We start from the raw sequence: 72,089 nt of genomic DNA on the forward strand, positions 1-72,089 counted from the left end.
CTATCCTATCTCGGATAGTTGTTGGATTTCACCGGTCCAAGTAGTTCCTAAGGAGTCCGGAGTCACAGTGGTGAAAAATGAGGAAGATGAACTTGTGCCTACACGCATTCAAACCGGTTGGAGAGTGTGCATTGACTATAGGAAGTTAAATGCCGCAACAAGGAAAGATCACTTCCCTTTGCCATTCATCGATCAAATGCTTGAAAGTTTAGCCGGTCATTCTTTTTATTTCTTTCTTGATGGTTATTCGGGTTATAATCAAATTGTCATAGCTCCGGATGATCAAGAAAAGACCACCTTTACTTGTCCATTTGGTACTTTTGCTTATCGTCGTATGCCATTTGGTTTACACAATGCACTAGCCACTTTCCAACGATGCATGGTAAGTATATTCTCGGATTATGTTGAGAAGATAATTGAAGTGTTTATGAACGATTTTAGTGTTTTTGGGGACTCATTTGATGATTGTTTGCATAATCTTACTTTAATCTTGAAAAGATGCATGGAAACTAACCTTGTTTTGAATTGGGAAAAATGTCATTTTATGGTTAAACAAGGCATAGTTTTGGGTCATATTATCTCTGAAAAAGGAATTGAAGTTGATAAGTCTAAAATAGATCTTGTACGTTACTTACCCTCTCCTACTTCGGTTAGAGAGGTTCGTTCTTTTCTTGGCCATGCAGGATTCTATAGGCTATTTATCAAGGATTTCTCCAAGATTGCACAACCCCTATGCCGTCTCCTACAAAAAGAAGTGGCTTTTGAGTTCAACGAGGAGTGTGAGAAGGCATTCAAGCATCTCAAAGACATGCTTACCACGGCACCCATCATCATGCCACCAGATTGGACGTTGCCTTTTGAGCTAATGTGTGATGCATCCGATTATGCAATAGGGGCTGTTTTGGGCCAAAGGAAGAACAAGCAACCACACGTCATATATTATGCTTCCCGGACCTTGAATGATGATCAATTAAACTACTCTACCACTGAAAAAGAACTTCTTGCCATTGTGTTTGCTTTAGATAAGTTTCGTTCATATTTACTTGGTACTAAAGTGATTGTATATTCTGACCATGCAGCTCTTAGGTACTTATTCACCAAAAAGGAGGCCAAACCAAGGCTCATTCATTGGATGCTTCTTCTCCAAGAGTTTGACATTGAAATTCGAGACAAGAAAGGGAGTGAGAACGTGGTTGCTGATCATCTAAGTCGTTTGGTGTGCAATGAGGACTCTTTACCCATCCAAGAGACATTCTCTGATGAGCAATTGCTGTCCATTAAGGTATGTGAACCTTGGTATGCCGATTTGGTCAATTTTTTGGTGTCAAAACGTGTTCCAAGTACCCTAGCTAGGCACCAACGTGATAAATTAAGGAAAGAGGCACGGTTTTATGTATGGGATGACCCATATTTGTGGAAGTTTTGTGCATATCAGATTGTGCGTCGTTGTGTGCATGATTGTGAGTTTAATTTGATTCTAACCTTTTGTCACACTTATGCATGTGGGGGACATTTTGGCACACAACGCACTGCCCTTAAAGTGTTAGAATGTGGTTTTTATTGGCCTACAATCTTTAAAGATGCTAGAACTTTTTGTTTAACTTGTGATCGTTGTCAACGAATGGGAAATATAGGTGCAAGGGACTAAATGCCGCAAACACCTATCTTTAATGTTGAAATTTTTTATGTTTGAGGCATTGATTTCATGGGCCCTTTCCCATCTTCGTTTGGTTTTACTTATATTTTGCTTGCGGTGGATTATGTCTCAAAATGGGTGGAAGCCAAGGCCACCTGTACTAATGATTCTAGAGTTGTTGCAGATTTTATAAAGACTAACATTTTTGCTAGATTTGGGATGCCTCGAGTGCTTATTAGTGATGGAGGGTCTCATTTTTGCAATCGTACCATAGAGGCCTTGCTCAAGAAGTATCAAGTCACACATAAGGTTTCAACACCTTACCATCCCCAAACCAATGGCCAAGCCGAGGTGTCCAATAAAGAAATCAAGCAAATCTTGGAAAAGATCGTTGGACCAACAAGAAAAGATTGGAGTGTGCGTTTGGAGGATGCATTATGGGCTTATAGAACGGCTTACAAGACACCAATAGGCATGTCCCCTTTTTGGCTAGTCTATGGCAAGCCTTGTCATCTCCCCGTGGAGTTAGAACACAAGGCTCATTGGTCAATCAAGACATTCAACATGGACATAGATGCGGCTGGAATGCATAGAAAGTTGCAATTGAATGAACTTGAGGAGCTTAGGCGTGAAGCATATGAGAATGCTTGCATTTACAAGGAAAAGACCAAAGCTTTCCATGACAAGATGATCCGAAGCAAAACATTCTCCATAGGGCAAAAAGTTTTACTTTTTAATTCTCGCCTTCGTTTATTTCCTGGTAAGTTACGTTCTAAGTGGATTGGACCTTTTGTTGTTACTAATGTTTTTCCACATGGCGCAGTTCAAATCCAAAGCTTGAGGAATGGCCAAGAATTCAAGGTGAATGGGCATCGTTTGAAGCCCTATTATGCAAATGTTGAAGGGCAAGTTGTGGAGGACATCACCCTCCATGCCGTGGGCTCCAAGTGAGGATAAGAAGAATGTTCATCTGGCTGCACGACGTTAAAGCAAGCGCTTCTTGGGAGGCAACCCATGCATTCAACTAGAGAGGATTTGGGCGATTCACCAATTCATGCTACAAAATCAGATTTGCGTTCCTCAATCTCTATCGCTTTATTATTATTATTTTGCCATGTTTGTCGTGTTTGTTAGTTGTGTTATTTGTTTGTTTGTTTGTGAGTCTATGCTTAAAACATTGAGGACAATGTTTGGTTTAAGTGTGGGGGGGGGGGTTAAACAAAGTGTTTTTCATGCAAATTCGTGGGATTTTATCACCCATCATTTCTAAAGTTGTTTTTCACTGTTTTTAAGTGTTTTTAGAGTGTTTTGAAGTGTTTTGATGTCTTTTGATCAGAAAATCCGAAAATTTACAAAACAATTACAAAACAGTTTTGAAAAACCCAAAAAGAGTTGGTTTTAAGTTGTTTTTGTGTGTTTGTTTGTGTCTTAGGATACCTTCCAACACAATGATGAGGATTTGGTTTTTAATTGCATGACTATTAAAGAATGTTGTAAACATGGCTGGAAGTTGATTTATGCTTTGGTTTATGCTTAGTTATGGTTATAGCTTATGAATTCACATGTAATTACAAAGAGAAAATCAGTTTTTGTAACATGCTTGAAGGAAGGAACTCAAACTAACGCTACATCCTTAAGAGACTTGAGCCTAAAACGTTCTTTGGAGAGTATAATCTGTGATTTCTTGTTTTCTTAAGTCGTTGCATGATCTCATCATTCTTTGCTTGGTTGCTACTTGGAATGCATTTCATTATAGTTCCAAATACTAGAACTCATGCCCATTTCATTCAAAGCATGTTATTGATTTGCATAACACATACAATAAGATGAAGTTGTTAGTCAAGCCAAAGCCAAAAAGCCTATCCCTTTTCATATGTATTGTAGGATTAACCTTTTGAGCCTTGTCAAAGCCTATTTTCTTTGTTAGCCACATTATCCTTACCTAGCCTAGATTAGGACTTTCCATACCTTTGTTCTTAAAGGATAGTGAAGCACGACTTAAAGAAAAAAAAAAGAAAAGAAAAAAAAAAGAGAAAATTCGTGGAAAAATCAAAAGAAAATAGAAAAGTGTTGAAAAGAAAGAAAGTGAGTTGAAAAATAAGTGAGAATGAACTCACAAGTGTTGGTTATTGAAGGAAGGGTCCAAAAGAGTAAATTTGACCCTAAATGTTGCATGAATCTTCCCTTGTGTTTAAAAGTTGATTTCTGCCATTAAAAGTGAGTTTAAGTGTCAATTTCATTACTTGGCTTCCTATTGCTTTAAGAACCTTTGTTTTTCTCTACCTTTCCTTGCTAGCCATTACCCTTAGCCTCGTTACAACCCTTAACTTGTATCTTGATGTTATGTGTTCAATATGTGGAGTTTGAATTTGGTATGAGCATATGGAATCACTGGTTCTCGTTCTAAGTAGTAGCATTCCATTCATGAGATCATATTCATGTCATTGTCGTAAATCCAGAAAATGCTTTCTTTGATATAACATATGTGAGTGTTAGTCTTCATATCTACATCAATCTTCTCACATATACCTAGTGTAGGGTGTGAAGTTAGAAAATCTGTGTGAAAATAGAGTGCATTCTAGTAAGGAATTGAGGGAATTCTCTAAGGCATGTTACTACATTCAAAACATTGTTTTAATTGATTAAATGTGAACATTAAAGTAGTAACTATGATTAAGTGTTGGTTGAAGTGTAAAGAAAGCTAAAAACCGTGGGAATGATGTGCTTTAATGTGTCATGTTCGTTGGAAATCCCTGAGGTACATGTTGGAAGGTCTAGAATGTGTTTTGTTTGTTTTGTTTATTTCGTTTTGCTCGAGGACTAGCAAAAGCTAAGTGTGGGGGAATTTGATAGGAGCATATTTATGCTACTTAGTTATGTTGTTTCCTTGCATTTAGTGAGTTAATTACTATATATTTTGATAGGAGCATATTTATGCGACTTAGTTTGCTTGTTTTCGTGCATTTATGTTATTAGTTCTTAGTTATTTTAGTTCTTTAAGCTTCTTTTGTGTGTTTTCAGGTTCATAAGACGTATTTGGCGAAAGGATGCATTTTGGAGCCTTTTGGAGCACTTTTGGGCACAAATTGGATAGCTTATGCTTGGAGCAAAAGGAATGGACGAAATTGAAGAGTTGATGTCGCAAGGATTGCTAATATGACAAGGATTCCTACTACGACAAGGATTCCTACTACGACGAGGATTCTAATTACGAGAAGGTTTCCAAATTGAAGGAGGTTTCCCACTCACATGAGGATTCCTAGTTGGACGAGGATTCCTAATCACACAAGGATTCCTACTTGAAGTAGGAAAGTTAAGCCAAAGTTTCCTATTTTGGTTGACCTTTCCTAAATCAAGAACGCTCTAAGTTTTAGCACTTAAGATGGCTCCCGAGCACCCTTGGACAACAAACAAAGGTTCTTTGCAACTTTCCCTTCCTTGCCGTGCAAGGAAGGTTGTTTCCCTTTCTTTGTGCAAACTTCCCTATTTTTCATATGTGTTAGGACCTTTCCCTTATTCTAATACCTCTTGCTTTGTGCCTTACCTTTCCCTAAGCTTTGTGCCGCACCTTCCCTTGTGTTTCCTGATTTCAATTTCTTATTTCCTAGTTTAATTCACTTTCCTAGTTCTAAAACTTTCCCTAAAGTCCTAATTTCTGATTTCTTGCAAGGAATTGACTTTTCCTTCCTTCTTTTGCACCAATTTTGTTTCTTACCTTAAATTCCCTTTCCTTGCTGTGCAAAGGGTTTAATTTCTGATTCCTTGCAAGGCAAGGACATTCCTTATTTGTTTAAATTCGTGCATCCCCTTTTTCTGATTTTAATTGGACTTTATTCACTTACCTTTTCTATTTAGACTATGAAATCTAAATTATAACTCAATTAGGTATGTTTTTAACTTCCCAAAAGACATTTAATCAGCCCTTGGCCGAACCCTAGAGTATCATTCATGACAGAAATTCGTCCATTCACTCCCACACGCAGCAAAACACCCCAAAACATCATCAAACAGCCCAGAAACACAACCAGCCGCACCACCTTCTTCCACCACCTTTGCCGAGTCTTCCACCACCTTCCAACCATCAAACACTCATCCACACTCAACCTACACCCCTTGCCGTGCCTCTACACCCCCCAAAATCCATTCTACATCATCAAAACAGCCCAGAAATCATCCCATCCAATCTGCCGCAAGCAAGAGAAAGGAGACAGTTTCACGCAATTGTTTGGCTCTTCATTCTGAGTTGTTGAACAATTTTAGGTATATTCTATCTTATATTTCAATGTCTAATTCATGTAATCTTTGTTTTGCTTTGAGAACGATTGGCTAAATTCATTTTGGCTAAGGGTGTATTCGAAACCATGATTATATATGTGAAATAAGTTGATTACTTCCAGTTATCGTTGCATAAGTCGTGAATACAATTTGCTTAACCGTTTAATTTAGAACTTATTCTTGTATGTTGATTGAGAGTGCACGCTTAATTTGCATGCTTGAATTTGGTGCTAGGGTATAAGTTTGTTTCACCTAATCGTTACGAATTTATATTCACAAGTAGTGAAGGTCACTAGTCACGATCGTGTTAAGTAGATTCCTGGGAGGAGTATCATGCTTTTCATAGTTACAAATGCCTTGTCGATGCTTATGATTTCCAAAGAACGTAATGATTCTAACTTGTATCTTTATCATGTTGTTCATATAGAGAACTTGTTAGGAATAATTTGGTTGCGATGCATATTCATCCAATTCAATGATTCTAGGGAAATCTGAAGGTTAATTTAAGCGGACCTAATTAACTTGGAGTGTCGAGGTTCTTAACTTATTGAATTGATAACTGGAAATTGATTTACGTTGCATATATTTCATGTGTGGAGAATAACCCCTTAGCTATTCCATCATCCATTGATTCATCACAATTTGTTTTACAATCTGTTTTCTTTACAATCTGTCCATTTAATTTAATTTCGTTCAAACACAATCCCCCCATATTTTGTTAAGTCTTAATCATTATAATCTGTCTTATTGTGTTTTTAAGTATTTGGAATCACAAACACCTTCAAATTCGTCCAAATCTGCCTAGTTTACATTATTGTTTTGTTTGTTTGATTTTCGTCCAAAACCAAATCCCCAATTGTCTTAGAGTGTCTAATTGGTTCAGTTATGTTTTAGATTGTGTTTTTAAGAGTTTTGAGTCAAGTTAGAACCAATTTTCGTCCAAGTTTGTGTTTAGGCTCAAAACTGCCCAGTTTGTGTTTTTAGGCAGTTTTGAGTGTTTTTAGCTTATTTTTAGTCTTGTGAACTTGTTTTGAGTTTTTTTTAAGTGAGTTAAGTGTTTTAAAGGTTAGTTTTATTTATTTGAGTCAGTTTAAAGTGCTTAGCACCCCTAGTTAATCCCCGGTTAGAACAATCCCTACTTACATCATTACTACAATTGTCACAAATAGGGTTTAATTTGTGTGTCACATTCGTAACGCATCATATTTCAGTCTTTTAAGTTATTTTCGTATGTTTTTAGGTCCTAATGGCAAAAGGAGCAAGAAAGTGCATTTTGAGGCTAGTTGGAGCATTTTTGGGCATGGATTGGATAGCTTAACCATGGAGTAAAGAGGATGGACGAAATTGAAGTCCAGAAGGGCTAGGAAAGGCTACAAATCTGGTGGAAGAAGTCCTAATGCAATGAAGATAAGGAAGAAGCAAGAAACAAGGAACCTTATCCAACCTTATCCTATCCTAACCAACCTTATCCTTTCCTAATTCTAACATTATCTTACCCTATCCTATCCAAATCAGGTTAGGACTTAAACCTAGCTAATTAGAGGGGATTAATTACATAATTGAACACCTATTTCAGTTTCTAGACGCCTTATCCAAGTGTATGCCGCATGAACACCATTCCTTGTAGGTTTAGGAATTGCAATCCTTCTCCTACACTTATATCACATGTTCTTGTCCCTTTAGGTTTAGGAATCTGCCCTAAACACTCCTTCTAGAACACCTTATCCTCTCCCTACATGTGTGCCGCACCTAACCTTCTAGAATCCCTAAATCCATGCCGTGCACTACCTATCCCAATTCCCTTTGGTTTCTGCCTTGAATTAACCCTTTTTCAATGGGATTGTGCAATCCTTCTCCTTCACTAAGTGTGCCAAATTAGCCTATATAAACAACCCTTGCCGCACCATTTAATCACCACCCTTCCACACAACATTCATTCACTCATTCAGAAATCCATCCTTTGCCGCAACCTTGCAACCAATCTTCCATCATTCCCCTACTTCCAAACCTCCATCCCAACCTCCATACACCACCATCAACCCTTGCCGCACCACCATACCTTCCTAAATCCATCCAAAACCCAGAAAATCATCCATAAAACCACCCTAGACCTTGTGTCGTGACTTAGCAAGGAAGAGGACAACGAAGACGCAGCCTTGGGCGTTTGTGCATTCAAGTTGGAGTGTTGGAACATTTTTAGGTGTAATATATCTTTTATTTTCATTGTTTAATTCTATTTTCCTTAGTTTTGTTATGAACATGAGAGGCTAAACTCATTTTAGCCTAGGGATGCTTTGAAACCATGATTGCATTTATAATATGAGTTGATAGATTCCAGTTGTGATTTCATAAATTGTGAATGCAATTTACTTAACCGTTTGATGGATAACTTATTCTTGTATGTTGATTAGGGAGGCCTACTTAATTTGCATGCTTGAATTTGGTGCTAGAATATAAGGGTGTTTCACATAATCGTCACAAATTTATATTCACAAGTAGTTAAGATTGTTTTCACAATCATGTTAAGTAAATTCCTAGCATGAGTATCATGATGTCATAGTTACAAGTGTTTTGTCAATACTTATGATTTCTATTGAACGTAATGATCTTTGACCGTATCTCTATTATGATGTCATGTAGGGAACTTTTGAAGAATGCTTTGGGTTGTCGTATGATGTCATCCAATCCACTAACTTAAGGGAAATCTGAGGGTTAATTAGTGATGACACGGTTAATCTGGGGTGTTGAGGTTCATGGTTTATCGGAAAAGCAACTGGAAATCAATTTATGTTAGAATGTATCATGTGTGGAGAAGTATCCCTTGGCTATCCCATCATCCATTGGTTTTTCTTAAATTCGTCCAAAAATCTGTTTTAAAGTTTGAAGTTACTTGGTTTCTTTTAAATTTGTCCAAAATCAAAACCCCTTTTCTTACTTGTTCCAAATCTGTCCAAAAGAGTCTTTTTGAGTCTTTTGAGTCAAAACTAATTGTATTTTCGTCCAAATTGAGTCCTAGAGTATAAATTGAGTCTTTATGGTTGTTTTGAGTTGTTTTGAGTCTTTTGAGTCTATTTAAAGTGTTTTAAAGCCTAATTTCACATCTTTGAGTCAATTTTCATTAGATTAGCAATCCCTCCTAATCCCCGGCCTAGAACGATCCCTACTTATATCTATACTACAATTGTCAAAAAGAGGGTTTAATTTGAGTGCTATCTTTTATCACATCAAACACTTAATTTGCATGCATAAACTTGATGCTAGAGTATAGGGGGGTTTCAGTAATTGTTATTCACTTATATTCACAAGTAGTGGAGGTTGCTAGTCACAATTGTGTTAAGCAAATCCTTGGTACGAGTCTCGTGCGTTTCATAGTGATGAATGCCTTGTCAATGCTTATAGTTTTCACAAAACTTAATGACTTTTGATATGTATCTTTGTTATGCATCTCATATAAAGAACTTGAAAAAGATAATTTGGTTGTAATGCGTTTTCATTCAATTCAATGAAATAAGGAAAACTTGAGGGTTAGTTGTGCGATGCAACTAATTTGGGGCGTTGTCATTCATAGTCTAAAGGAGTGACATTGGTTCGTATGCATATATCATGTGTGGAGAAGGACCCTCTAACTAGCCTTCTACCCATTTATTTTACTTAAATTCGTTTTTCAAAAGTATTTCCTACAAAGTTTTTGTTTTGAGTCTAAAATTCGTCAAAAACAGTCCCCATTTTATTTAGTCTTCATATTTGAGTCAAAACTTGTTTTCCTTGAGCCTTTTGAGTCAAGTCAAGTCCTATTTTCGTCCAAAACCCTTATTGAGTCTAAAATTGAGTCTTTTTGAGTATTGGTCCCTGTTTTAAGTGTCTAAAGTTAGTTTTGAGTCCATAGAGTCTAGTTTAGTGTTTTTGAGTCATATTTACATAGATTAGCATCCCTAGTTAATCCCCGGTCTAGAACGATCCCTACTTACATATCTACTGCAATTGTCACAAATAGGGTTTAATTTGTGTGTCAAGTTAATTTTCACATCAAGGGTTTAATTTGAGTGCTATCTTTTGTCACATCAAGGTGTTGGACAAAGACACCCCACGGCAGCAAGTCTATGAGGTAAGTTCAATAGCCGAAATTCAATCTCAATTAGCTAACCTCACTATGCTTGCATCTCAGGTTGCCGAAGGATGCAAAGCGCAAGGAATTACACCAAGTGTGTGTGGCATGTGCTCAATGCAAGGGCACCTCAATGATCAATGTCCTCAATTGATAGAGAATGGAGGATGGGAAAACACCAATGCCATAGGTTATCAAGGCCAAAATCAACAAAGGAATGATTCGTACTCAAATACATACAATCCGAGATGGAGAGATCAGCCAAATTTCAAGTGGAGGGAGCCCTAACAACCTCAACAACAAGGAGGATTACGTCCACTGATAGGAGCATATTCATGCGACTTAAATGGCTTGTTCTCGTGCATTTACGTTATGTTTCTCTCGTTATTTTAGTCCTTTATGCTTCTTTTGTGTGTTTTCAGGTTCTAAGGGCCTAGGGAGCAAGAAAGTGCATTTTGAGGCCATTTGGAGCATTTTTGGGCATGGATTGGATAGCTTATCCATGGAGCCAAGAGGATGGACGAATTTGAAGGCCTTGTATGCACTTGAAGACACAAAACAATGGCTCTAGCCCAATCAAACACATTATGCCATACAAACCAACCTATTTTAGGCCCATTCTATCTAGTTAAACCCTAGCCCTTTAAACTAATTCATTTATCACTTATCAAACCATTCACTTATCACTCACCACATATCATTCACTTATCACTTAACATATCATTCATTTATTTCACTTCCATACTCCTCTTAATTCCACATGCATTCTCACACATGCACATCATTCACTCACATTTCCACCATTCATTCTTTATTCCTTTCCAAACATCTCACATGCATTTCCACCTTCCTACTTCATCATTTCACCACATTCTCCCTCTTTAACTCACATGCATTCATCATAATTCACAACACAAAACAACTTCATTGCCGTGGGTTCCCATTTCCTTTCCAAACATCTCACATGCATTTCTTCATTATTTCCTAACCCTACATGCATTATTTATTGCATCTTCACATGCATTCACACACACTTTACACATTCAAACCGTGAGCTCCCATTCCTATATGCCATTTTCAGATTTCCACCCACTAACCTAGTCATCAACACATGCACTTCCACCTTTCATCCACAATGATTCATGATTCATTCACTTTGCATCCTTTAATTCAATCACATACTTTTCCATCATTAATTAGCCACTTGCATCTTAAACAAATAGCCATATGTTCCCTCCACTACTCCTATAAATACCCTTGCATTCATTCATTCAAGAACATCTCATTTTTCATACACAACACACCACAAACACTTCCATCTTCTCCCTAGCCGTGAGTCTCTCCATTTTCTGCACCATTCCCTTCCCTTTCTCCTCCATTTCTTCCATTTCCATAATCCCCCAATCCATTCAACACACCAACAACATCCCTTAGTCCTTGTGCTCAAACGAAGACGAAGAGAAGAGGGCCTAAACGTTCATACAATTCACGTTTGAGTTGTTGGAAAGTTTACGCGTTTCTTTGATTTCAATGTTTAAATTCAATTCTCTTTGTTTTGTAATATGAGGAATGGAAGAGAAGAGTGCCTAAACGTTCATACAATTCAAGTTTGAGTTGTTGGAATGTTTAGGTGTTTCTTTGATTTCAAAGTTATGAGGAACTAAACCCTTTTTGGCTAGGGGTGATTTCAATACCATGTTTATTTATGTGATATGAATTGATGAATTCCGGTTATGAACTCTTGATTCGTGAATGCAATTGGCTTAACTATTTGATGATTAACTTATTTGTGTTTGTTGATTGAGGGTCGACACTTAATTAGCATGCATGAATATGTGGCTAAAGTTTAAGAAGGTTTCACATAATCGTTACTAACTTATACTTGAAAGTAGTGAAGGTCGCTTGTCACGATCGCGTTAAGTTTAATTCTTAGCATGAGTAACATGATGTCATAGTTGCAAATGCTTTGTCAATGCTTATGGTTTTCATTATTCTTAATGATCTTCGATTGTTTCTCTATTATGATGACATGTAGGGAACTTTTGAGAATGTTTTGGGTTGTCGAATGATGCCATCCAATCCAATAATATAAGGAAAATCTGAGGGTTAACTAGTGATGTCACGGTTAATTTGGGGCATTGTCGTTCATAATTCAATGAAGGAATAACTGGAAATTGATTCATATGCATAATGTAGAGAAAGAACCCTTAGCTAGCTTCCCATCCATTCATTTCCGTCAAATCCATATTTACAATTTGTTTTGTTTCCAAGTATTCATTTTAGTTTAAATTCGTCCAAATCCAATTCCCCCCTATTTCGTTGAAGTCTTAGTCTTAATCTTTCTTATTTTTAGTTTTGCTTTCTTCGAGCATTAAATAGTGTTTTATATTGTGTTTTTATGTTTTTAAGTCAATTTAGAAGGTTTTCGCAAGCCCTCCTAATCCCCGGTCTAGAACGATCCCTCACTTATCCATTCTACTACAATTGTCAAACGAGGGTTTAATTTGAGTGTCAAGTAAATCTCGCATCAAATTTTGGCGCCGTTGCCGGGGATTAGCAACTTTGCTAATCCTTTGTCTTTATTTTTATATTTTTTTTGTTTTTCGTGCATTCTTATTTCAGATTCTTAGTTTGTTTGTTTCCTTGTTTTTTAGGTACTGTGTATGACTCGTCGCTCTCGGCCTATTATAGAGAACATCTCCGACTTTGACGGTGATTTTGAACGCACTTTGAGGAGAACGAGGAGTCAACAAGAGCCACCACAACCTCCACCACAACCTGGGCTTGAAGAAGACGAAGTAGGTGTAGAAGAAAAGCCCACGGATCAGATTTTTGAAGAAGAACAAGCCATGGCAGCAGATAATAGAACCATCAAGGAGCTTTCGGCCTCGGGTTTGGATAATGCATTGCCTCTTTGTATCCAATACCCCACGGCTGCAGAGGGGAAGACTGAGGAATTTGAACTCAAATCCAGTTTGTTACACCATATTCCGAAGTTCCATGGCTTGTCTATGGAAGACCCCAACAAACACTTGAAAGAGTTCGAGGTGGTTTGTTCGAGCATGACCCCCGTCAATGTGGATGAGAGTATATTGAAGATGAAGGCCTTTCCATTTTCACTTATGGACAAGGCCAAAGATTGGCTCTACGAACTAGCCCCGGGAACTGTGACTTCGTGGGAGAGTATGAAGCGTGCTTTCTTGGAGAAATTCTTCCCTACTTGGAGAGTGATTCTCCTACGGAAGAAAATTAGTGGTATTCAACAGAATCATGGTGAAACATTCCCGGCTTATTATGAGCGCTTCAAGGGCCTTGTAGCTTCATGTCCTCAACATCAAATGAAGGAGGAACTTCTCCTTCAATATTTCTATGAGGGCCTCCTTCCTATCGAACGTCAAATGCTTGATGCATCAGCGGGAGGAGCATTGGTGGACAAAACACCAAGGGATGCCAAGATTCTCATAGCCAACCGAGCGCTCAACGCTCAACAATATGAAGGAGTGGGCCAAAGGGAAGCCCCACGGCAACAAAGTGTAAATGAGGTGAGTGCTATTTCTGAAATTCAATCACAACTTGCTAATCTTAATTCTCTTGTTTCTCAGGTTGTGATTGGTCCAAAAGCACAAGAACACCAAGTTTGTGGCGTGTGCTCAATTCAAGGGCATCCATCCGACAAGTGCCCTCAACTAATCGAGAATGGTGGGTGGGAATCTGCCAATGCAATTGGTTTCCAAGGACAATATCAAAACAACCCATACTCGAACACTTACAATGCCGGATGGAGGGACCATCCAAACTTCAAATGGAGGGAGCCACAACAAGCTGCCCAACAAGGAGGATTTAGGCCAAACCCCCCTGGTTTTTATTCCAAGCCGTATGCACCCCAACAACCCCAACAACCCCAACAACCTCAACAACCTTCGGCATCATCTCATTCAGGTACGTCCTTGGAAAGTGATCAAGCTATGCAATTACTAACCTCTATTTCGCAGGGGTTGCAAAATCAAAACAACCGGATAGCAAATAACGAGAAGGAGATGACGGATATGAAGAAACAAATAGGGCAGATTTCTGAGTTCCTTGGACAGATTAGAGAGCAAGGAAAGCTTCCTAGCTCAACCACAGTCAATCCAAAGGGAGGATTCGAATCCGCCAAGGCCATCACCCTAAGGGGTGGAAAAGAAGTTGGGACCGAGCCAAACAATCCCAAATCTGCCCAGAAAGTAGATGAAGAGACGACACAACCTGAGGCAGATCACCCTAACTCGGCCAAATCAGGTAATTTAAGTTCAAATTCATGTACTTCACGTCCTAATCTGCCCAATGTACCTTTTCCTCGCAGGTTCATGCAAGAAAAAAAAGAAGAAAGCGAGATGGACATTCTTGAAACATTCCGGAAGGTGCAAGTGAACATACCGCTTCTCGATGCAATCAAACAGGTTCCAAAGTATGCTAAATTCCTCAAGGACCTATGCAATACAAAGAGAAGAAGGGCAAACAAAGAGGTAGTGAAGGTAAGCGAGAATGTGTTCGCTGTTTTGCAACGTAAACTGCCTACCAAGTGCAAAGACCCCGGTAGTTTCACGATTCCTTGTGTGATTGGACATAATCGTTTTGAACATGCCATGCTTGATTTAGGTGCATCCATAAATGTCATGCCTTATTCTATTTATGCATCTATGAATTTGGGTGAATTAAAACAAGATGGTGTAATTATACAATTGGCCGATCGTTCTAACGCGTATCCAAAAGGAGTTTTGGAAGATGTGCTTGTGCAGGTGAACCATTTAATTTTTCCGGCTGATTTCTACGTCCTAGACATGGAGGATTCAGCCCATTCTACATCTTTGCCGATTCTCCTTGGTAGGCCATTCATGAAGACGGCCCGAACGAAGATTGATGTATACAAAGGCACCTTGACAATGGAATTCGATGGGGAAGTGATTGATTTTAATATTTCTGAAACTATGAGATATCCCGTTGATGACCATTCTTGTTTTTCCATTGATGTTATCGATTCTTTGGCGCAGGTATACCTTGAAGAATTGAACGAGGACGCCCTGGAAACAACCATCACTAAGGCCATAGAGCGCAAAAATGAAGGATTTGGGCCAATGCAAGGCCACGGCAAGGAGTAGGAATTCTTTGCAATGGGTTCTAGTGAAGAAATAATCGAGGTTGTGGCAGCCCTTGAGTCATTACCACAACAATATGGTAAGGTTCCACTCTCACTTTCAAATTCAGTTTCCACTAAGATGCTACCTTCTGTTGTTCAGGCACCATCGCTTGAACTTAAGCCGTTGCCGGACCATTTGAAGTATGTGTTTTTGGGAAAAGGCGAAACATTGCCCATCATCATTTCATCAAGCCTCACGGCAATGGAGGAGGAGAAGCTTGTGAGGATGCTGCGAGAGCACAAAACGGCCATAGGGTGGACTTTGGCCGACATTAAAGGAATAAGCCCTACCACATGCATGCACCGTATACTTCTTGAGGAGGGGGCTAAACCAACTCGAGAGGCTCAACGCCGTCTCAACCCTCCGATGATGGAAGTGGTGAAGAAGGAAATAATCAAACTTTTGGATTGCGGAGTGATCTACCCTATCTCCGATAGCCGTTGGGTCTCTCCAATTCAAGTCGTTCCCAAGAAGTCCGGAGTAACTGTTATCAAGAATGATGAGAATGAGCTCGTGCCTACACGCATTCAGACTGGATGGCGAGTATGTATCGATTACGGGAAGCTAAATGCCATGACTAGGAAAGATCACTTTCCTTTGCCATTCATCGACCAGATGCTCGAAAGGTTAGCCGGTCATGCTTTTTACTGTTTTCTTGATGGATACTCTGGATATAACCAAATTGTGATAGCCCCGGATGATCAAGAGAAGACCACATTCACATGTCCCTTTGGAACATTTGCTTATCGTCGCATGCCATTTGGCTTATGCAACGCACCGGCCACTTTCCAAAGGTGTATGGTAAGTATATTTTCCGATTTTGTTGAAAAGATCATTGAGGTTTTCATGGATGATTTCAGTGTATTTGGGAGTTCATTTGATAATTGCTTGGATAATCTGACCTTAATTTTGAAACGATGTGTTGAAACTAACCTTGTCTTGAATTGGGAGAAATGTCACTTTATGGTGAAACAAGGTATAGTTTTAGGACATATTGTTTCAGAAAAAGGAATAGAAGTAGATAAATCAAAAATAGACCTTGTACGTCACTTACCCTCTCCTACTTCGGTTAGAGAGGTACGTTCGTTTCTTGGCCATGCAGGGTTCTATAGGCGTTTTATCAAGGAATTCTCCAAGATGTCCAACCCTCTTTGCCGATTGCTCCAAAAAGATGTGCCATTCAAGTTTGATGAAGAGTGTAATTCGGCATTTAACCAACTCAAGGAGAAGCTAGTCTCGGCCCCCATTATTGTACCTCCAGATTGGAGCCTTCCGTTCGAGCTCATGTGCGATGCATCCGACTATGCATTAGGAGCTGTTCTAGGACAAAGAAGAGACAAACGGCCGCATGTCATATACTATGCCTCTCGGACTCTCAATGATGCCCAATTGAACTACTCCACGACGGAAAAAGAACTTCTAGCTGTGGTTTTTGCTTTAGATAAATTCCGTTCATATTTAATTGGTACTAAAGTAATCGTTTATTCTGATCATGCAGCTTTGAGGTACTTGCTCACGAAAAAGGAAGCAAAGCCGAGGCTTATCCGTTGGATTCTTCTTCTTCAAGAATTTGATATTGAAATCCGGGATAAGAAAGGAAGCGAGAATGTAGTGGCTGACCATTTAAGCCGAATGATCCACGAGGAGCATGAACATGCCGTACCTATCCCTGAAACTTTTCCCGATGAGCAGCTGCTTTCCATTGAGGTAAGTGAACCATGGTATGCAGATTTAGTGAATTACTTGGTGGCTAAACAAATTCCAAATGAACTAAACAAGCACCAACGTGATAAGCTTAAAAATGATGCACGTTTCTATGTTTGGGATGACCCTTATTTGTGGAAGTATTGCTCAGATCAAATTGTACGTAGATGTGTGCATGATTCTGAATTTCACTCAATTCTAAGCTTTTGTCACACATATGCATGTGGTGGTCATTTTGGCACACAACGCACTGCCCTCAAGGTTTTAGAGTGTGGTTTTTATTGGCCGACTATATTTAGGGATGCTAGAACCTTTTGTATGTCTTGCGATCGTTGCCAACGAATGGGTAACATAGGTACCAAGGACCAAATGCCGCAAACCCCTGTCTTTAATGTTGAAATTTTTGATGTTTGGGGCATTGATTTCATGGGCCTTTTCCCTCCATCTTATGGTTTCACTCATATCTTGCTAGCCGTTGATTATGTTTCTAAATGGGTGGAAGCAAAAGCCACCCGTACTAACGATTCTAAGGTGGTTGCAGATTTCGTGAAAACTAACATTTTTGCTAGGTTTGGAATGCCGAGAGTAATCATAAGTGATGGAGGGTCTCACTTTTGCAATCGGACCATTGAGGCGTTGCTAAGAAAGTACCATGTCAACCATAAGGTCTCCACACCTTACCATCCTCAAACAAATGGCCAAGCCGAGGTGTCTAACCGAGAAATCAAACAAATTTTGGAGAAGACCGTTGGACCAACAAGGAGGGATTGGAGCTTACGTTTAGATGATGCACTGTGGGCATATCGTACGGCGTACAAAACATCCATTGGGATGTCACCTTTTCGGCTCGTCTATGGTAAGCCATGTCATTTGCCCGTAGAGTTAGAGCACAAGGCACATTGGGCCGTGAAGACTTTCAACATGGACATAGATGCAGCGGGAGTTCATAGGAAGCTCCAATTGAATGAACTTGAGGAGATTCGGAATGAAGCCTATGAGAATGCCCGGATGTACAAAGCCAAGACCAAAGCATTCCATGATAAAATGATTCGAACCAAGACCTTCACAGTTGGGCAGAAAGTGTTACTTTTCAACTCTCGCCTACGTTTGTTTCCTGGTAAGTTGCGTTCTAAATGGATTGGCCCGTTTGTTGTTACTAACGTTTTACCTTATGGTGCAGTCCACATAAAAAGCTTAAGGAATGGCGTAGAATTCAAGGTGAACGGGCATCGGTTGAAGCCATATTACGAGCATGGTGTGGGGCAAGTGGTGGAAGACATTCCTTTGCATTCCGTGGGCTCAAATGAAGATTAAAAGAGGGTACTCGTCCGGCTGAAAGACGTAAAAGAAAGCGCTACTTGGGAGGCAACCCATGCATCCGAATAGAGAAGAACTTGGAAACCCCTTTAAGAGACTTATTTTTATTCCTTTCTTTTTCTTTACTGCCTTTACTTTGCTTTCTTTCTCGTATTTGTTTATTTGCTTGCTCTGTTGTGACTTTCTGCTTAAAACATTGAGGACAAAGTTTGATTTAAGTGTGGGGGGGTAAACAATTTGTATTTGCATGAATTTCGTGGGATTTATTCACCTATCACTTAGAATGTTGTTTCTTGCTGTTTTAAGCGTTTTTAGAGTGTTTTAGTGTGTTTTATAGTGTCTTGGTATAAAACTCCGAAAATTTGATAAAAATTTAAAAAAAAAAAAATTCTTTTGAAAAACCGAAAAATATGTGTTTTTAGAGTCATTTGAGTCATTTTGATGTTTGTTTGTGTCTTAGCGCTACTTGGGAGGCAACCCATGCATTCAACAAAGGAAGACTTAGAAAGCACTCCAAATCCAGATTCCTAAAAAAAAAAACTCTTCTCTTTGTTGCTATTTCGTTTCTGCCTTGTTAGGTTGTTTAGTTGTTATTGTTTGTTTGTTTATTAATTGTGTGAGTCTATGATTGTAACATTGAGAAAATGTTTGATTTATTGATAGGCACTGCTAAACAAAGAAAGATGGTACTTCACAAAGGGTGTTTGCTTGAGGCCCCACTACGTGGCTTTACTCTTGAAGCGGAAGGCGTAGGAACAGAAGGCATCGGAGCGGAAGGCGTAGGAACAGAAGGCGTAGGAGCAGAAGGCATCGAAGATAGAGCATTCCAGGCCTCAATACTTGGCCAAGCGCTGGATGAGCCAGGAAAAAGGTGCCTCTGGAGGAAAGACGAGAACCTTTGACGGTCACTGTGAATCCGACCTTCAGACTCTTGTAGCTCATCAAGCTTCCTCTTCATGCCCGTCGAATGGTTGTTTGCAAGCACGTGCAAACTTCTATTCTCATACTTCAGCTGCTGGATCTCCTGCTTGAGACTTTCCACCTCTGCCATCAATGATTCCACCTGACGGGAGCGGGCAAGCAGGCGTTGGCCCATGTTGGACACAGAACTCGCACACTGAACACTAAGTGCGAGGGACTCTTGAACGGCCAACTCATCGGACCGTCCTGACAGCAGCCTACTATCTTTTGGTGTGAGGAGGTTCCTAGCTACTATTGTAGCTGTTGTGGCGTCCTGCATCACAGAGTCTTCACCTGAAAGAGGACCGTTAGAAGAAAAGAAAGAAGGGCGCCATACGTTACCTTGACGCGGCGCGCCCGTATCACTGCTAAGGCTTAATTCCAAGCTAAGGTTCGATGAGTTTGCCATTTTTTCAAAAGTGTTCAAAGAGAAGGGATGGAGTTAAATTTCAAAGGGCCGGAGTCGATTTTCAAGAATGGGAAATCTTCAGTGTGTGTTTGTTGTGGTGATCGATAGCTCAATAAAAAAGCCAAGGCGACGCGTCCACCAATTCAAAAAGCCGGAATTTCCGGCGTAATTTAGGCGACGCTTTCTCGGCTTTTCAGAAGGCGCGTTCAACTTTGTCAAAAGATTTCTTCTTTTCAGACAACACGTGGAGGCCATCATCACAACTACACATCTTTAGCCGACAAGCGCAAAGTTCGGCGACGCTTTCTCTGCTTTTCAGAAGACGCGTGCAGCTTTGTCAAAAGGAGCCGCATCTGCACTACCACGTGTCGTTCAGAAAGCGAAGGGGCGCCTGCTCAGAAATCGAAGGGGCGCCTGCTCAGAAATCGAAGAGGCGTGTTCAGAGATCGATGAGGCGCCATTATTTCAAAAAGCCGGATTTGCGGGATCAAAACGTTTGTCGACAAAGGTAAAAAGTACCACCACTTGATATTATCTCTATATATGTCGACCTTCGTCTTTTATGGCAGGGCAAACCTGAAGAAAATGCCCAACTCTCCCTCACCTCTGAGGGCGCACTCCCAGCAAAGCCTTTCGAAATACTCAATTCTTTCTTCTTCCCCAAAGATGATACCAGATGCCTGGAGTACATATGACCCAGGAGGAAGCAGCACAACAAATACATGTGTTAATTCATTCACCGCTTCTTCAAAAGCAAAGGTATCTCATATCATCAAGGTCAAAAGCAAAAGTATCTCATATTATGCTCTTTCCCTGTCTTTTTCTTTGTCCTTGTTCTTACTCGCATGGCAAAGTAAAAAAAAGCAATCAGCCGGCACTTGGAGTCAGTCTTCCGATCTGGAGCCAACTGCCTGGGATCTAATCCTGATTGCTTACCTAGCGTTGCTCTCGAGTAGTCATCTTCAACGGTTGATACACTTCCAGAGAAGGGACCACTTCTGCAAAGGGGAGCGAGTAAGGCAAGTGAAAATGATACATTGAAGCATGTGGAGACAAACATAGGCTGAGTTATCCTCCAACCCTTTTCAATACGAATTGGAAAGATTGAACAAAGAAACAGACCAAAAGGGTATGCTCAGACCTTCGGGGGAGACTAAATGAACCATCCTGCTGCCCAGTTCAAGAAGTAGCACAAAGGAAAATCAACGATGGGCAGAAACCAGTTCAAGAGTAAGCCTGTGGAATCACAAAGATCAAAAGCCTCAATGCAATTACCAAGGAGAAGATGGAATTTACACTCTATAACCAGATTTGCGTCTCTAAACTCTTCTCTTTGTTAATTACATTATGCCATGTTTAGTATGTTTAAGTGCTTTTTGTGTATTTACTTATGCTTTGTGTGAATCTATGCTTAAAACATTGAGGACAATGTTTGATTTAAGTGTGGGGGGGTAACTAAGTATATTTGATGCAAATTCGTTGGATTTTATCACCTATCACTTCACATGTTGTTTCTCACTGTTTTAAAACTGTTTTAGTGTGTTTTGTCTTAAAAATTCGAAAATCCCATAAAAATTTGAAAAATTGTTTTGAAAAACCCAAAAAGAGTTGTTTTAAAGTTGTTTTTGTGTGTGTGTTTGTGTCTTAGGATACCTTCCAACACAATGATAAGGATTTGGTTTGTAATTGCATGACTGTTAAAAAAAGTTATTAACATAGAGAAAAGTTTGATTTACTCTTGGTATATGCTTGGTTATGGTTATAATGTATAACTTCACATGCAATCAAAAAAAAAAAAAAAAAAAAAATTTAGTTTTTGTAACATGCCTGAAGGAAGGAACTCAAACAAATGCTACAACCCTGAGAGACTTGAGCCTATAACGTTCTTTGGAGAGTATAATCTGTGATTTCTTGTTTTCTAAAATCGTTGCATGATCTCATTATTCTTTGCTTGGTTACTACTTAGAAGGCGTATCATCATATAGTTCCAAATGCTAGAACTCATGCCCATTTCATTCAAAGCATGTTATTGATTTGCATAACATATATCAAGACGAAGTTGTGTAGTTGCCACCATAGCCAAATAGCCTCGCTTCCCATATTTCGTATATGTTGTAAGTTTTACCCCCGTTGAGCCATGTTAACCCATGTTCTTTGTTAACCCACTTTATCTTCACCTAACCTAGAATATGACCGTCCTTACCCTTGTTCTTAAAAGATAGTGAGCATGACTTAATTGAATTCCTTTTGAGTTACATTATGAAAGAAAATAAGTGTGGGGGAGAGAATGTTTAAGTGTTTTTGTTTTGAGATTCAAAAGGAAAAAAAAAAGATAGGAGCATATTCATGCGACTTAAATGGCTTGTTCTCGTGCATTTACGTTATGTTTCTCTCGTTATTTTAGTCCTTTATGCTTCTTTTGTGTGTTTTCAGGTTCTAAGGGCCTAGGGAGCAAGAAAGTGCATTTTGAGGCCATTTGGAGCATTTTTGGGCATGGATTGGATAGCTTATCCATGGAGCCAAGAGGATGGACGAATTTGAAGGCCTTGTATGCACTTGAAGACACAAAACAATGGCTCTAGCCCAATCAAACACATTATGCCATACAAACCAACCTATTTTAGGCCCATTCTATGTACTTAAACCCTAGCCCTTTAAACTAATTCATTTATCACTTATCAAACCATTCACTTATCACTCACCACATATCATTCACTTATCACTTAACATATCATTCATTTATTTCACTTCCATACTCCTCTTAATTCCACATGCATTCTCACACATGCACATCATTCACTCACATTTCCACCATTCATTCTTTATTCCTTTCCAAACATCTCACATGCATTTCCACCTTCCTACTTCATCATTTCACCACATTCTCCCTCTTTAACTCACATGCATTCATCATAATTCACAACACAAAACAACTTCATTGCCGTGGGTTCCCATTTCCTTTCCAAACATCTCACATGCATTTCTTCATTATTTCCTAACCCTACATGCATTATTTATTGCATCTTCACATGCATTCACACACACTTTACACATTCAAACCGTGAGCTCCCATTCCTATATGCCATTTTCAGATTTCCACCCACTAACCTAGTCATCAACACATGCACTTCCACCTTTCATCCACAATGATTCATGATTCATTCACTTTGCATCCTTTAATTCAATCACATACTTTTCCATCATTAATTAGCCACTTGCATCTTAAACAAACAGCCATATGTTCCCTCCACTACTCCTATAAATACCCTTGCATTCATTCATTCAAGAACATCTCATTTTTCATACACAACACACCACAAACACTTCCATCTTCTCCCTAGCCGTGAGTCTCTCCATTTTCTGCACCATTCCCTTCCCTTTCTCCTCCATTTCTTCCATTTCCATAATCCCCCAATCCATTCAACACACCAACAACATCCCTTAGTCCTTGTGCTCAAACGAAGACGAAGAGAAGAGGGCCTAAACGTTCATACAATTCACGTTTGAGTTGTTGGAATGTTTACGCGTTTCTTTGATTTCAATGTTTAAATTCAATTCTCTTTGTTTTGTAATATGAGGAATGGAAGAGAAGAGTGCCTAAACGTTCATACAATTCAAGTTTGAGTTGTTGGAATGTTTAGGTGTTTCTTTGATTTCAAAGTTATGAGGAACTAAACCCTTTTTGGCTAGGGGTGATTTCAATACCATGTTTATTTATGTGATATGAATTGATGAATTCCGGTTATGAACTCTTGATTCGTGAATGCAATTGGCTTAACTATTTGATGATTAACTTATTTGTGTTTGTTGATTGAGGGTCGACACTTAATTAGCATGCATGAATATGTGGCTAAAGTTTAAGAAGGTTTCACATAATCGTTACTAACTTATACTTGAAAGTAGTGAAGGTCGCTTGTCACGATCGCGTTAAGTTTAATTCTTAGCATGAGTAACATGATGTCATAGTTGCAAATGCTTTGTCAATGCTTATGGTTTTCATTATTCTTAATGATCTTCGATTGTTTCTCTATTATGATGACATGTAGGGAACTTTTGAGAATGTTTTGGGTTGTCGAATGATGCCATCCAATCCAATAATATAAGGAAAATCTGAGGGTTAACTAGTGATGTCACGGTTAATTTGGGGCATTGTCGTTCATAATTCAATGAAGGAATAACTGGAAATTGATTCATATGCATAAATATCATGTGTAGAGAAAGAACCCTTAGCTAGCTTCCCATCCATTCATTTCCGTCAAATCCATATTTACAATTTGTTTTGTTTCCAAGTATTCATTTTAGTTTAAATTCGTCCAAATCCAATTCCCCCCTATTTCGTTGAAGTCTTGGTCTTAATCTTTCTTATTTTTAGTTTTGCTTTCTTCGAGCATTAAATAGTGTTTTATATTGTGTTTTTATGTTTTTAAGTCAATTTAGAAGGTTTTAGCAAGCCCTCCTAATCCCCGGTCTAGAACGATCCCTCACTTATCCATTCTACTACAATTGTCAAACGAGGGTTTAATTTGAGTGTCAAGTAAATCTCGCATCATCCACCACCCCCTGGGATATATCAAAGGCCATTCGCACAATCTCAACCTCAATCACAACCTACCCAACCAAATTCAGGTTTGTCAATGAATAATGATAATGTACTTCAATTACTAACTACTTTGTCGTAGGGATTACAAAATCAAGCCAAAGAGATGGGCGAAGTGAAGAAGCAAATTGGGCAGATGGTAGAGTTCATGGGACAGTTTCGAGAAGAAGGCAAATTACCTAGCTCAACCATTGTCAATCCAATGGGAAGTTTTCAAACCGCTAAGGCTATCACCTTGAGAAGTGGCAAAGAAGTTTGAATCAACCCCAAACCATCCAAAGCAAGTCAAAAAAAGGATGAAAAGTTGCTGCTTGAAGAAGAAGAAGTGGACAAGGTGATAGGAGCATATTCATGCGACTTAATTAGCTTGTTCTCGTGCATTTATGTTGTGTTTCCTTAGTTATTTTAGTGTTTAAAGTCACTTTTGTGTATTTTCAGATTATAAGGCCAAAGTGTGCAAGAAGATGCAAATTGGAGCCTTTTGGAGCAAAAGAGGAATGAATGAGTTGAAGACTTGAAGAAACGATGAATTCCTACTCAAACGATGAATTCCTACTCCAACGAGGATTCCTACTCCAACGAGGATTCCTACTCCAACAAGGATTCCTACTTGAAGTAGGAAAGTTAACCCTAGGTTTCCCGTTTTGGTAACCTTTCCTAATCTTAAATGTCCGTATTTTCTAGCCACTTTGAAGGCCTTGTAGGCACTTTAGGACACAAAACAAAGGCCCTAGGCCCTTAAACGCCTTTGCCGTGGCCTCTCCCTTTCTTTCCTTCCCTTGCCGTGCAAGGGGGTAGTTTTGTCCTAGGTTATGCACTTAAAACACATGCTCCTAACCCTAGCCGCACCTTGCAGCCATTTCCCTTTTAATTTCTGATTTAATTTCCTAATTCTAGCAGCCTTTGACTTAATTTTAATTAACCAAAATAAGCTACGGTTTTATTTCTGAAACCATATATATTTTAAACCCTAGCCGCACCCTAGGATTCGATTACTTATCATTCATTCTCCATCCATTCAGCCACCATCACCCTAATTCTCTCCCTTTGCCGCAGCCTTCTCCATCCATTCCAGCCACTTCCCATCTCTGCTGCAGCCACTCCACCCTTCCAGCCACCATTCCCAACCTCCATACACCTTCACACCCCTTGTCGCACCACCATATCCCCATAAACCCATCTACAACCCAGAAAATCATCCCAAATCATCCAAAAACATCTCTGCCGCAGCAAGGAGAAGAAGAAAGAGGAGCTTAAACGCGCAGAAATTCAAGTGGATTCGTTGGGCGTTCTAGGTGTAATCAATCTTTTGTTCTTTATGTTTAATTTCAATTTTGTTTCTCTTTCTGTGAACATGAGAGGCTAAATCCCTAGTTAGCTAGGGTGTGATTCAAAATCATGTTTATGCTTGCAATATGAATTGATTACCTTCGGTTGGAATTTCATGAGTTGTGGATTCAATTCGTTTAACTGCTTGATTGATAACTTATTTGTGTATGTTTATTGAGAGTGCACGCTTAGTTTTCATGCATGAATATGATGCTAGAATATAAGTGAGTTTCACCTAATAGTTACAAAATTATATTCACAAGTAGTGGAGGTTGCTTATAAACAATCGCGTTAAATGAATTCTTGGCACTAGTTTCATGCTCATCATAGTAACGAATGCCTCGTCAACACTTATAGTTTTCATGTTGCTTAATGATCTTTGATTGTATCTTTATTGTGCTTTTCACGTAAAGGACTTTTGGAGAATGTTTTGAATTGTGTATGCGCTGTCCCATCCAATTCATTAACTTAAGGAGAACTTGAAGGTTAATTTAAGCGAACCTAATTAACCCGGGGTGTTGAGTTCCATGATTCATCGAAAGACCAACTGAAAATCATCTTGTATGCAAGTGTGACATGTGTGGAGAAGAACCTTCTAGCTAGCATTCCATCCATATTTTCATCAAATTCATCTTTACAATCTGTTTTATTACAATCTGTGCATTTTGTTTAATTTCATCAAAAACTAAATCCCCCTTTACTTTAGTGTTTAATTTAGTTAGAAAGTGTCTTAGTTTGTGTTTCTAAGTTTTTTGATTCAATTTATCACCCAAATTCGTCCAAATTAGTCCAAGTGCTCAAAACTGCCCAGATTGTGTTTTTAAGGTAGTTTTGAGTGTTTTGGTGTTGTTTTGAGTCTTTTGGTTTGTTTTAGTGTTTTAAGTGTTTAGTTTTGCATTCTTTGAGTCTAGTTTAGTGTTTTAACCTTTGTTTTACGTTTTTGAGTCAGTTTTCAAGTGATTTAGCAATCCCTCCTAATCCCCGGTTTAGAACGATCCCTACTTATACATATACTACAATTGTCAAAAGAGGGTTTTAATTTGTGTGCTTATATAATTCGCATCACAAGGCCATGGCAAGGGAAGAACAAACCTTGCCGCAGCCCCCTAATGCACCAAAACCGTCCCAAACCACCAAGGTAAGTCCAAATTCGAATTCTTCTAGTTCTATTCCACTAAATGTGCCCTTTCCTAGCAGGTTTAAGCAGTCAAAGAAAGAAGAGAATGAGAAAGACATTCTAAAAACCTTTAGGAAAGTTCAAGTCAATATCCCGCTCCTTGATGCAATCAAGCAAGTTCCTAATCTACTAAAAACTGTAAGATAACACTCAAATTAAACCCTCTTGTTGACAATTGTAGTAAAGATGTAAGTAGGGATCGTTATAGGCCAGAGATTAGGAGGGATTGCTAAGCTACTAAAAACTGACTCAAAGATACAAAACTAGGCTTAAAAACACTAAAATAAACTCAAAGACTCTTAACTAGACTTATATGACTCAAAACAAACTAAAAAGACTCAAAACAGCACAAAACAATCAGATAGACTCAAAACAGACTCTAGGACTTACTTTGGACAAAAATTGAACTAGTTTTGACTCAAAGCACTTAAAAACACACAATAGGATAGATTCTAGCTAATTTGACACAATAAAGTAAAGGGGATTGGGTTTTTGACGAATTTAAAGTAACAACAAGTAACTTAAAGACTTAAACAAAGTTTGGCACGAAATTGGGTAAATGGATGGATGATGAGCTTGCTAGAGGGTCCTTTTCCACACATGACACACTTGCATACAAATTGATTTCCAGTTGTTTTTTCAATAAACCATGAACCTCAACACCTAGATTAACCGTGACATCACTAATTAACCCTCAGATTTTTCTTAAGTCGTTGAATTGGATGGACAACGCATTGGCAACCAAATTATTCTTCCCAACTTCCCTACATGAACTACATAATAGAGACACAAGCAAAGATCATTAAGTTTCGTGGAAATGATAAGCATTGACAAGGCATTCGTAACTATGATATCATGATACTGATAGGACCATATTTAGGTGACTTAGTTAGCTTATTCTTGTGCATTTGTGTTATTATTTCTTAGTTAATGTAGTATTTCAACTCATTTTCGTGTGTTTGTAGGTCCAAAGGGTTAAAGTACCAAGAAAGTGCATTTTGGTGCACTTTGGAGCAGTTTTGGTTACTAAGTGGATAGCTTGTATAAGGGCCAACATGGATGGACGAATTTGGAGTTCAAAAGGCTAGAAATCTGATAAGAAGATGAAGAAATTAAATCAAGACAAAGTGGATAAGGAATTAGCTCAAAAGAGGAAACATTATCTAAAACCTTATCCAACCTTATCTAACATTATCCAAAATCTTATCTTATCCTGTCCTATCCTAACCTTATCATGCCTTAATCCTAGCTGCAAGGGGACCTAAATAGATATTTCTAGAACCTATTTCTAGAAGCATTCTCTTCTAGAAGTCCCAAATAAGCCACAAAGCACATTATTTCCAGAAACCTTACAAAGGTGGCGCCTATTCCCTTCTAGAAGGCCTTGCCTTGCCTTCCAAGCCATTCCCTCTTTCCCTCCAATATGTGCCGCACCCCTCTAGGCCCTATCCCTTTTGGATTCTGATTTTTAGGGCCTCATTCCTTGTGGATTTGGGTTACACAAATCCTTTTATGAAACTAATGGGCCAAACCCCCTCCTAGGTGGATTTAATCACTTATTGCCGAACCCTAGGGCCCTAATCCAATAAATCTGCTAAGTGTAACCCTAATCTAATTAACCCTAGGACTATATAAACATATTTTCAGCCACAAATTCGTATCACCCCCTTATGCTATTCAGAAACTCCTTGTCGCAAGCCCTAGCCTCCATTCTCCATCATTCATTCACTCCATACACTTCCATATACAACCTGCCGCACTCTACCACCATAATGAGCCATCATTCATCATCCCAAGCAAGAATACATTGTTCATAACCCCCAAAACCATCACCCACATCTTGTGCCGCAGCAAGGAAGAAGAGGGAAAGCCCTAGTCGTGCATGCCATTCGACTTGGAGTTGCTGGAACGTTTTAGGTGTAATCTTTCTTGAGTGTTTTTAGCTTATTTTGAGTCTTGTGAACTAGTTTTGAGTCTTTTAAGTTGAGTTAAGTGTTTTAAAGTTTAGTTTTAGTTATTTGAGTAAGTTTAAAGTGTTTAGCAATCCCTCTTAATCCCCGGTTTGAGAACGATCCCTACTTACTTATATACTACAATTGTCAAAAGAGGGTTAATTTGTGTGTTAAGTTAATTTTCGCATTAGATACTCATGCCATGAATTTAACTCAACATGATTGTGACCAGCAACCTTTACTACTTGTGAATATAAGTTTGTAACGATTATGTGAAACTCCTTTATATTCTAGCATCAAATTCAAGCATGCAAATTAAGTAGGCCTCCTTAATCAACATACAAAAATAAGTTCTTAATCAAACGGTTAAGTAAATTGCTTTCACAATTTATGAAATCACAACTGGAATTAATCAATTGATATCGCAAATATAATCATGGTTTCAAAGTCTCCTCTAGATAAAACAAGTTTAGCCTCTCATGTTCACAGCAAAACAAAGAGAATTTAAATTAAACATTGAAAACAAAAGATAGCCTCTCACGTCCAAGGCTGCTCCTCCTCTCTTTCTCCCTTGCTAGTCTGCGGCACAAGGGTGTAAGGGTGTGAAATTAGGTTATGGTGTGTTATGGTGAAGGATTGATGAATGGCAGGGAAGTATGATGGAGGATAAGGTGTGGAAGTGTGTATGGATTAGGGTTGAATGGAAGGTTGCGGCTATGGGTGGTGAGTAAGTATCAATGATGGCTGAATTGTGTATATGAATGAATGGATATGTGTATGGGTGTGGCAAAGGGTACATATTTTAGGGAAAAGATCCTAGCTTTAATTAAATGTTTTGGGAAAGAATTGGACCCCAAATCCACAAGGAAAAGGAGAATTAAAGTCAGAATCCCAAGGGAAAAGGGATAGGAACTTGCGGCAAGGAAAATAAGAAAGGGAATGAGGATCCCTTGCACGGCAAGGAAAGGGGAAAGGGTAAGGTGGTGTGGCATCCCTTTTTGGCTGAGATTAAGGCTTCTAGAACTTATATTTAGGTGTCCTAAATTGATTAGGAACCCCTTTGATAGCTGGAACATATGTAGGAAAAGATTAGGATTGACTAAGTCTAAATAAGGAAGTTTGACTCATGTTTCCTTCTTTGTGGTTGATTCCCTTTCTTCCAAGTCTTGAATTAATTTCTTCCACCTCTTTAGCAGATTGCTAGCCTCCTTTGGTCTTCAATTTCGTTCATCCACCTTGCTCCAAGCATGTGCTAATCATTCCAAGCCCAAAACTGCTCCAAAATGCTCCAAATTGCACTTTCTTGCCACTTTAACCATTTAGACCTACAAACTCATGAAAATAGCTCAAAATACTAAAATAACTATGAACTAACAACATAAATTCTTGTTTTGGACCTACAAACACACGAAAGTGCATTTTGGTACATTTTGGTGAATTTTGGAGCAGTTTTGGGCACTAAATGGATGGCTTGTATATGGGCCAACATGGATGGACGAATTTGGAGTTCAAAAGGCTAGAAATCTGATAAGAAGATGAGGAAATTAAACTCAAGACAAAGTGGATAAGGAATTAGCTCAAAAAAGGAAACATTATCCAAAACCTTATCTAACCTTATCCAACATTATCCAAAACCTTATCTTATCTTATCCTGTCCTAACCTTATCATGCCTTAATCCTAGCTGCAAGGGGACCTAAGTAGATATTTCTAGAACCTATTTCTAGAAGCATTCTCTTCTAGAAGTCCCAAATCAGCCACAAAGCACATTATTTCTAGAAACCCTACAAAGGTGGTGCCTATTCCCTTCTAGAAGGCCTTGCCTTGCCTTGCAAGCCATTCCTTCTTTCCCTCCAATATGTGCCGCACCCCTTTAGGCCTTATTCCTTATGGATTCTGATTTATAAGGCCTCATTCCTTGTGGATTTGGGTTACACAAATCCTTTTCTAGAAGCCTATCAAATTGTTTTGCCGCATAAACACCATTCCATATAGGTTTAGGAATTGCAATCCTCCTTCTACACTTATATCATGTGTCCTTGGCCCTTTAGGTTTAGGAATCTGCCCTAAACCATTCCTTCTAGAAACCTTATCTCATCCCTACAAAGATGCCGCACCTAACCTTCTAGAATTCCCTAAATCCTAGCCGTACACTACCTATTCCATTTCCCATTTGGTTTCTGCCTTGAATTAACCCTTTTTCAATGGGATTGTGCAATCCTTTTCCTTTACTAAGTGTGCCTAATTAGCCTATATAAACAGCCCTATGCCGCATGATGCGAAATATATAAGCACACAAATTAAAACCCTCTTTTGACAATTGTAGTATATGAATAAGTAGGGATCGTTCTAGACCGGGGATTAGGAGGGATTGCTAAATCACTTGGAAACTGACTCAAAAACGTAAAACAAAGGTTAAAACACTAAACTAGACTCAAAGAATGCAAAACTAAACAATAAAACACTAAAACAAACCAAAAGACTCAAAACTGCCCCAAAACACTCAAAACTGCCTTAAAAACACTTTCTGGGCAGTTTTGAGTACTTACACTACTTTGGACGAATTTGGGTAATAAATTGAATCAAAACACTTAGAAACACAAACTAAGACACTTTCTAACTAAATTGGACACTAAAGTAAAGGGGGGATTTAGTTTTTGACGAAATTAACTAAAATGCACAGATTCTAATCAAAACAGATTGTAAAGATGAAATTGATGGAAATATGGATGGAATGCTAGCTAGAAGGTTCTTCTCCACACATGTCACACTTGCATACAAGATGATTTTCAGTTGGTCTTTCGATGAATTATGAAACTCAACACCCCGGGTTAATTAGGTCCGCTTAAATTAACCTTCAAGTTTTCCTTAAGTTAATGAATTGGATGGGACAGCGCATACACAATTCAAAACATTCTCCAAAAGTCCTTTATGTGAACAGCACAATAAAGATACAATCAAAGATCATTAAGCAACATGAAAACTATAAGTGTTGACGAGGCATTCGTTACTATGATGAGCATGAAACTAGTGCCAAGAATTCATTTAACGCGATTGTTTATAAGCAACCTCCACTACTTGTGAATATAAGTTTGTAACTATTAGGTGAAACTCACTTATATTCTAGCGTCATATTCATGCATGAAAATTAAGCGTGCACTCTCAATAAACATACACAAATAAGTTATCAATCAAGCAGTTAAACGAATTGAATCCACAACTCATGAGATTCCAACCAAAGGTAATCAATTCATATTGCAAGTATAAACATAGTTTCGAATCACCCCCTAGCTAACTAGGGATTTAGCCTCTCATGTTCACAGAAAAAGAAATAAAATTGAAATTAAACATAAAGAACAAAAGATGGATTACACCTAAAACGCCCAAGGAATCCACTTGAATTTCTGCACGTTTTAAAGTCCTCTTTCTCCTTTCTTCTTGCTGCGGCAGAGAAGGTTTATGGATGATTTGGGATGATTTCTGGGTTGTAGATAGGTTTATGGGGATTTGGTGGTGCGGCAAAGAGGTGGGAAGGTGTATGGAGGTGTGGATGGTGTATGGAATGGTGGAGGAAGGCTGCGGCAAGGTTGGGAAGTGGCTGGAATGGTGGGGGAAGGTTGCGGCAAAGGGAGAAGATGAATGGGTAGCTGCGGCTTAGGTTGAATATGATGAATGATGAAAAGTGTGAGTGAATGAATGAATAGACTCTAGGGTGAAAATTAGGTGCGGCTGAGATGGATTTTTGGGTTATTAGGGTGAATGATGAAGAGTGAATGAGAGAAGAGAGAGCTAGGGTAAATTAGGTGCGGCTGAGATGGATTTTTGGGTTATTAGGGTGAATGATGAAGAGTGAATGCCAAGTTTAAACCTAGGGTGCGGCTAAAAAGGATTTTGTGGCTGCTGAAAAGAATGAAATATGAATAATAGAGGCTATAGGGTGCGGCTAAGGTTGTAAAATGTGTAGGGTTTCAGAAAACAAACCCTAGCTTATTTTGGTTAATTAAAATTAAGTTAAAAGCTTCTAGAATTAGGAAATAAAATTAGAAATTAAAAGGGAATGGCTGCAAGGTGCGGCTAGGGTTTTAAATTAGGTTAGGAGCATGTGTTTTAAGTGCAAACCTAGGACAAAACTACCCCCCTTGCACGGCAAGGGAAGGGAATTAGGGTTAAGGCACAGCAAAGGGGTTTGGATGGGCTAGGGCCTTTGTTTTGTGTCCTAAAGTGCCAACAAGGCCTTCAAAGTGGCTAAAAAATACGGACGTTTCAGATTAGGAAAGGTTACCAAAACGGGAAACCTAGGGTTAACTTTCCTACTTCAAGTAGGAATCCTTGTTTGAGTAGGAATCCTCGTTTTGGTAGGAATTCATCGTTGGAGTAGGAATTCATCGTTTCTTCAAGTCTTCAACTCATTCATTCCTCTTTTGCTCCAAAAGACTCCAATCTGCATCTTCTTGCACACTTTGGCTTTATAATCTGAAAATGCACAAAAGTGACTTTAAACACTAGAATAGCTAAGGAAACACAACATAAATGCACGAGAACAAGCTAATTAAGTCGAATGAATATGCTCCTATCACCGCACCATTCAATCATCCACTCACTCATTCATTCATTCATTCATACTTTCATCCATCAAACACCACAATCCATTCTACACCACCCTCGTGCCGCAAGCAAGGAAGCAAGGAGAGGAGGACTTGTGCAATCTGCCATCCAAGGGAGTGCCGTGCATGCCATTGGAGTGTGGAGCGTTTGTCTTGGTTCTTTCTATCCTTAGTCTTAGTTCAATGTTTAAATTTAATTATCTTTATTTTGCGAACATGAGGAACTAACTTCTTTTTAGTTAGAGGAGAATTTGAAGCCATGATTATATGTTTTATATGAATTGATTACGTCCGGTAATTATTTCTTAAGGCATGAATGTGATTTGCTTCTCTAAGTTATTAAAACTGGTTTATGTATGTGGGTTGGGGGTTAACACTTAATTTGCATGCATAAACTTGATGCTAGAGTATAGGGGGGTTTCACGTAATTGTTATTCACTTATATTCACAAGTAGTGGAGGTTGCTAGTCACAATCGCGTTAAGTAAATCCTTGGCATGAGTCTCATGCGTTTCATAGTGATGAATGCCTTGTCAATGCTTATAGTTTTCACAAAACTTAATGACTTTTGATATGTATCTTTGTTATGCATCTCATATAAAGAACTTGAAAAAGATAATTTGGTTGTAATGCGTTTTCATTCAATTCAATGAAATAAGGAAAACTTGAGGGTTAGTTGTGCGATGCAACTAATTTGGGGCGTTGTCATTCATAGTCTAAAGGAGTAATAACTGGACATTGGTTCATATGCATATATCATGTGTGGAGAATGACCCTCTAACTAGCCTTCCACCGATTTATTTTACTTAAATTCGTTTTTCAAAGGTGTTTTCTACAAAGTTTTTGTTTTGAGTCTAAAATTCGTCAAAAACAATCCCCATGTTATTTAGTCTTCATATTTGAGTCAAAACTTGTTTTCCTTGAGTCTTTTGAGTCAAGTCAAGTCCTATTTTCGTCCAAAACCCTTATTGAGTCTAAAGTTAGTTTTGAGTCTATAGAGTCTAGTTTAGTGTTTTTGAGTCTTATTTACATAGATTAGCATCCCTAGTTAATCCCCGGTCTAGAACGATCCCTACTTACATATCTACTACAATTGTCACAAATAGGGTTTAATTTGTGTGTCAAGTTAAATGACTCAAATAATACTAAAAAGACTCAAAACAGCACAAAACAATCAAATAGACTCAAACTAGACTCTATGACTTACTTTGGACGAAAATTGAATTAGTTTTGACTCAAAATACTTAAAAACACACAATATGACAGATTCTAACTAATTTGACACAACAAAGTAAAGGGGATTGGGTTTTTGACGAATTTAAAGTAAAAACAAGTAACTTAAAGACTTAAACAAAGTTTGGACGAATTTGGGGAAACTATGGGTGATAAGATTGCTAGAGGGTCCTTTTCCACACATGACACACTTGAACACAAATTGATTTCCAGTTGCGTTTTCAATAAACCATGAACCTCAACACCCCAGATTAACCGTGACATGACTAATTAACCCTCAGATTTTCCTTAAGTCGTTGAATTGGATGGGATACGCATCGTCAACCCAAATTATTCTTCAAAAGTTTCCTACATGAAAAGCATAATAGAGATACAATCAAAGATCATTAAGTTTTGTGAAAATCATAAGCATTGACAAGGTGATGTGATAAATAATAGCACTCAAATTAAACCCTTTTTTTGACAATTGTAGTAAAGATGTAAGTAGGGATCGTTCTAGGCCAGGGATTAGGAGGGATTGCTAATCTACTCTAAACTGACTAAAAAACATAAAACTAAACTTAAAAACACTTAAATAGACTCAAAGACTCTTAACTAGACTTATATGACTCAAAACAAACTAAAAAGACTCAAAACAGCACAAAACTATCAAAAGGACTCAAAACAGACTCTAAAGCTTACTTTGGACGAAAATTGAATTAGTTTTGACTCAAAACACTTAAAAACACACTATGAAGATTCTAGCTAATTTGACACAACAAAGTAAAGGGGATTGGATTTTTGACGAATTTAAAGTAAAAACAAGTAAATTAAAGATTTAAACAAAGTTTGGACGAATTTGGGGAAAAGTATGGATGATAAACTAGCTAGAGGGTCATTCTCCACACATGACACACTTGCATACAAATTGATTTCCAGTTGTTTTTCCAATAAACCATGAACCTTAACACCCCAGATTAACCGTGACATCACTAATTAGCCCTCAAATTTTCCTTTAGTTATTGGATTGCATGACATCATTTGGGAAGGTTTTAAGACTCCAAATCCTCCAAGAAAAGGGTAACAAATCAGAATCCTAAGAGAGAAAAGGAAAGGAAGTTGCAGCATGGACAGAAAATAGGAAATAGGAAAGGGAAATGTGGTTCCTTGCACGGCAAGGAAGGGAAAGGAAGGGGTAGGGTACGGCAAAGGCTAGAATGGTGCAAGGAACCTTTGGTTTATGTCCTAGAATGCATAGGAGACCTTTAATGTTGCTGGAACTTAGGGACATTTAGGATTAGTAAAGATCAAACCAAAATATTCCACCTTGGCTTAACTTTCCTACCTCAAGTAGGAAACCTTCTTTGATTAGGAATCCTAACATCCTTAAGTCTTCAATTTCATCCATTCCTTTTGCTCCAAGCATATGCTATACATTCCAAGCCCAATTTTGCCCCAAAATGCACCTTATTGCTTCATAAGGCGTATGGACCTACAAACACACGAAAATAGCTTTAAAATACTAAAATAACTAAGAACTAACAACATAAATGTAAGAAAACAAGCTAACTAAGTCGCTTAAATATGCTCCTATCACAAGGCATTCGTAACTATGACATCATGATACTCATGCCAAGAATTTAACTTAACATGATTGTGGTAAGCAACCTTTACTACTTGTGAAAATAAGTTTGTAACGATTATGTGAAACTCCCTCATATTCTAGCATCAAATTCAAGCATGCAAACTAAGTGTGCACCCTTAATCAACATACAAGAATAAGTTCTTAATCAAATGGTTAGGTAAATTGCATTCACAATTTATGAAATCACAACTGGAGTTAATCAATTCATATTGCAAATTTAATCAGGGTTTCAAAGTCTCCTTGATAGGAGCATATTTAGGCGACTTAGCTAGCTTATTCTTGTGCATTTGTGTTATTATTTCCTATTTAATGTCGTATTACAACTCATTTTCGTGTGTTTGTAGGTCCAAAGGGTTAAAGTACCAAGAAAGTGCATTTTGATGCATTTTGGAGCAGTTTTGGGCACTATGTGGATAGCTTGCATATGGGCCAACATGGATGGACGAATTTGGAGTTCAAGAGGTTAGAAATATGATGAGAAGAGGAACTAAGCTCAGGACAAAGTGGATAAGGAAGTAGCTCAAAAGAGGAAACCCTATCCAAAACCTTATCTAAAACCTTATCCAACATTATCCAAAACATTATCCAAAACCTTATCTCATCCTATCTTATCCTAACCTACTCTTGTTCCACCTTAATCCTAGCTGCAAGTGGACCTAAAAACATGATTTCTAGAAACCTTATCTAACCCTAAAAGGGTGCCACACCCTTCCCCCTTTTATCTCTTCTAGAAAACCCAAAATCACCCACAACACCTAGTTTCTAGAAGGCCCAATTTTGGACGAATTTCCTAAACCTTTTTCCTTTTTTATTCTGATTTGTTAGGCCTCATTCCTTGTGGATTTGGGTTACACAAATCCTTTTATGAAACTAATTGGGCCAAACCCTCTCCTAAGTGGATTTAACTTACTTGTGCCGAACCCTAGGGCCCTGATCCATAAAATCTGCTAAGTGTAACCCTAATCTAATTAACCCTAGGACTATATAAACATATTTTCAGCCACAAATTCATACCACCCCTTATGCTATACAGAAAACACCTTGCCGCAACACCCTAGCCTCTATTCTCATCCTTCATCCATTCCATACACCTCCATAGACCACCTGCCGCAACCCTTCACCATAATCAACCATATTCATCATCCTAAACAAGAACACACCATTCAAAACCCCTAAAACCACCACCCACAACTTGTGCCGCTGCAAGGAAGAGGAAGGGAAGCCTAGCCGTGCATCAAATTCAACCTGGAATTGCTGGAACGTTTAGGTGTAATCTTTCTTGTGTTTTCAATGTTTAATTTCAAGAATCTTTGCTTTGCGAGTATGAGGAACTAATCCCCTTTTTGGCTAGGGGGAATTTCGAAACCATGGCTATATTTGCATTATGATTTGATTACTTCTAGTTGTGATTTCATGAATGGTGAATTCAATTTACTTATCTATTTGAATTAAAACTTGTTTATGTATATGAATTGAGGGTGCACACTGATAGGAGCATATTTAGGCGACTTACTTAGCTTGTTTTCGTGCATTTATGTTGTTAGTTCATAGTTGTTTCAGTAGTTTAAGCCATTTTCGTGTGTTTTTAGGTTCCCATGGCTAAGGAAGCAAAAAAGATGCATTTTGGAGCATTTTGGAGCAAAATTGGACTTGGAATGGATAGCTTATGCTTGGAGCAAAAGGAATGGATGAAATTGAAGACCTAAAAGAGTTAGGATTCCTAATCACAAGAGGATTCCTAATCAAATGAGGAATCCTAGTCAAAGAAGGTTTCTTATTTGAAGTAGGAAAGTTAAGCCAAGATTTCCTATTTTGGTTTAATCTTTCCTAGTTCTTAAAGACTCCATGTTTCAGCAATACCAAGGACTTCTACCTATTCTAGGACACAAGACAATGTTCCCTTGCAAACCAAAATCCTTGCCGTGTATCCCTTTAGTATTTCCCTTCCTTGCCGTGCAAGGAAGGGTCCTCTTTCCTATTTTAAAGCATTCAAACACATTCCTTTTTCATACCAACCTCAGCCATAACTCACATACCCTTTTCTATTCCAAAGTTCTTGCCTAAATTCAGAAATAAATGACATTCTCTTTCTTCCAATTGAATGCCGCAAGTCACTTTCCTTTTCCTTCAATTTCTGACTTTGTGTTTCCTATTCTTGAAAGATTTGGAGTTATTTCTTTCCCTAAACTAAGTAATAAAGCCTTAGGTTTCTTTCTTCCTTATAAAAACCCCTTTGCCGCACCCTTAGAGACCCTAATCACCCTTCCACACAACCTGCCTTCATTCATTCAGAAATCCAACCCTTGCCGCAGCCTTCCCTCCAACTTTCCACCATTCCCATACTTCCAAACCTTCATCCAAGGCTCCATACATCACCCATAACCCTTGCCGCACCACCCTACCTTCCTAAATCCATTCAAAACCCAGAAAATCATCCACAACACCACCCTAGACTCTTGTGCCGTGACTTAGCAAGGAAGAGGAGAAGGAAGACGAAGCCTTGGACGTTTATGCATTCAAGTTGAAGTGTTGAAACGTTTTTAGGTGTAATCTATCTTTTATTTTCAATGTTTAATTCTATTATTCTTTGTTTTGTTATGAATATGAGAGGCTAAACTCGTTTTAGCCTAGGGATGCTTTGAAACCATAATTACGTTTATAATATGAGTTGATAAATTCCAGTTGTGATTTCATAAATTGTGAATGCAATTTACTTAACCGTTTGATGGATAACTTATTCTTGTATGTTGATTAGGGAGGCCTGCTTAATTTGCATGCTTGAATTTGGTGCTAGAATATAAGGGTGTTTCACATAATCGTTACAAACTTATATTCACAAGTAGTTACGGTTGTTTTCACAATCATGTTAAGTAAATTCCTAGCATGAGTATCATGATGTCATAGTTACAAGTGCTTTGTCAATACTTATGATTTCCATTGAACGTAATGATCTTTGATTGTATCTCTATTATGATTTCATGTAGGGGACTTTTGAAGAATGCTTTGGGTTGTCGTATGATGTCATCCAATCCAATAACTTAAAGGAAATCTGAAGGTTAATTAGTGATGTCACGGTTAATCTGGGGTGTTGAGGTTCATGGTTTATCGGAAAAGCAACTGGAAATCAACTTATGTTTGAATGTATCATGTGTGGAGAAGTATCCCTTGGCTAGTTCATCATCCATTGGTTTTTCTTAAATTCGTCCAAAATCTATTTTCAAGTTTTAAGTTACTTGTTTTCTTTTCAATTCGTCCAAAATCAAACCCCCCCCCTTTCTTACTTGTTCTAAATCTGTCCAAAAGTGTCTTTTTAAGTCTTTTGAGTCAAAACTAATTGTATTTTCGTCCAAATTGAGTCTTAGAGTGTAAATTGAGTCTTTTTGATTGTTTTGAGTTGTTTTGAGTCTTTAAAGGTTGTTTTGAGTCATACAAGTTTAGTTAGAGTCTTTTGAGTGTGTTTAAGTGTTTTAAAGCATATATTTACATCTTTGAGTCGATTTTCATTAGATTAGCAATCCCTCTTAATCCCCGGCCTAGAACGATCCCTACTTATATCTATACTACAATTGTCAAAAAGAGGGTTTAATTTGAGTGCTATCTTTTATTACATCACACACTTAATTTGCATGCATAAATCTGATGCTAGGGTATAAGGAAACTTCACCTAATCGTTGGGAACTTATATTCATGAGTAGTTAAGATTGTTGGTCACAATCATGTTAAGTAAATTCTTGGCATAAGTATCATGCGCTTTTATAGTTACGAATGCCTCGTCAACACTTATGATTTCCATAGAATCTAATGATCTTTGATTGTTTTTCTATTATGCGCTTTCATATAGAGAACTTTTGAGGAATAATTTGATTGCAATGCGCTAATTCCATTCAATTCAATGACCTAAGGGAAATCTGAGAGTTAATTTAAGCGTACCTAATTAACTTGGGGTGTTGAGGTTCATGATTCATTGAATAAGCAATTGGAGATTGTTTTGTATGCAAGTATGCCATGTGTGGAGAAAAACCTCCTAGCTAGCCCACCATCCACTTAATTCCATCAAATTCGTCCAAATCTGCCTAGTTTAATTTCTTGTTTTGTTTATTTTATTTTCGTCCAAAACCAAATCCCCATTTATTTTAGAGTGTCTAATTAGTTAGAATATGTTTTAGATTGTGTTTTCAAGTGTTTTGAGTCAAGTTAGAATCAAATTTCGTCCAATTTTGTGTTGAGAGTCAAATCTGCCCAGTTTGTGTTTTTTAGGCAGTTTTGAGTGTTTTTAGCTTATTTTGAGTCTTGTGAACTTGTTTTGAGTCTTTTAAGTTGAGTTAAGTGTTTTAAAGGTTAGTTTTATCTACTTGAGTCAGTTTAAAGTGTTTAGCAATCCCTCCTAATCCCCGGTTTAAGAACGATCCCTACTTACTTATATGCTACAATTGTCAAAAGAGGGTTAATTTGTGTGTTAAGTTAATTTTCGCATCACTCCTCTAGCTAAAACAAGTTTAGCCTCTCATGTTCACAGCAAAACAAAGAAAATATAAATTAAACATTGAAAACTAAGATTGAATACACCTAGAAATGCTCCAACAATCCAACTTGAATGGCCAAAACGTCCAAGGGTCTTCTCTTCTTCTTTGTTGTGGCACAAGGGTGAATGGGTGTGAAATTGGGTTATGGTGGATGGTTGGTTGAATAGTGAAGGGAAGTTGCAGAATTGTGTTGTGAAAGGGAAGGATGATGGTTGAATAGGTGAATGATGAGTATGGATGTGTAGGATCCCCTAATATGTGCGGCAGATCATGTAATATATTGGGAGAAAGGATCCGGACTTAATTAATTAATTTTGGAAGGTTTTAAGACTTCAAATCCTCCAAGAAAAAGGGTAACAAGTCAGAATCCTATGAGGAAAAGGGAAGGGACTTGCAGTATTGACTATGAGAGAAAGGGAAAGAAGATATGTGGCAGATTTTGGAAGAAAAGGGTAAGAAAGGTGAGGCTACATCTTGGACTGGGATTAGAGCTTCTAGAACATATATTTAATTATCCCAAATCAATTAGGAACCCTCCTTGCAGCTGGGAATTAAGAAGGAAAAGATTAGGATTGACTAAGTCAAAATAAGGAAGTTTGACTCAATTTTCCTTCTTTGTAGTTACTCCCTTTTCTTCCAAGTCTTGAATTAATTTCTTCCATCTCCTTAGCAGATTCCTAGCCTCCTTTGGTCTTCAATTTCGTCCATCTACCTTACTCCAAGCATATGTTATCCATTCCAAGCCCAAAACTGCTCCAAAATGCACTTTCTTACTACTTTAGCCATTTGGACCTACAAACACACGAAAATAACTCAAAATACAAATATAACTATGAACTAACAACATAAATGTAAGAAAACAAGCCAACTAACTCGCCTAAATATGCTCCTATCAATGGCAGGGAGATATGGTGAGTGAAGAGGTGCGGAATGGTGTATGGAAGGTGATGAAGGCTGCGAGATGATGTCTTGAAGGATGAATGATGGCTGGTTGTGTATGTGAGTGAATAGATGTGTGTATGGGTGCGGCAAAGGTTATATTTTGAGGGAAAAGATCTTAACTTTAATGAAATGGTTTAGGAAAGAATTAGACCCCAAATCCACAAGGAAAAGGAGAATTAAAGTCAGAATCCTAAGGGAAAAAGGGAAGGGATTTGCGGCAAGGAAGAGTAGGAAAGGGAATGTGGTTTCCCTTGCACAGCAAGGAAGGAAAAGGGGTAAGGTGAGTGCGGCATCCCCCTTTGGCTGGGCTTAAGGCTTCTAGAACTTGTATTTAAGTGTCCTAAATTAATTAGGGACCCTCTTTGGCTGCTGGAACTTATGTAGGAAAGATTTAGGGAAACAAAGTCAAAATAAGGAAGTTTGACTCATGTTTCCTTCTTTGTGGTTGATTTCTTTACTTCCAAATCTTGAATTAATTTCTTTCATCTCTTTAGCAGATTCCTAGCCTCCTTTGGTCTTCAATTTCGTCCATCCACCTTGCTCCAAGCATATGCTATCCATTCCAAGCCCAAAATTGCTCCAAAATGCACTTTCTTGCTACTTTAGCCAAATGGACCTACAAACACACGAAAATAGCTCAAAATACTACAATAACTATGAACTAATGATAGGAGCATATTTATGCGACTTAATTGGCTTGTTCTCATGCATTTACGTTGTGTTTCCTTAGTTATTTTAGTCCTTTATGCTTCTTTTGTGTGTTTTTAGGTTCATATGGCTAAGGAAGCAAAATGGTGCATTTTGGAGCAAAATTGGACTTGGAATGGATAGCTTATGTTGGAGCAAAAGAAATGGACGAAATTGAAGATCAAATTGAGTGAGGATTCCTAATCACAAGAGGATTCCTAATCACAAGAGGATTCCTAATCAAATGAGGAATCCTAGTCAAAGAAGGTTTCCTACTTGAAGTAGGAAAGTTAAGCCAAGGTTTCCTATTTTGGTTTAATCTTTCCTAAAGCCTTAATGACTCCAGATTTCAGCAATATCAAAGGATCCTACCTATTCTAGGTCACAAATCATGCAACCTTAAGCCATGCCGTGTGTCCCTTGGTGTTCACCTTCCTTGCCGTGCAAGGAGGGGCCTTGTTTCCTGTTTTAAACCATTTAAACACATTCCTCTTTCATACCTAGCTCAGCCATAACTCACATACCCTTTTCTATTCCAAAATTCTTGCCTAATTTCAGAAATAAAAAGCATTCCTTTTCTTACAAACCCTTGCCGTGCAAGGGAGATAGTTCTTTCCTATTTCCTTGCATTAAAACACATTCCTTTTGTGTTTTATTCCCTTGCCGCACCTATTAACCACTTTCCCTTAAATTTCTGATTTGATTTCCTATTTCTAGAAGCTTTTGACTTAATTTCTGATTACCTAAATAACCTAGGGTTTTAATTCCTGAAATCATATTAATAAACCTCCTTGTTGCAGCCACAAGGGAGTCATTCATTCACCATTTACGCCAGAAATTCATCCCATCCCTCTAACACATCCATACTTCACCATTCTCCATATTGTTCTGCCCAAAACCAACCCTTGCCGTCCCCTACATCCATCCCAAACCTAAGTCCATCATTCTACATCATCCATAACCCCCTAAACTCACAGAACCTTTTGTGCCGTAGCAAAGGAGAGGAAGAAGAGTGCTTGAAGATTCTAGCTATTCAACATTGAATCGTTGGAGTATTTAGGTGTTCTCTTTCTTATATTTACAATGTATAAATCTGTTTTCCTTTGTTTTGTGCTATTCAATACCATGATTATGCTTGCAAGATGAATTGATTACATCCAATTGTTATTTCATAAGTTGTGAATTCAATTTGCTTAACTGTTTGATTGATAACTCATTCTTGTGTGATTGATTAAGGTGGCCACTTAGTTTTTCATGCAGGGATTTGAAGCTAAAATATAAGGGAATTTCACCTAATAGTTATAACCTTATATTTACTAGTAGTGAAGGTAGTTTATCGACGATCGCGTTAAGTGAATTCTTGGCAAGAGTTTCATGCTTTTCATAGTAACAATTGCCTCGTCAATACTTATAGTTTTCATGAAACTTAATGATCTTTGATTGTACCTTTATTGTGCTTTTCACGTAAGGGACTTTTAGAGAATGTTTTGAGTTGTTGTATGCGCATTCCCATCCAATTCAATAACTTAAGGAAAACTTGAAAGTTAAAAAAGTGTTGTTCACGGTTAACTTGGAGTATTGAGTTTCATGGTTTATTGAAAGAAGCAATTGGAAATCAATTTGAATGCAAGTGTATCATGTGTGGAGAAGAACCCTCTAGTTAGCCCATCATTCATCAATTCATCTAATTTAGTCTAAGAATCTGTTTTCTTTGTCCTTGTCTTAATTTACTTAATTTTCGTCAAAACCAATTCCCCCATTAATTTAGAGTGTTAGATTAGTTAGAAATCAATTTAGTTGATGTTTTTAAGTGTTTTGAGTCAAGTGATAACTTAATTTCGTCCAGATTTGAGTAAAGTGTTCAAAACTGCCCATAAAGTGTTTTTAAGGCAGTTTTGAGTGTTTGTTTGCGGTTTTGAGTCTTTTGGTTCGTTTTGGTGTTTTATAGTTTAGTTTTGCATTCTTTGAGTCTAGTTGAGTGTTTAAACTTTGTTTTTACGATTTTGAGTCAGTTTAGAGTGTTTAGCAATCCCTCCTAATCCCCGGTTTAAGAACGATCCCTACTTACATATCTACTACAATTGTCAACAAGAGGGTTTAATTTGTGTGTTAAGTAATTTTCACATCAACTAACAAAATAAATGTAAGAAAACAAGCTAACTAAGTTGCTTAAATATGCTCCTATCACCACAACATCAAGGTAAGCCCCCTATCCCAATTTCAATTATCGTTTCTACTAATAAGTTGTTACCTTCAGTGATTCAGGCCCCAACTCTTGAACTTAAACCATTGCCGGATCATTTGAAGTATGTCTATTTGGAAGAAACAAAGACGTTGCCCGTCATTGTTTCTTCATCCCTCACGGCAATGGAGGAGGAGAAATTGATTCGGGTGTTGAAAGAGCACAAAACAGCCATTGGATGGACTTTGGCCGACATTAAGGGAATTAGCCCTACAAAATGCATGCATCGCATACTTGTAGAGGAGGGGGCTAAACCAACTCTAGGGGCTCAACGCCGACTCAACCCTCCAATGATGGAAGTTGTGAAGAAAGAGATTATCAAATTACTTGATTGTGGAGTGATCTATCCCGACTCAACCCTCCAATGATGGAAGTTGTGAAGAAAGAGATTATCAAATTACTTGATTGTGGAGTGATCTATCCTATCTCGGATAGCCGTTGTGTTTTGATGTGATTGATAGGAGCATATTCATGTGACTTAATTAGCTTGTTCTCGTGCATTTATGTTGTGTTTCCTTAGTTATTTTAGTGTTTAAAGTCACTTTTGTGTGTTTTCAGATTATAAGGCCAAAGTGTGCAAGAAGATGCAAATTGGAGTCTTTTGGAGCAAAAGAGGAATGAATGAGTTGAAGACTTGAAGAACGATGGATTCCTACTTCAACGAGGATTCCCACTTCAACGAGGATTCCTAGGATTCCTACTTCAACGAGGATTCCTACTTGAAGTAGGAAAGTTAACCCTAGGTTTCCCATTTTGGTAACCTTTCCTAATCCTAAACGTCCGTATTTTCTAGCCACTTTGAAGGCCTTGTATGCACTTTAGGACACAAAACAAAGGCCCTAGCCCACTTTCAAACCTTTGCCGTGGGTTTTCCTTTCTCCCCATCCCTTGCCGTGCAAGGGACCCCTTTTACCTTGGTTTTAGGACACTTCCCCTTTCAAAATATAACCCTAAGCCGCACCTAAACCCTAACTCTTTTCTTGGCTGCACCTTTCCCTTTAATTTCTGAACTCAAACCTATTTCCCTTTCAAATAAAACCCTAGCCGCACCTATTAAGCAATTTCCTTTTAATTTTCTGATTTGATTTCCCTAATTCTAGAAGCCTTTGATTTAATTTTAGTTAATAAAAATAAGCTAGGGTTTTATTTTCTGAAACCCTATATAAACTAAAGCCTAGCCGCACCCTAGCTCTCTCTTCATTCATTTTTTTCATCATTCAGCCAGATTATCTCCCTTTGCCGTAGCCACCATCACCCAAAAACCCTTTGGCGCAACTCCTCCATTGCAGCCACCTCCCATCTCTGCCGCAACCATTCCCACCATTGCAGCCACCATTCAAACCTCCATACACCTTCCACAACCCATCTACAACCCAGAAAATCATCCAAACTCACCCTAAAACCCTCTCTGCCGCAGCAAGAAGAATAAGAAAGAGGAGCTTGAAACGTGCAGAAATTCAAAGTGGATTCGTTGGGCGTTCTAAGTGTAATCAATCTTTTGTTCTCTATGTTTAATTTCAATTTTGTTTCTCTTTCTGTGAACATGAGAGGCTAAACCCCTAGTTAGCTAAGGGGTGATTCAAAACCATGTTTATGCTTGCAATATAAATTGATTACCTTCGGTTGGAATTTCATGAGTTGTGGATTCAATTTGTTTAACTGCTTGATTGAGTAGTGGAGGTCGCTTATAAACGATCGCGTTAAATGAATTCTTGGCACTAGTTTCATGCTCATCATAGTAACGAATGCCTCGTCAACACTTATAGTTTTCATGTTGCTTAATGATCTTTGATTGTATCTTTATTGTGCTTTTCACGTAAAGGACTTTTGGAGAATGTTTTGAATTGTGTATGCGCTGTCCCATCCTCATTAACTTAAGGAGAACTTGAAGGTTAATTTAAGCGAACCTAATTAACCCGGGGTGTTGAGTTTCATGATTCATCGAAAGACAAACTGAAAATCATCTTGTATGCAAGTGTGACATGTGTGGAGAAGAACCTTCTAGCCAGCATTCCATCCATATTTTCATCAAATTCGTATTTACATTTTGTCTTTATTACAATTTGTGCACTTTGTTTAATTTCGTCAAAAACTAAATCCCCCTTTACTTTAGTGTTCAATTTAGTTAGAAAGTGTCTTAGTTTGTGTTTCTAAGTGTTTTGATTCAATTTATCACCCAAATTCGTCCAAATTAGTGTAAGTGCTCAAAACTGCCCAGATTGTGTTTTTAAGGCAGTTTTGAGTGTTTTGGTGCTGTTTTGAGTCTTTTGGTTTGTTTTAGTGTTTTAGTGTTTAGTTTTGCATTCTTTGAGTCTAGTTTAGTGTTTTAACCTTTGTTTTACGTTTTTGAGTCAGTTTTCAAGTGATTTAGCAATCCCTCCTAATCCCCGGTTTAGAACGATCCCTACTTATACATATACTACAGTTGTCAAAAGAGGGTTTTAATTTGTATGCTTATATATTTCGCATCAAATTTTTGGCGCCGTTGCTGGGGATTAGCAACTTTGCTAATCCATTGGATTGTTATTTTCTGTTTAGTTTAGTTTGTTAAAGTTTCTGACCTTGTTTTGTTTTTCTTGTTTTAGGTACTAGTGTATGACTCGGAGTTCTCAACCGATTCGTGAGCATATCTTGGACTTTGACAACGATTTTGAGAGGACTTTGAGACGAAAGAGGAAGCAACACGAATCAAATCCACCAAGCCCGGAACCTGACGTTGAAGAACAAGTTCTAGAAGAGGAAGGAGAGGCCACGACAAGGATTTTTGAAGAACCACAAGGCATGGCCATGGTCAACCGGACACCCAAGGAGCTTTCTGCTTCGAGATTGGATAATGCCACACCTTTGTGTATCCAATATCCCCCACCTACCCAAGGGAAGACCGAAGAGTTCAAGTTGAAGTCAAGTTTGCTCCACCATATTCCAAAATACCATGGGTTGTCCATGGAGGATCCGAACAAGCATCTGAAAGAATTCGAGGTGGTGTGTTCAAGCATGACTCCTGTCAACGTCGATGGAAGTATTTTGAAGATGAAGGCTTTTCCATTCTCTTTAATGGACAAAGCCAAAGATTGGTTGTATGAACTTGCTCCCGGAACCGTCACATCATGGGAGAGTATGAAGAGGGCATTTCTGGAGAAGTTTTTCCCAACTTCTCGAATCATCCTTTTACGTAAAAGGATAAGTGGAATTCAGCAAGAAGAAGGTGAGTTTTTTCCTACATATTATGAACGTTTTAAATCACTTGTTGCTTCTTGTCCACAGCATCAGATGAAGGAGGAGTTACTTCTACAATACTTCTACGAGGGGCTCCTACCAATTGAACGTCAAATGCTCGATGCCTCGGCGGGTGGAGCATTGATGGACAAGACACCTATGGCTGCCAAGGTCTTAATTGCTAATTGAGCGTTGAACGCTCAACAATACGAAGGAGTAGGCCAAAGAGGACCCCCACGGCAGCAAGTTCATGAGGTAAGTTCCACACCCGACATTCATTCACAATTAGCTAATCTTACTTCCATTGTGTCTCAGATGGCCGAAGGGATGAGGATGCAAGGACCAATTGTATGCGGAGTGTGTTCTATCGAAGGACATGCTTCTGAGAAGTGCCCACAACTCATTGAAAATGGTGGATGGGAAAGCGCAAATGCAATTAGATTTCAAGGCCAAAACCAACCAAGAAACGATCCATATTCTAACACATATAATCTAGGTTGGAGAGACCACCCGAACTTCAAGTGGAAGGAGCCCCAACAACCACCACAACAAGGAGGCTTTAGACAACAACCCTCGGGTTTCTTCACTAAGCCATACGCACCCACACATGCTCTACAACAATCTGCCCCAAATGCATCAGGTACATCCCTAGACAATGATACACTTCTTAAGTTACTAACTAATTTGTCTCAGGGGCAAGAAAATCAAGCCAAAGCCATGCAAAACCAAGACAAGAGGGTGGATCAATTGGAGAAACAAATTGGGCAGATTGCAGATTTTGTAGGGAAATTTCGTGACCAAGGCCAACTTCCTAGTTCTACCATTCCAAACCCAAAGGGAGGCTTCGAAAGTGCAAAGGCCAAACTCTTGAGAAATGGAAAAGAAGTCGGGGCAGGTCCTACACCATCATCATAAGGTCCTAACGAGGATGAAAAACTAAGAATTGAAGAGGAGGAAGCAAGCCAACCCACGGCAAAGGTGGAAACACCTTTGCCGCAAGCTTCTAGTGACCCCAAACTGTCCAATTTGTCCAACAAGTGTAAGAATGTGTCAAATTCGGTTCCTACTAATGTTTTTCCTTCGAATGTGCCTTTTCCTAGTAGGTTCATGCAAACAAAGAAAGAAGAAGCTGAGAAGGACATCCTCGAGATATTTCGGAAAGTTCAAGTGAACATACCCATTTTGGATGCAATCAAGCAAGTCCCGAGGTACGCCAAGTTTTTAAAGGAGCTTTGCACCACTAGGAAGAGGATGTCGACCAAAGAGGTGGTAAAGGTAGGTGAAAATGTCTCCGCCATCTTGCAACGCAAACTACCCCCCAAATGCAAAGATCCGGGTAGTTTTACCATTCCTTGTGTCATAGGTAACACTCGTTTTGAATCTGCCATGCTAGACCTAGGTGCTTCTATAAATGTCATGCCATATTCAATTTATGCATCTATGAACCTAGGAGTATTGAAAAACGATGGTGTAATCATACAATTGCCCGATAGATCTAATGCATATCCAAAGGGAGTTTTGGAAGATGTGTTAGTGCAGGTCAATCATTTTATCTTTCCGGCGGACTTCTATGTGCTTGAGATGGATGAATCTGACCATGCCCCTTCGTTGCCAATCCTCCTTGGACGGCCATTCATGAAGACGGCTCGCACGAAGATTGATGTGTTTAATGGAACTTTGTCCATGGAATTTGATGGGGAAGTTGTTAATTTTAGTCTTTCTGATTCTATTAAGTATCCTAGTGAGGATCATTCATGTTTCTCCATTGACATAATTGATTCTTTGGCGCAGGGATACCTTGAAGAGTTGAACGCCGATGCACTCGAAAATGTCATTACACGAAGCATGGAACTCAAAACCAAGGGAGGGGGCCTGTTGCTAGCCCACGGAACACACACTCCATTGCATGCCGTGCCTCCTAGTGAGGAATGCATTGAGTTGGTTGCTGGCCTGGAGTCATTGCCTAAGCACGAGGGTAAGTTTTCTAACTTTGAGTCAATTCCCATTTCGACTAACAAGTTGCTTCCATCCATAGTTCAGGCACCTACCCTTGATCTCAAACCACTACCTAGCCATTTGAAGTACATTTGTTGGAAATGTGCCCTAAAACCAATCATATGATGATACTTTACGGACATTTCACAAAGTTAAACTAATGTAGTTTAAATGTAAAGGGCAAAGATTATTGTTTGAGCCGTCTCATATAAATGTTATATGCTTAAACGATAAGTCCAAGGAATATGTGATTGGAAGAATGCGATCTAAAGAAGTTAGATTCATGAGACCATTCTTTCGTTGACACATCCTAAACGTTCCTGATCATAGGATTGTCAATTGGGCATTGACAGTCCGTTAAGATCAGTACGTGCTATGTCTTCTCTCAGGGAGAGTGACTAGTCTCGAGTCATTGGTGTGTGTGACATCAAGACAAGTACGTAGGTGCTCAATAGAGAATGAGTTCACTGAACACGATCAACGAAGAGTTCTCATATTCATGTCACATGAGAACTCATGGTTGGGATAATGCAAATTAGTCTTTTGACCTGAGGCATCACAGTTGTCTTGTGGTTAGGTCCTTAATCTTTGATTATGTCAAAGTCACTCCATCAGGAGGGTGTCCACGGCATCGTTGGGTTTAAGCCACTTAGCCATGGAGGCAAGTGAATGCGCAACAAGGGATCTCTAACCTTCAAACTGTTTGAGGGAGAATACTCTATGATATGATTAAGAATCTTTGGCCAAAGTATGAATGAGATTTAGGAATGTGTTCCAAATCACATTCAAGGTAATCATATAAGCACAAGACTCACATTGGATAGTAGACATGAATAAACTATCAAACCAAACAATGTGGTCAAGAGTATTGTATTAGAGAAAGACCGTATTGCATTTGTAATCCTAAAACTGAATAGGTTCTCCACCTCTTCTGATTAGCTTGGGTAACCATGACATGCTGCTAGGCGTCAACCTTGGTTTGTGGAAGCCCTAAAAGTGTATTATCACTAACGGGAGAATTGAAAGTAAGTTCCAATTCACAATCGATTTGAAAGAGTTTGAATCGCCCACTGCCTCGCTAAAAGGAACCTAATGGATCGTACACCGTGTAAGGTAGAGATTGAAGATTCAACGGAGATGAGTAAGAATAATTAAATGGTTTAATTATTTATGGCAAGGATTAATTAATATGATTATTAATCAAACGAATAAGTTCGTTAAAAGACCTCGGGATAGTTTTGGACCTTAAGGCCCAATGGGCTTCGAACGTCAAGTCCATTGACTTAAGTTGTGTGACAACTTAATGAATAATGATTCACAAAGGCCCAAATAGCCCAATAAATCCCATGTTAAAGAAGGAGTGGTTTTGGACTTATTTACAAGTTTGCCACTCAAATGAATTAAGGAATAAGTATGACTTTATAGCCAAAATTCATTAAGGGTTGTTTTTGGGGGAAAGGATGAGAACACAAGCTCTCCTTTCTCTCTAAAATTTCGGCCACCTTGGAGGGATCATCTAGCAATCAAACTCCTCCAAGGTCACTCATTTCTTCTACAATATGCCTTGGTGTGGAGACTTAGAGGTTCTCAATTTTGGGAACTTGGAGAAACCTTTTCATCCATCCAAATCCATGGATCTAAGATGCAAGGAATGAAGGCCCTCTCTTTGGGTGATTAGCCTTTGCTTATGCAAAGAGGAATCTACAAAGGTATTGATTTCTCAACTCACTTTGTTTTGAGTTGAGTCTTGGTTCACCTATCTACTAGGCTTTGAAGTTCATGGGTTAAGTTTTGTTTTTGAGTGCATATAAACATGATTCCGCCTTTTAATTGTTAATTGCATGTTGTTGATGTTGGTCAAATGAACTTGTTTTTCACAAATCTTCCTTCAAGTGGTATCAAGAGCCTAAGTCTAGTAGTTGGTGAATCCTTTTAGGTTTTGTAGTTCATAGTTTGTGATTTGCATGTTGTAATTGTTACAAGCTTTATTCTTGCTTCTTTGAATGTAAATTTTGTTAGAAAATTTGCCATCTCAAATGTTGTAGATGTAGTTCATATGAGCATGAATTTTGGAGCTAAAATTTGGTGCCATGTTTTTGGGGAAATTCGGCCAAATCCAAAGGGTGGATTTTTGGGTTCTTGTTTGACTTGTTAAAAGTGTTTTAAAGTGACTTTTGGAACCCCTATGTACCCTAGTATGGTTGTATGTTATTTCCCTTAAGTTTGAGTGGTTTTGGGATGTTTTTGGGTGAAGAATGTTCATGGAGCTCTTATGGGTTTTTCATGAATGTTCTTCATTGTTCTTGATATGTTCTTGCCAAGAACAAAAGGTTTGGTGTTTTGATTTATTTCATAAAGTTTTTGTTTTGAAATATTTCTTATGTTTAAATATATTAGATATTTATTTTGAAAAATTACAGAAATTTTAGTGGGTAGGTGTGTAATGATTTATTCCATTTCACCCACCCCACTTACAAAAACTTTGAAATTTTTTTTTATTACTTTGCTTCAAAACCGGCCACCCTACTCAATTAGGGTCCTTGTGGGGCTTTTATGCAATTACATAAAGTTTTGATACTTTTGTGTATTTGTACTTTGACCCAAAAGTTTACGTTTTTACGTAAAGGTCCAAAATCACTAAAAGGACAAATTGTTTTGCTCCTTTAATGAAGTTTTAGCTTTTGTGAAAATTTTTGGGTTCTAGTTGTAATTACATGAAGTAGTGGACTTTTGTGTTTTTACAAAGTGACCCCAAAAGTTTAAGTTTTTGCAAAATGGCCCAAATTAGGTAGAGAACAAAATTGTTTTGTCTCTTTAAATGAGAATTGGATTTTCATTTCATTTAGCTCCATTTAAATCAATTCTATGGATACAAAAACCAAATGAAAATGTTGCATTCAAGTTTAATTAGTTAAAGCGTTAATTAATTAAAGAAAGGGTGATTATGAACCTAAGCCTACTATAATTGAGCTATGTGAAAGGCCGTTTCAAATTTGTTTGAACCATGGGAATGTGTAGATTAAATTTTGGTTGTAATTTGATATGATCAATTGTTGTAAAAGAGCATAAGCTCTTCTTTACTTTAAAGTAATTTGATTTGATCAATTGTTGTAAAAGAGCATAAGCTCTTATTTACTTTGAAGTACTCCTTTCTTGTTTTATTCGATATGCATGAAATTGGAGTAATTGGGTCCAACGCCCAATAAGACAACACGCCTTAATGTGATTAAACGCGTAACTAAAATCAATCACCATCCCTAGACCGAGATTCAACACTAGGCTCGTGTTGAATCGAATCAAAGGTTCATAGTCATCCTAAGGCCCTAAGGCAACTATATAGTCCATCAATGAATGCAAATCTTATGTTAGTAGTACCATATAGTCTTGCTTTAAAAACCGTTTTAAAAGCATAGTGGGAGTATTATATACTACTAAATCAATCATATGGACCAATAGTTGTAATAGGACCAAAATGTTTTAATTGGATTAAAATGTATGTTTATATGTGATGAGACCTAAAACCCTCAACAAACCATTATTAAGTTGATAAACGAGAGATGTTTTGAACATTTCTTCGTAGGCCTTCCACCGTGGTGGGCTCCAATCGTTTGTGACTCATGCACCGGCTTCACCCTATAATGGGGAAGTACAAAGTATGTGCTTACATCCAGGAGGAGTCCATAAACATATGATGAGGTGAGTGTAGACAATGAGTATGACCAACATGATATAATTCTGAGGTTGTGCTTGAACCTCTACATAAACTAAGCATGGTGGGAATAACTTAACTAAGTGCAATGGTGCCAACATGATATAATTCTGAGGCATTCATTCTCTAGAGGCCAAACTAGATGGGTAATTACAAGAGTTGTAAATGACTAAAGTGTTATTCTCTCATCATTATTTTTTGCTAACTGATGCGTGATTTATACGCACACAAACTAAACCCTATTTGTGACAATTGTAGTAATGATGTAAGTAGGGATCGTTCTAACCGGGGATTAACTAGGGATGCTAAATACTTGACTCAAATAAATAAAACTAACTTTTAAAACACTAAGACAAACTAAAAGATTCAAAACAAGTTTAAAAGACTCCAAATACTCAAAAACATAAAATAAGACAAATCAAATGAATAAGACTTAACAAAATAAGGGGGGTGATTGTGGTTGGACGAGATTAAATTAAACGGACAGATTATAATTTAAAACAGATAGTAAAGATGAATGTGATGAAAATATGGATGATGGAATAGCTAAGGGGTTCTTCTCCACACATGTTACACTTACATACAAGATTGATTTTCGGTTGGTCTTTCGATAAATTATGAAACTCAATGCTCCAAGTTAATTAGGTCCGCTTAAATTAACTTTCAGATTTCCCTAGATTCGTTGGATTGAATGGAATACGCATTACAACCAAATTATTCTTAATCAAAGTCCCTAACTATGGAATACGCATGATAGAGACATTCAACAAAGATCATTAAGTTCAACGGAAATCATAAACATCGACGAGGCATTCGTTACTATGGAATACGCATGAAACTTATGCCAAGAATTCGTTTAACGCGATTGTTTATAAGCAACCTCCCCTACTTGTGAATATAAGTTCATTACGATTAGGTGAAATTCACTTATATTCTAGCGTCATATTTATGCATGAAAATTAAGCGCGCATTCTTAATAAACATTCATAAATATGTTATCAATCAAACGGTTAAACAAATTGAATCCACAACTTATGAAATTCCAACCAAAAGTAATCAATTCATGATGCAAGCATAAACATGTATTTTGAATCACCCCCTAGCTAAAGGGGGTTTAGTTCCTCATAACTTTGAAATCAAAGAAACACCTAAACATTCCAACAACTCAAACTTGAATTGTATGAACGTTTAGGCACTCTTCTCTTCCATTACAAAACAAAGAAAATTGAATTTAAACATTGAAATCAAAGAAACACCTAAACATTCCAACAACTCAAACTTGAATTGTATGAACGTTTAGGCACTCTTCTCTTCTTCGTTATTATGGCACAAGGTCTAAGGGATGTTGTTGGTGTGTTGAATGGATTGGGGAATTATGGAAATGGATGAGGAAAGATAGAAAATGGAAAGAAACCCACGGCAAGGAAGGGAATTTCAGGATGTGAAGATGGTGTGTGTTTGTGTTGTGGTGTGAGAAATGGAGAGATGGAATGGGGAGTGAATGAATATGTGGCTGCATGTGGATTAAAGGGGTGTGAATGGTGGTGTAATGATGAAATGAAATGGCTAGAAAGGGTATGAAATGCACGGCAAGAATTTCAGGATGCATGTGTGTGTGAATGGTGGTGAAAATGCATGTGAGTGCATGTTTTGGTGCTGGAATTAGGGGGAATGCACGGGTTAGGCTTGGTTGAATGATGATGATGCATGTGATTGGTGGGAACAAAGGGGGAAACAAGGCACAAGGGTGCTTGAGTGAATGATTGAATGTGCATGTGGATTAATGAATGAATGGTGGTGTAATGATGAAGTGAAATGGCTAGAAATGTTAGGGAATGTGCACGGCAATGATGTTGGGAAATGAATGATTAAATTTGCATGTGGGTGAAAGTGAAGGGAATGCATGTGTTTGATGAATTGTTTTTGATGGAATGGATGGTTCTTTGCATGGCTATAAGGGAGAGAATAAGAGAGAATGGGCTAGGCCCCTTTGTTTTATGTCCAAAGTGAATACAAGGCCTTCAAATTCGTCCATCCTCTTGGCTCCATGGATAAGCTATCCAATCCATGCCCAAAAATGCTCCAAATGGCCTCAAAATGCACTTTCTTGCTCCCTAGGCCCTTAGAACCTGAAAACACACAAAAGAAGCATAAAGGACTAAAATAACGAGAGAAACATAACGTAAATGCACGAGAACAAGCCATTTAAGTCGCATGAATATGCTCCTATCACTAACCAACATGATATAATTCTGAGGTGGGCTTGGTAATGGTGAGTCTCCCATACCCCGCTAAGAGTTCAACAAAACTCTCGAATTCCGATGAGGGATATGGAATTTGCCAAAAATAGTGGGTGGTGCTATTTGATTTAAAGACCCGAATCAAATGGCTTAAAATCAATCAATTTATATTCGTTATGTATTTGTTTACCAATATATTTGCAAACGCTATCCAAAACTTGACAAAGAAAAGCCGAATGCTTTAATTTCCGGACTTAGTTCTACAATCCCATAGATTGTCTTTAATGGCTTGTAGATGTAACTAAGTAGTCTCATCCTCACAATCTTCCTATTGATAATGTATCATTGGAAGAATATGTTAGATAAGTCTAACATGAGAAGGACAACACTTTTAATGTCATAATTCTTCAAATACAAATTGTTGTATGAAGAAATAAGAGTTGCTTTGAACAACCCTTAATCAACACAAACTTTAGTGCTTGTTTCTTTGTTACATAAACAAGGAACTTTTGAAGTAAGCATAAGGGCATGGACGCTTTATGTGCCATGATTCTTCACTTACAAATTGTTGTATGAAGAAATGAGAGTTGCCTTGAACAACTCTTGAAAGTTTGTAATTATGTTTAGAACATAATGGTTGGTTGACAAAAATAGTCCATCAACATGGACTTATGATGATTTTGAATCATTGAGTGTTGAAGTGTTAAACCACTTAACGAGACGGAAATTAGGCAAGGACTTCACCTTTGTGTCCCTATCCTAATGGTTCACTAAGTTTATTGTAAACTATACAGTGAACAATAACCACACACTCTCCAAATTGTTTGATGTGTATAAACACAATTGAAATAAGTTTCAAGAGAGATAGTGGGAGTTTAGGGACCATGACTATTGTAGTCAAAGGAGAAGTCAAATGAAGAAGGCAAAATAACTCCAAGGGAACAAACTTTCTTTATGAAAGGATGGACATTGGAATGGGTATTTGCAAGAAATGTCTTGCAAGTGTCAAGAACACACCTTTCGAAGGTGTTGTAATATGTTCTTGAAATAGTTCAAAACAGTTGGTTCTTCTACTTGAATGCTTGATTCCGTATTAGTAACTATGTTTTACAATTGTTGTAAAAGTGTGCTAATAAAAAGTAGAAGATTAATGAGAGAAGAGAAAGTACTTCACATTCGGAAAGTGAATAAAATAAAGATCTCTGCGAAAGCGGATTGTACTTACTTCCTCATATGAACTACCAAAGAAATTGGAAAATACTAAAGATTGTCTTTACATTCCAATTTTAAGGAACTTAAATCCGTCACTATAGTAGAGATGGATAAATGTTTTGTTTGACAAAACATTGTTCTTTATTAATCAATAATTAGATTATTGTAATTTAATTGGTTGTCTCTATAGTAGAGATGATGTGGTAGTTTAACTGTTTAGAATACGATGATGTTTAAAACCCAAAAGGTTGCAAGGTAGTGACTAATCCCAACTGAGTTGTGATACCTCTAAAACATAAGTTACGAGTTGGTCATAGATGGATGCTTTGGATCGTTAGATCCGGATCCAATACCTTCTTGTTAAAATTGTATAGAGGCGAAATGTTCGAATCTTTATTCTTTTGGAAAGAAGAAAGAATCACAAAGTTGTTGAGGCTAATTCACTTAGATGTTAGTGGCACTTGTCCACAACATAATACTGCTCATGTTGTATGACATTCACCGAAGATCACTCTCGGTTGGACTATAGTTTATTTTGAATAAACACAAGTCCGAATACTTTGCAAAAGGTTTCAAAGAATTCAATAAATGTAAGTAGATGAGTAAGACGTCTAAAGTATTTACCTCCTTAGATTTGATCCAAGGAAAAAGTAACACTTTAGATTAATTTCCTTGAAAAATATCAAGGAAAGTAGCATCGTAAGATAATGAATTTCTCCATTAGGAGAAGAATGAACATGAATAAGATTTAGTTCGTTGGACATTATCAATTACCCATATATATATGATATATACTTCTAAGACAACCTAGTTCCTATACCACAAGCTCCAAGGTAGTCCAGAAGGATTTATAAACCGTCTCAGTTGAATGGTTTGAACTTTATGACTATGTCATAGAGTTGCACCTCTTAATTCGAAAGAAATAAGAATGAAAATCTTTATGACTACATTGAGTGTATATACGATATATACTCAAGGAAATGGTAAAGTACCATTTGACCCGAAATAATGAAACCTTCACAGCTAATTGGTAGCTTAAGGTGACTACACTCAATGAGAATGGTTGACTTTGAAGAAACCATCTTTGACGTAGTCTTGGTTTCAATTAATTCGAAGATTGCTAGCTACAACTAAATGGTGATTTAATGTTTGGACATAATATAGGTTTCCGAAACCATTATTAAGATAGTCTTGATAATATATGTCTAAAACTATAAATCACAAGACAGGTTAGTTGTAGAGATCCATCCATCATGGATCTTAGCAAGCTAGTGGGAGCTATAAGCGTCTTATGAGAAAAGATCAATTGTTTGATTTCTCATAAAGATGTAAATGAATCTTTTGTTTACTAGGTTTACAAAAGATTAGTGGGAGTTAATCGTATTCCTAAAATTAAATATATATATATATATATATGATATATTAATTTTTGGAAATGAAAAGAGTACTTCTTCGTTAAAGTTATTCTATAACGATAGAATGTATATGGGAGATATAGTCTATATAATGGAATGGAAATCTATAATGATATATTTCAAGATATAATTGGATTATATCAATCCCTAAAATAGACAAGAGATGCTAGGAAGTTTCTCATTTGATGATAAACTTCAATTAGAATGACAATTCTAGTGAGACTAGGAAGTTGTTCTTCTCAAAGGGAATGTACCCTTTGACTCCCAAAGAAATAATGCGTAAATAGAATCCGTTATGCATAAGCAGAAAGGTGATTTATGTATTTCATATTGTATGAAAAACATTGATATAAGATGTACCTAGAAAGGTACAAGACAATATCAGTGCAAGCCCAGGATCAGAACCATGGCAACTGTCAAGTGAGTCCTTAAGTATTTGAGAAATACTAAAGGATATATTACTCAATAATTGAGAAAGAATTAGAGTAACGTAATGGAAGCGTAAATGTATTAGATTATGAATCTAATCCATCATTGGATATTTCTTCATTATGAATGAAAAGATAAACAGATATCTCTTTATTATGACTAAAAAGATATTTGGATGGAAACATTAAAGTAATGACTTTAGTGTGTTCCATTATGAATGCAAAATATATTGCCATATAGAAGTTTACAACAATGTTGTTTGAATGGGAGAGTTCATTTATGAACTCTCTATTCGGTTCCAACCAGAAAGTGTATGACACTAATGGGGCGATAGCTCAAGCCAGGGAATCAAGGTCTCATCAAGGTCCGAACTCAAATGAGAGACTGAACCACATGATTAGGAATCATGAATAATGGTGATGTCGTTATTCTCAAGGTTGCTTATATGGATAACATATAGATATCCATCTTGTTTAGGCCTACTACTCAGCCATTTATGAAATGAATTACAGAAGAGGTATCATCACTGATAACCAAGCTGATTGGCTCTAGTGCAAGTGGGAGATTGTTGGAAATGTGCCCTAAAACCAATCATATGATGATACTTTACGGACATTTCACAAAGTTAAACTAATGTAGTTTAAATGTAAAGGGCAAAGATTATTGTTTGAGCCGTCTCATATAAATGTTATATGCTTAAACGATAAGTCCAAGGAATATGTGATTGGAAGAATGCGATCTAAAGAAGTTAGATTCATGAGACCATTCTTTCGTTGACACATCCTAAACGTTCCTGATCATAGGATTGTCAATTGGGCATTGACAGTCCGTTAAGATCAGTACGTGCTATGTCTTCTCTCAGGGAGAGTGACTAGTCTCGAGTCATTGGTGTGTGTGACATCAAGACAAGTACGTAGGTGCTCAATAGAGAATGAGTTCACTGAACACGATCAACGAAGAGTTCTCATATTCATGTCACATGAGAACTCATGGTTGGGATAATGCAAATTAGTCTTTTGACCTGAGGCATCACAGTTGTCTTGTGGTTAGGTCCTTAATCTTTGATTATGTCAAAGTCACTCCATCAGGAGGGTGTCCACGGCATCGTTGGGGTTAAGCCACTTAGCCATGGAGGCAAGTGAATGCGCAACAAGGGATCTCTAACCTTCAAACTGTTTGAGGGAGAATACTCTATGATATGATTAAGAATCTTTGGCCAAAGTATGAATGAGATTTAGGAATGTGTTCCAAATCACATTCAAGGTAATCATATAAGCACAAGACTCACATTGGATAGTAGACATGAATAAACTATCAAACCAAACAATGTGGTCAAGAGTATTGTATTAGAGAAAGACCGTATTGCATTTGTAATCCTAAAACTGAATAGGTTCTCCACCTCTTCTAATTAGCTTGGGTAACCATGACATGCTGCTAGGCGTCAACCATGGTTTGTGGAAGCCCTAAAAGTGTATTATCACTAACGGGAGAATTGAAAGTAAGTTCCAATTCACAATCGATTTGAAAGAGTTTGAATCGCCCACTGCCTCGCTAAAAGGAACCTAATGGATCGTACACCGTGTAAGGTAGAGATTGAAGATTCAACGGAGATGAGTAAGAATAATTAAATGGTTTAATTATTTATGGCAAGGATTAATTAATATGATTATTAATCAAACGAATAAGTTCGTTAAAAGACCTCGGGATAGTTTTGGACCTTAAGGCCCAATGGGCTTCGAACGTCAAGTCCATTGACTTAAGTTGTGTGACAACTTAATGAATAATGATTCACAAAGGCCCAAATAGCCCAATAAATCCCATGTTAAAGAAGGAGTGGTTTTGGACTTATTTACAAGTTTGCCACTCAAATGAATTAAGGAATAAGTATGACTTTATAGCCAAAATTCATTAAGGGTTGTTTTTGGGGAAAGGATGAGAACACAAGCTCTCCTTTCTCTCTAAAATTTCGGCCACCTTGGAGGGATCATCTAGCAATCAAACTCCTCCAAGGTCACTCATTTCTTCTACAATATGCCTTGGTGTGGAGACTTAGAGGTTCTCAATTTTGGGAACTTGGAGAAACCTTTTCATCCATCCAAATCCATGGATCTAAGATGCAAGGAATGAAGGCCCTCTCTTTGGGTGATTAGCCTTTGCTTATGCAAAGAGGAATCTACAAAGGTATTGATTTCTCAACTCACTTTGTTTTGAGTTGAGTCTTGGTTCAGCTATCTACTAGGCTTTGAAGTTCATGGGTTAAGTTTTGTTTTTGAGTGCATATAAACATGATTCCGCCTTTTAATTGTTAATTGCATGTTGTTGATGTTGCTCAAATGAACTTGTTTTTCACAAATCTTCCTTCAACATTTTCTTGGGGGAAGAGGAGACCTTACCTGCCATTATTTCTTCATCACTCACGGCACAAGAAGAAGAGAAACTAGTGCGTGTTTTGAAGGAGTACAAATCTGCCCTAGGTTGGACCTTGGCCGATATCAAAGGTATTCGTCCCACAACATGTATGCATCACATATTTCTTGAGGAGGAGGCCAAACCAACTAGAGAGGCTCAACGCCGTCTTAACCCTCCGATGATGGAAGTAGTGAAAAAGGAGATAATCAAACTCCTTGATTATGGAGTGATCTACCCCATCTCCGATAGCCGATGGGTTTCACGTATCCAATGTGTTCCCAAGAAATCTGGAGTGACGGTTGTGGAGAATGCGGAGAATGAGCTTGTGCCCACCCGAATCATAACCGGTTGGCGTGTATGCATTGATTATAGGAAGATAAACGCCACCACAAGGAAGGACCACTTCCCATTGCCGTTCCTAGATCAAATGCTTGAGAGGTTAGCGGGTCATTTATTTTATTGTTTTCTTGATGGATATTTTGGTTATAATCAAATTGTTATTGCCCCGGATGATCAAGAAAAGACCACTTTTACTTGTCCTTTTGGAACGTTTGCATATCGACGCATGCCATTCGGTTTGTGCAATGCTCCTGCCACGTTTCAAAGGTGTATGGTTAGCATATTTTCTGATTATGTTGAGAGGATTATTGAGATATTCATGGATGACTTTAGTGTGTTTGGTGATTCCTTTGATCATTGCTTAAATAATCTGACCTTAATTTTGAAACGTTGTGTTGAAACAAATCTTGTACAGATCATATCTAATTGGTACTAAAGTAATTGTTTTCACTGACCACTGATGCGAAAATTAACTTAACACACAAATTAACCCTCTTTTGACAATTGTAGCATATAAATAAGTAGGGATCGTTCTTACACCGGGGATTAGGAGGGATTGCTAAACACTTTAAACTGACTCAAATAAATAAAATTAACCTTTAAAACACTTAAACTCACTTAAAAAAAACTCAAACACGTTCACAAGACTCAAAGTAGGCTAAAAACACTCAAAACTGCCTTAAAAACACAAACTGGGCAGTTTTGAGCCTAAACACAAACTTGGACGAAAATTGGTTCTAACTTGACTCAAAACTCTTAAAAATACAATCTAAAACATATTTGGACCAATTAGACATTCTAAGACAATTGGGGATTTGGTTTTGGACGAAAATCAAACAAACAAAACAAATATGTAAACTAGGCAGATTTGGGCGAAATTGATAGAATTAAGTGGATGGTGAGATGGCTAGGAGGTTTTTCTCCACACATGGCATACTTGCATACAACACAATCTTCAGTTGCTTATTCGATGAATTTATGAACCTCAACACCCCAAGTTAATTAGGTACGCTTAAATTAACTCTCAGATTTCCCTTAGGCCATTGAATTGAATGGAATTAGCGCATTGCAATCAAATTATTCCTTAAAAGTTTTCTATATGAAAGCGCATAAAAGAAAGACAATCAAAGATCATTAGGTTCTATGGAAATCATAGGTGTTGACGAGGCATTCGTAACTATGAAAGCGCATGATACTTATGCCAAGAATTTACTTAACATAATTGTGACCAACAATCTTAACTACTCATGAATATAAGTTCCCAACGATTAGGTGAAGTTCCCTCATACCCTAGCATCATGTTTATGCATGCAAATTAAGCGTGCACTCTCAATTCATATACATAAACAAGTTTTAATTAAAACAGATAAGTAAATTGAATTCATCATTCATGAAATCACAACTGAAAGTAATCAAATCATCATGCAAATATAACCATGGTTTCGAAATTCCCCCCTAGCCAAAAGGGGATTAGTTCCTCATGCTTGCACAACAAAAAGTATTGAATTTAAACATTGAAATCATAAGAAAGATTACACCTAAACGCTCAGCAGTTCCAAGATGGATTTGATGCACGGTTTGGCTCCTCTTCCTCCTCCTTGCTGCGGCACAAGTTGTGTGTGGTGGAATTGGGGGTTTTGGATGGTGTTTCCTTGTTTGGAGGGATGGAGGATGGTTGATTATGGTGGGAACGGTGCGGCAGATGTGTATGGATGTGTAGGGAGATGTATGGAGGTCTAGAATGGAGAATGGAGGTGCGGCACAAGGGTTTCTGAATAGCATAAGGGGGTGTCCGAAATTTTGGCTAAAAATATGTTTATATAGTCCTAGGGTTAAGTAGATTAGGGTTAGGCTTAACAGATTTTATGGATTAGGGCCCTAGGGTTTGGCACAAGCAAGTTAAATCCACTTAGGAGAGGGTTTGGCCCAATTAGTTTCATAAAAGGATTTGTATACCCAAATCCACAAGGATTAAGGCCTAACAAATTAGAATCCAAAAGGAAAAAGGTTTAGGAAATTCGTCCAAAATTGGGCCTTCTAGAAACTAGGTGTTTTGTGGCTGATTTTGGGTTTTCTAGAAGAGATAAAAGGGGGAAGGGTGTGGCACCCTTTTAGGGTTAGATAAGGCTTCTAGAAATCATGTTTTTAGGTCCACTTGCAGCTAGCATTAAGGTGGAACAAGATTAGGTTAGGATAAGATAGGATAAGGTTTGGATAAGATAAGGTTGGATAAGGTTTTGGATAATGTTTCCTCTTTTGAGCTGATTCCTTATCCTCTTTGTCTTTAATTTAATTTCTTCATCTTCTTATCAGATTCCTAGCCTTTTGAACTCCAAATTCGTCCATCCATGTTGGCCCATATACAAGCTATCCACTTAGTGCCCAAAACTGCTCCAAAATGCACCAAAATGCACTTTCTTGGTACTTTAACCCTTTGGACCTACAAACACACGAAAATGAGTTGAAATACTACATTAACTAAGAAATAATAACACAAATGCACAAGAATAAGCTAGCTAAGTCGCCTAAATATGCTCCTATCAACCACGCAGCCTTGAAGTATCTTCTCACCAAAAAGGAGGCCAAACCAAGGCTCATTAGTTGGATGCTCCTACTTCAAGAATTCGACATTGAAATTAGGGACAAGAAGGGATGTGAAAACATGGTGGCTGACCACCTAAGTCGAATGGTGCGTGAAGAAGAGGACCTTCCCATTTTAGAAACGTTTCCGGATGAACAACTTCTGGCCGTTGAGGTAAGTACCCCTTGGTATGCCGATTTGTCAATTTTTTGGTGTCTAAGCAAGTTCCTAACACCTTAAGAAAGGCCCAACGTGATAAACTAAAAAAGGATGCACGCTTTTATGTTTGGAACGACCCTTATTTGTGGAAAATCTGCCCGGATCAGATTGTGCGTCGTTGTGTTCATGAATCTGAGTTTAATTCCATTTTGAGTTTTTGCCATACATATGCATGTGGTGGACACTTTGGCACACAACGCACAGCGTTTAAGGTTCTTGAAAGTGGTTTTTATTGGCCTACATTGTTTAGAAATGCTAGGGCTTTTTGCTTAACATGTGATCGATGTCAAAAGACAGGAAGTTTAGGCCAAAGAGACCAAATGCCGCAAACCCCAATCCTTGTTGTTGAAATCTTTGATGTTTGGGGTATTGATTTTATGGGTCCTTTCCCTATGTCTTTTGGTTTTACTTACATTTTACTTGCCGTTGATTATGTGTCAAAGTGGGTGGAAGCTAAAGCCACCCGAACTAACGATTCTAGAGTTGTTGCAAATTTTGTAAAATCTAACATTTTCTCTAGATTTGGGATGCCTCGAGTGCTCATAAGCGATGGTGAGTCTCATTTTTGCAACCGCACCATTGCGGCGTTGCTTAAGAAGTACAACGTGATGCATAAGGTTTCCACACCTTATCACCCCCAAACTAGTGGCCAAGCCGAAGTTTCAAATTGAGAAATAAAGCAAATCCTGGAAAAGACCATGGGGCCAAATAGAAAAGATTTGAGCTTGCGTTTGGAGGATGCATTGTGGGCGTATCGAACGGCTTACAAAACGCCCATTGGTATGTCCCCATTTCGGCTAGTCTATGGCAAGCCATGCCATCTACCCGTGGAGCTTGAACACAAGGCACATTGGGCGGTCAAGACCTTCAATATGGATGTGGACACGGCTGGAAACCATAGAAAGCTACAATTGAACGAGCTTGAAGAGATTAGGCATGAGGCGTATGAGAATGCCCGGATTTATAAAGAGAAGACCAAGGCCGTCCATGACAAGATGATTAGAGGCAAAACCTTCTCAATCGGGCAGAAAGTGTTGTTATTCAATTCCCGTCTTTGGTTATTCCCCGGTAAGTTACGTTCTAAGTGGGTTGGTCCATTTGTTATCACTAATGTTTTTGTGCATGGTGCAGTCCAAATACAAAGTTTGAAAACTGGACAAGAATTCAAGGTGAATGGCCATAGGTTGAAACCCTACTACGAGAACTTTGTTGAGCATGTTGTGGAGGAGCTCCCATTGCATGCCGTGGGCTCCAATGGGGAATGAGCATACCATCGTCCGGCTGCAAGACGCTAAAGCAAGCGCTTCATGGGAGGCAACCCATGCAATCACCAAGGAGAGGATGGCATTTAAACTCCATAACCAGATTTGCGTCCCTAGCCTCTTCTCTTTGTTATTTACATTCTGCCATGCTTAGTGTGTTTAGTTGTTGTTTGTGTGTTTACTTTTGTTTTGTGTGATTTTAGGCTTGAAACATTGAGGACAATGTTTGATTTAAGTGTGGGGGGGGGGGGGGGGTAACTAATGTTGTTGATGCAAATTCGTGGGATTTTATCACCCATAACTTCCAATGTTGTTCCTTGCTGTTTTTAAGTGTTTTTAAGCTATTTTAGAGTGTTTTAGTGTGTGTTGACTTAAAAATCCGAAAAACCCATAAAAATTTGAAAAATTGTTTTGAAAAACCCAAAAAGAGTTGTTTTTGTGTGTTTGTTTGTGTCGTAGGTTACCTTCCAACACAATGATGAGGATTTGGTTTTTAATTGCATGATGGTTAAAGAAAGTTACAAACATGGATGGACGTTTGATATACTCTTTGGTTTATGCTTGGTTGTAGTTATAGTTTATGAATTCACATGTAATCACAAAGGAAAATTAGTTTTTGTAACATGCTTGAAGGAATGAACTCAAACTAACGCTACATCCCTGTGAGACTTGAGCCTAAACGTTTATTTGGAGAGTAATAATCTGTGCATCATTGTTTTCTAAAGTCGTTGCATGATCTCATTATTCTTTGCTTGGTTACTGCTTAGAAGGTGTTTCATCAATTAGTTCCAAATGCTAGAACTCATGCCCATTTCATTCAAAGCATGTTATTGATTTGCATAACACATATTCAAGATGAAGTTGTGTAGTGACCACCATCACAGCCAAATAGCCGTGTGCCCTTAACTCATTTTGTGTTTAAATTCAACCCCATTGAGCCGTGTTAGCCCATGTTCTTTGTTAACCCATATTATCCTCACCTAGCCTAGATTAGGACCATCCATACCCTTGTTCTTGAAGCATAGTAAGCATGACTTAAAATGAATTCCTTTTGAGTAATGTGGTGCAGAAAATAAGTGTGGGGGAAGGATTATTGAAGTGAGTTTCTGTGCCATAGGCACGGCTAGAAAAAAAAAAAAAAAAAATTTGTGAAAGAAAAAAAAAAGAAAAAAAAAGAAAAAGAAAAAAAAAGTGAAAAAGAGTTGAAAAGAGTTCCAATGTATTGGTTGTTGAAGTAAGGGTCCATAACAATGAATTAGGCCCTAAGAGTTGTTTGAATCTCCCCTCTATGTCTAAAAGTTGATTTCTGCACTCTAAGTGAATTCTAAGTCTTAATTTCATTACTTTGCTTGCTATTGCTTAAAGAACTTTTGTTTATCCCTATCTTTCCTTGTTAGCCAATACCCCAAGCCCCGTTACAACCCTTGACTTCTATCTTGAGTGTTGTGCATTTCAATTGTGGAGTTTGAATTTGGTATGAGCATATGGTGTTACTGGTTCTCGCATCTAAGTAGTAGCATTCCATTCATGAGATCATATCTAAACATGTTTAATTACTCCAGAAATTGCTTTCTTTGTTATAACGTATGTGAGTACTAGTCTTTCATGTTTACATCAATCTTCTCACATATAACTATTGTAGGGTGTGTAGTCAGAAAATCTGAGTGAAAATTGAGTGCATAACTAGTGAGGAATTGAGGGAATTCTCTAAGGCATGTTACTACATTCAAAATGTTGTTTTAATTGATTAAATGCGAGCTAGTGAATGGTGACTACGATTAAGTATGTGCTTGAGGGGAAGGAAGACTAGAAGCTATGTGAGTAATGATCTTTGACATGTCATGTTAATTGGAAATCCCTGAGGCAAACGTTGGAAGGTTTAGGTTATGTTTTGTTTGTTTTGTTTCGTCTTGTTTTCTTTGGTTGTTTTGTTTTGCTCGAGGACTAGCAAAAGCTAAGTGTGGGGGAATTTGATAGGAGCATATTCATGCGACTTAATTAGCTTGTTCTCGTGCATTTATGTTGTGTTTCCTTAGTTATTTTAGTGTTTAAAGTCACTTTTGTGTGTTTTCAGATTATAAGGCCAAAGTGTGCAAGAAGATGCAAATTGGAGTCTTTTGGAGCAAAAGAGGAATGAATGAGTTGAAGACTTGAAGAACGATGGACTCCTACTTCAACGAGGATTCCTACTTGAAGTAGGAAAGTTAACCCTAGGTTTCCCATTTTGGTAACCTTTCCTAATCTTAAACGTCCGTATTTTCTAGCCACTTTGAAGGCCTTGTATGCACTTTAGGACACAAAACAAAGGCCCTAGCCCACTTTCAAACCTTTGCCGTGGGTTTTCCTTTCTCCCCATCCCTTGCCGTGCAAGGGACCCCTTTTACCTTGGTTTTAGGACACTTCCCCTTTCAAAATATAACCCTAAGCCGCACCTAAACCCTAACTCTTTTCTTGGCCGGACCTTTCCCTTTAATTTCTGAACTTAAACCTATTTCCCTTTCAAATAAAACCCTAGCTGCACCTATTAACCAAATTCCTTTTAATTTTCTGATTTGAGTTCCCTAATTCTAAAAGCCTTTGATTTAATTTTAGTTAATAAAAATAAGCTAGGGTTTTATTTTCTAAAACCCTATATAAACTAAAGCCTAGCCGCACCCTAGCTCTCTCTTCATTCATTTTTTTCATCATTCAGCCACATTCTCTCCCTTTGCCGCAACCATCATCACGCAAAAACCCCTTGCTGTAACTCCTCAATTCCAGCCACCTCCCATCTCTGCCGCAACCATTCCCACCATTGCAGCCACCATTCAAACCTCCATACACCTTCCACAACCCATCTACAACCCAGAAAATCATCCAAACTCACCCTAAAACCCTCTTTGCCGCAGCAAGAAGAATAAGAAAGAGGAGCTTGAAACGTGCAGAAATTCAAAGTGGATTCGTTGGGCGTTCTAGGTGTAATCAATCTTTTGTTCTCTATGTTTAATTTCAATTTTGTTTCTCTTTCTGTGAACATGAGAGGCTAAACCCCTAGTTAGCTAGGGGGTGATTCAAAACCATGTTTATGCTTGCAATATAAATTGATTACCTTCGGTTGGAATTTCATGAGTTGTGGATTCAATTTGTTTAACTGCTTGATTGATAACTTATTTGTGTATGTTTATTGAGAGTGCACGCTTAGTTTTCATGCATGAATATGATGCTAGAATATAAGTGAGTTTCACCTAATAGTTACAAACTTATTTTCCCAAGTAGTGGAGGTCGCTTATAAACGATCGCGTTAAATGAATTCTTGGCACTAGTTTCATGCTCATCATAGTAACGAATGTCTCGTCAACACTTATAGTTTTCATGTTGCTTAATGATCTTTGATTGTATCTTTATTGTGCTTTTCACGTAAAGGACTTTTGGAGAATGTTTTGAATTGTGTATGCGCTGTCCCATCCAATTCATTAACTTAAGGAGAACTTGAAGGTTAATTTAAGCGAACCTAATTAACCCGGGGTGTTGAGTTTCATGATTCATCGAAAGACGAACTGAAAGTCATCTTGTATGCAAGTGTGACATGTGTGGAGAAGAACCTTCTAGCTAGCATTCCATCCATATTTTCATCAAATTCGTATTTACATTCTGTCTTTATTACAATTTGTGCACTTTGTTTAATTTCGTCAAAAACTAAATCCCCCTTTACTTTAGTGTTCAATTTAGTTAGAAAGTGTCTTAGTTTGTGTTTCTAAGTGTTTTGATTCAATTTATCACCCAAATTCGTCCAAATTAGTGTAAGTGCTCAAAACTGCCCAGATTGTGTTTTTAAGGCAGTTTTGAGTGTTTTGGTGCTGTTTTGAGTCTTTTGGTTTGTTTTAGTGTTTTAGTGTTTAGTTTTGCATTCTTTGAGTCTAGTTTAGTGTTTTAACCTTTGTTTTACGTTTTTGAGTCAGTTTTCAAGTGATTTAGCAATCCCTCCTAATCCCCGGTTTAGAACGATCCCTACTTATACATATACTACAATTGTCAAAAGAGGGTTTTAATTTGTGTGCTTATATATTTCGCATCAGTGATAAAAGAAAGCACTCAAATTAAACCCTCTTATTGATAATTGTAGTAAAGATGTAAGTAGGGATCATTCTAGACTAGGGATTTGGAGGGATTGCTAATCTACTAAAAACTGACTCAAAGATACAAAACTAGGCTTAAAAACACTTAAATAAACTCAAAGACTCTTAACTAGACTTATATGACTCAAAACAAACTAAAAAGACTCGAAACAGTACAAAACAATCAAATAGACTCAAAACAGACTCTAGGACTTACTTTGGACGAATATTCAATTAGTTTTGACTCAAAACACTTAAAACACACAATAGGACAGATTCTAGCTAATTTGACACAACAAAGTAAAGGGGATTGAGTTTTTGACGAATTTAAAGTAAAAACAAGTAACTTAAAGACTTAAACAAAGTTTGGCACAAAATTGGGTAAATGGATGGATGATTAGCTTGCTAGAGGGTCCTTTTCCACACATGACACACTTGCATACAAATTAATTTCCAGTTGCTTTTTCAATAAACCATGAACCTGAACACCCCAGATTAACCGTGACATCACTAATTAACCCTCAGATTTTCCTTAAGTTGTTAAATTGGATGGACAACGCATCGGCAACCAAATTATTCTTCCTAAGTTCCCTACATGAACTGCATAATAGAGCCACAAGCAAAGATCATTAAGTTTCGTGAAAATCATAAGCATTGACAAGACATTCGTAACTATGACATCATGATACTCATGCCAGGAATTTAACTTAACATGATTGTGACCAGCAACCTTTACTACTTGTGAATATAAGTTTGTAATGATTAAGTGAAACTCCTTTGTATTGTAGCATCAAATTCAAGCATGCAAACTAAGTAGGCCTCCTTAATCAACATGCAAGAATGAGTTCTTAATCAAACGGTTAAGTAAATTGCATTCACAATTTATGAAATCACAACTGAAATTAATCAATTCATCTCGCAAATACAATCATGGTTTCAAAGTCTCCTCTAGATAAAATAAGTTTAGCCTCTTGATGTGATATATAATAGCACTCAAATTAAACCCTCTTTTTGATAATTGTAGTATAGATATAAGTAGGGATCGTTCTAGGCCGGGGATTAGGAGGGATTGCTAATCTAATGAAAACTGACTCAAAGATACAAAATATGCTTCAAAACACTTAAACAAACTCAAAAGACTCTTAACTAAACTTATATGACTCAAAACAAACTGAAAAGACTCAAAACAACACAAAACAATCAAAAAGACTCAAACTAGACTCTAGGACTCAATTTGGACGAAAATAGAATTGATTTTGACTCAAAAGACTCAAAAACACATTTTAGGACACATTTGACACAACTAAATAAAGGGGATTGGGTTTTTGACGAATTGAAGATAAAAACAAGTAAATAAAAGACTTAAACAAGGTTTGGACGAATTTGGGGATATGGATGGGTGATTAGCTAGCTAGAGGGTCCTTCTCCACACATGACACACTTGCATACAAATTGATTTCCAGTTGCTTTTCGATAAACCATGAACCTCAACACCCCAGATTAACCGTGACATCACTAATTAACCCTCAGATTTTCCTTAAGTTATTGGATTGGATGACATCATACGACAACCCAAAGCATTCTTCAAAAGTCCCCTACATGACATCATAATAGAGATACAATCAAAGATCATTACGTTCTATGAAAATCATAAGTATCGACAAAGCACTTGTAACTATGACATCATGATACTCATGCTAGGAATTTACTTAACATGATTGTGAAAACAACCTTAACTACTTGTGAATATAAGTTTGTAACGATTATGTGAAACTCCCTTATATTCTAGCCCCAAATTCATGCATGCAAACTAAGTGTGCACCCTTAATCAACAAACAAGAATAAGTTATCCATCAAACGGTTAAGTAAATTGCATTCACAATTTATGAAATCACAACTGGAATTAATCAATTCATATTGCAAATATAATCATGGTGTCAAAGTCTCCCCTAGCTAAAACAAGTTTAGCTCCTCATGTTTACAACAAAACAAAGAGAATATAAATTAAACATTGAAAACAAAGATTGAATACACCTAGAAACGCTCCAACAATCCAAGCTTGAATGGCCAAAACGTCCAAGGCTTCTCCTCTCTTCTTTCTCCTTCTTTGTTGCGGCACAAGGGTGTTTGGGTATGAATTATGGTGATGGATGGATAGGTTGGATGGTGGTAGGGGGTGGATGATGGCTGAATGAATGGAGAGAATGAGGAATAATTCGTATGGATGTGTATGGCTGTCTAGAATCTCCCATAAGTGCGGCAGATTATGTATATATAGAGGAAGAAAGATTAAGGCAATAAGTAATTAATTTGGGAAGGTTTTTTAGCTCGAAATCCTCAAGGAAAAAGGGTAATAAATCAGAATCCCAATGGAAAAGGGAAGGAAAATTGCGGCATTGACTAGAATAAAAGGGGAAAGAAGATATATGGCAGATTTTGGAAGAAAAAGGTAAGGAAAGGTGCGGCATAGACTAGGATA

Source organism: the organism of the source record quoted next, unplaced genomic scaffold (genome assembly GCF_019419815.1).
Source record: "Pyrus x bretschneideri cultivar Hongxiangsu unplaced genomic scaffold, Pyrus_bretschneideri_v1 Contig60, whole genome shotgun sequence".
In the NCBI taxonomy this organism is placed as follows: domain Eukaryota; kingdom Viridiplantae; phylum Streptophyta; class Magnoliopsida; order Rosales; family Rosaceae; genus Pyrus; species Pyrus x bretschneideri.